The sequence below is a fragment of the Rutidosis leptorrhynchoides genome, chromosome 11, assembly GCF_046630445.1.
Source record: "Rutidosis leptorrhynchoides isolate AG116_Rl617_1_P2 chromosome 11, CSIRO_AGI_Rlap_v1, whole genome shotgun sequence".
NCBI lineage: Eukaryota > Viridiplantae > Streptophyta > Magnoliopsida > Asterales > Asteraceae > Rutidosis > Rutidosis leptorrhynchoides.
Window position 1 is genome coordinate 153678943 of NC_092343.1, and position 72089 is coordinate 153751031.

A 72089-nucleotide genomic window follows, 5' to 3' on the forward strand; every position below is an offset into this window, starting at 1 on the left:
TTAAATATGTATATATACATTTATATACACAAACGTACAATTATCATATATTGTATAGTTCGTGATATCATCGGTCAAACTAGACGGTCAAACGTTGTGTAAAACTCTTTTCGGAAATATAAATCTCGACAATTTGGATTGCTTATCATGTTGGCAAGGTTTAATTTATGTAAATATTAATCTTATAAGTATAGAATGATCGAAAAAGTGCGGGTCGTTACATTACCTCCCCGTTAAATAAATTTCGTCCCGAAATTTTAAAATTGTACCTATTTTGCGTCATCGAGAAACAAGTGTGGATACTTTTGCTTCATCTGATCCTCTCGTTCCCAAGTAAACTCGGGACCTCTTCTAGCATTCCAACGAACCTTAACAATCGGTATATTGCTCTGTTTGAGCTGTTTAACTTCACGGTCCATGATTTCGATTGGTTCTTCGACGAATTGTAGTTTCTCGTCGACATGGATTTCCTCAAGAGGAATGGTGAGGTCTTCCTTTGCAAGACACTTCTTAAGGTTTGAGACGTGAAAGGTATTATGTACTCCGGCGAGTTGTTGTGGTAACTCGAGTCGATAAGCTACCGGTCCAATGCGTTCGATGATCTTAAACGGGCCTACGTATCTTGGGTTCAGTTTACCCCTTTTGCCGAAACGTATTACACCTTTCCAAGGTGACACCTTTAGCATAACCATGTCCCCGACCTGAAACTTTAATGGTTTCCTTCGGACATCGGCGTAGCTCTTTTGGCGACTGCGGGCTGTTTTTAATCTCTCCTTGATTTGCACTATCTTCTCAGTCGTTTCATGTATGATCTCGGGACCAGTTAATTGTCGATCTCCTACTTCATTCCAACAGATAGGAGATCTACACTTCCTTCCATACAATGCTTCGAATGGCGCAGCTCCAATGCTCGCATGATAACTATTATTATACGAGAATTCTGCTAACGGTAGATATTTATCCCAACCGTTTCCAAAATTGATCACACATGCCCTGAGCATGTCTTCAAGAGTCTGAATTGTTCTTTCACTCTGCCCGTCGGTCTGCGGATGATATGCGGTACTCATATCCAAACGAGTTCCTAATGCCTCCTGTAGTGATTGCCAAAACTTTGAGGTAAATCTACTATCACGATCGGATATAATGGAAATAGGTATCCCATGCCTTGAAACAACTTCCTTTATATACAATCGTAATAGTTTCTCCATTCTATCCGTTTCCTTTATAGGCAAGAAATGTGCAGACTTGGTGAGACGATCAACAATCACCCAAATGGTGTCGTATCCCCAGGCAGTCTTTGGTAACTTCGTGATGAAATCCATGGTAATACCATCCCATTTCCATTCTGGGATTTCTGGTTGTTGAAGTAACCCTGACGGCTTCTGGTGTTCTGCTTTGACCTTAGAACAAGTTAAACACTCCCCAACATATGTTGCAACGTCTATCTTCAAATTAGGCCACCAATAATGCGTCTTAAGATCTTGGTACATCTTTCCAACTCCAGGATGTATCGAATATCTTGTCTTATGTGCCTCGTTCAATATCAACTTCCTTAATCCACCCAACTTCGGTACCCAAATACGATTTGCAAAATATCGAATTCCATCTTCCCGCATAACGAGTTGCTTCTCATACTTCTTCATTATTTCATTTCCTATATTTTCTTTAGTAAGTGCTTCTCGTTGAACTTCTTTGATTTGTGAGTTGAGATTCATGCGAATTTTTATGTTCATCGCTCGTACTCGGATTGGTTCTCGTTCCTTTCTGCTTAGAGCATCGGCCACCACGTTCGCCTTCCCGGGATGATAACGAATTTCACAATCATAGTCGTTTATCAGCTCGACCCACCTACGTTGCCTCATGTTCAGCTGTTTCTGATCAAAAATATGTTGAAGGCTTTTATGATCAGTAAACACAGTGAATTTAACCCCATACAAGTAGTGTCTCCACATCTTCAATGCAAACACGACTGCTCCCAATTCTAGATCATGCGTCGTATAATTCCGCTCGTGAATCTTCAATTGTCGAGATGCAAATGCAATTACTTTCTTTCGTTGCATAAGAACACAACCAAAACCTTGTCGCGAAGCGTCACAATATATTTCAAAATCATCGTTCCCTTCAGGTAACGATAAAATAGGCGCCGTAGTTAACTTCTTCTTCAGTAATTGAAATGCGTTCTCCTGCTCCGAGGTCCATTCGTATTTCTTCCCTTTTTGCGTTAATGTTGTCAGCGGCTTAGCTATTCGGGAAAAATCTTGAATAAACCTTCTATAATAACCGGCTAAACCCAAAAATTGACGTATCTGCGTTGGTGTCTTAGGAGTCTCCCATTTTTCAATAGCTTCAGTTTTTGCTGGATCAACCTGAATTCCTTCGCTATTAACAACGTGACCAAGAAATTGCACTTCTTTCAACCAGAAAGCACACTTAGAAAATTTAGCATAAAGTTGTTCTTTTCTCAACAACTCCAGTATCAACCTTAAATGCTCTTCATGCTCTTGCTCATTCTTGGAATAGATAAGAATATCATCAATGAAAACGATAACAAACTTATCTAAATACGGACTACAAACTCGATTCATGAGGTCCATGAATACAGCTGGCGCATTCGTCAATCCAAACGGCATAACCAAAAATTCGTAATGACCATAACGTGTCCGAAAAGCAGTTTTCGGAATATCCTCTTCTTTGACGCGTAGTTGATGATAGCCCGATCTTAAGTCGATTTTTGAATAAACACATGATCCTTGCAATTGATCAAATAAGTCATCAATTCTCGGTAGTGGATACCGATTCTTGATAGTTAACTTATTTAATTCACGATAGTCTATACACATCCTAAAAGATCCATCTTTCTTCTTAACAAATAAAATTGGAGCTCCCCACGGTGAAGTACTCGGTCGTATGAATCCACGGTCCAGTAATTCTTTTAACTGACTTTGAAGTTCTTTTAACTCGGACGGTGCAAGTCTATATGGAGCACGAGCCACTGGTGCAGCTCCTGGTACTAAATCTATTTGAAATTCTACCGATCTAAATGGAGGTAATCCCGGCAACTCTTCCGGAAAAACTTCAGGAAAATCTCTTGCCACAGGCACGTCGTTGATGCACTTTTCTTTCTTTTCGACTTTATTAACATGTGCTAAAATAGCGTAACATCCCTTTTCTAAACACTTCTTGGCTTTCAAACAGCTAATGAGTTTTAGCTTTGACTTACCCTTCTCTCCATAAATCATCACCGGTATTTTATCCTTACCAGGAATACGAATTGCCTTCTTGGCACAAACAATTTCCGCTCCTATTTTGGACATCCAGTCCATGCCGACTATTACATCAAAACCTCCTAATTCCACGGGTATTAAGTCGATTTTAAACGTTTCTCCGGCTAGATTTATTTCACAATCACGACAAATTTTATCGGCTTTAATTAGCTTACCATTAGCTAACTCAATCAAGTACTTAGCATCTAGAGGTAATGATGAACAATTCAATTTAGTGTAAAAATTTATACACACGTAACTTCTATCGGCGCCAGTATCAAATAAAATAGATGCTGATAAGTTATTAATGGTAAACGTACCCGTAACAAGTTCCGGGTCTTCTCGTGCCTCTCTAGCATTAATAACAAACGCTCTTCCACGTGCAGGTCCGCCATTCTGATTCGGGCACTGGCTCTTATAGTGACCTTGTTTTCCACACCCAAAACAAGTAATGTTAGCCAAAGCAGTTCTATTTGCGTTGGTGGCAGGAGTCTTGTTACCATTTGCATTTGTAACGAGAGCCTTACAATCTTCAGCAAGATGTCCCTGTCTATTGCATTTAGTGCACAACACACTACAGTAACCAAAATAATGTTTGTGACAACGGTTGCATAAAGGACTTTGTCCTTTGTAACCAAAGCCTGAACCGCTACCCGCACCTTTCGTGGTTTCTTGTTTCTTATAAGGTTGTTGTTGGTTACCTCGATCATAACCTCCATTCCACTTTTTCTTGTTCCCCAATACCTTCACCTCAGTATTGAATGCTTTCTTGTCCAAAATGACCTGATCCATTAGCTCGTTTGCCATGGTTATAGCTTCATGAATTGTCTTAGGTTTCGATGCTGTAACGTTTGCCTTGACCTTTTTGGGCAAACCACCTTTGTACATTTCAATCTTCCGTGCTTCGGTTGGAACCAATTCAGGACATAGTAAAACCAATTCCATGAATCGCTGATTGTAGTTGGTGATTTCAGTACCAACCACCTTCAAACTTCGTAACTCATCTTCTAACTTAATAACCTCATTCCTTGGACAATACTCGGTGATTATCATTGCTTTGAATTCTTCCCATGGAGTATCATAAGCTGCATCTCCTCCTACCGCCTTCACATAATTCTTCCACCATGTGAGTGCACTATCTTGTAAAGTGCACGATGCATACTTGGTCATGTCTTTTTCATCACAACCGCTGATTTTGAACACCGTCTCCATCTTTTCTATCCATCGGGTTAAACCGATAGGTCCTTCCGTTCCACTGAATGATGAAGGTTTGCAAGCTTGAAACGTCTTGTAGGAGCATCCTACGCGAGGATTTGGATTAGCTGCAGTAGCTCTTGCAGCTTCGACCCATAGCATTCTATCGTTGACTCGCTGGTTGATGAAGTTCTCGACTTCTTGTTCCGTCATTCGGTTCAATCGCGCCATTTCCTAATGAAAGAAAATAATTATTCACATGGATTATTATAGATGTAGTGTGTATTTATAGTACATTTATAGCTTGTTAATAATATGAACCAGGTATTATTATAAAAGCCTTTTCTTCTTATTAGCGTTTTATAATTATATCTTGGGTAGTACCTACCCGTTAATGTTCATACTTAATAGCTTAGTACAGAATCAATTACTACAATCTAAATAATACTTAACCATGGAAAATTATTGCATTTCATACTTCGCTATTTTACATATGCTTATCTTACATCAAACTTTAAGCAAACCACACTAATAATATTATACAAAACATTATATGATTCCATGGCTTAATACGGCAGTGCATCGTTCGGTCTATTTTCTAGGGCGTTTAGTTCCAATGAATGGCCTAACGCTTATCCTAGCTGTCTGCCTACGTTTTGGCTGAGGAGCCGAAGAACTAGATGCGGGGATTGCACTAATAGGAATAGCGGGAATAGGGGTGGTAGTGTTGAGTGGAATTGGTGCTACGTCATTCTTACTAAGTTCGGGATTTGAATTTTCTAATTCATTCGCTTTTCGTTTCTTTCCTTGATCGAATTTTTCTTTCGTAATTTCTAGTATTTCTTCCTCGGGTTCACTTTCCTCTTCGGGTTCACTTTCCTCCTCGGGTTCACTTTCCTCTTCGGGTTCACTTTCCTCCTCGGGTTCACTTTCCGATATTTCTATAGTTGGTTCATCTGGAAATTGTGAGTCTTCCCCAAAAATACCATTTTCGTCATCGGATATGTTAATGACTGAAACACAATCTGAAGATTCTGGTTCGGAATCGCTGAATGTGATAACAAGTTTTGAGCCCGACATCTATCATATAACAACTAACCCATTAGTACTACATAATATTTACATATAAATTTTAACCAACAATGATAAGCAATGGTTTTTAAATCAGACCCGGTCAAAGTCCAGACTTACTAATGTATCCTAACGACTTATCGGTTAGACACACTAATGCAAACCTGGTTCGCTAAGACCAACGCTCTGATACCACATGTCATAACCCGTCCTTAACCATAAGAACGCGTTAGATAACGTATGATTTCATTGCGAGGTATTGACCTCTATATGAGACATTTTTGAAAGAAAACTGCATATATTTTACATTACAAACCATAACCATTATTTTTGTTACAAGCTTAAGACAATAAAAAGAAGATTAACGTTTAGCGATAATCTTCGACTTACAAACTTTACAAATGATGACAACAACACGGTTTCTAGCATATTTTACAATGCAACATCTTGGATATGCAGTTTTATTTTTGACACAAACATGCGTACGCAAGATCCTGGTTAGATCCAACATGATACAGCGGAAGCTTTAGAAATCACCTGAGAATAGACATGTTTTAAAAAGGTCAACATAAAGTTGGTGAGATATAGGTTTAATGCCGGCAGCAATATATATATATAGACCACAAGATTTCGTATATAAACAGTTTAATAAAAGTATTCTAAGTGGTTGAGCACTCGGTAACCATACTTAACATTTTCACGTCGCATATTCCCTTTAATATGAAATCTTACTACACCGTACCAAGTGTAGTCACAAAACGAAGTACTGTGCAACCGTTGAATACTGGTCGTCCAGTCCGGTTGGGGTTGTCAGGCCCGATAGATCTATCAACAGGATTCGCGTTTACAATACCGCTGTAAATATTAGTTACCAAGCTACAGGGAAGTATGCCAGTGGTACAACTCAACGTAGAATATATTTTTCAGTTACTTGTGTCCATAGCGTAAAACATAAAGTACATGTATTCTCATCCCGAAATATTTAGAGTTTAAAAGTGGGACTATATACTCACTTTTGTCTTGATGATATAAATAATTTGACTCGGTCTTCCGGTTGATATCACGAACCTATCCATATATAATATATCAATATGTTTTCATTTTAAACAAACGTTATATATATATACTTGTTATACTTTTAATACTTTGAATATTTCCTTAGTCCGAAGTTAGCAGTCCGAGGTTAGCAATTCAATTTTTAATGGTTCATTTTTAGATGTTTAATATACCCGCAATGAATAAATACAACCCCCAACGAAATAAATAAAACTCCCGTAAAACCCCATCATAAATGTATTGGTCGAGATTAATCTTGACCCATGGTACCGGTGTTGTCAAATGACGTGTTGCGTACAATCATGGGATCTTATGATTAATCTTCTCGTGTTGCTTACGGGTGATCCTGAACCATATGAAATTGAATTATGAGTACATATATATAAAATATCATGTTATCTTAGAAGTATGTGATTTTATGTAAATTTTTCCAATGAATCCCGAAGTCATTTAAGCCTTGGATAACCAATTTTGTTTCGGTCATAGTTTCTTCGTTACAAGTCCGTTTTCGTTGATTCAACTTGCCATCTCCTTGGATCGAGTCCCTCTTTAAGACTATGAACTGTAAATACCTTAGTTTGTATTCAAAATCACACGGCATAGGTCAAACTTTAGTGAAACTTATGAAGTTAATCATTTTCGTTACAACAAAATCATTTAATGACCATTTTTCTAAAAATACCTATACTTTGAAAAACCAAGTTTTACCTTGTTAAATTAGCATATACATAAGTTATATTACAGGTCTTGAAGTATTTTAAAAGTTAAGTTAGAAGGATCTATTTAGTTTGCAAACAAGTTTGAAAACATTCAAACTATGTTCTTGTTGTTAAACTTGTATACCACAAAATATGATAGCTATATATATATGAATCGAATAAGGTTATGAACATATATTCTACCTCAAGTTCCTTGGATGAAGTTGCTGTAAAAGAGAAGTAAGAAGCTAGAATCAAAAGGGTGATAGAAGTGGATGAAAGATTGGAAGTAAGTTGGTGTTCTTGGAGGGTTTTCTTGAAGTGTTTTTGTATGGTTTTCTTATGGTGTTTTAGTATGGTTTTTGAAGCTAGATCTTCAAGGTTATGAGCTGAGGTGGTTAAGGTGTTTTAGGGTTCATAAGTATGTGTGTGTTTTGGCTAGATACTTGGAGTAAAATGAATCAAAAATGGGTTACTCCTAACCCTTTAAAAAAACGTGAATGGGGGAGTATGGAGACAAAATTTCAAGTGATAATTTTATGTATCTAGTCCTAATTGCTTCCAAGTTCAATTACCTAGCCCTCATGGCATGAATAATGGCTGGTTAGGTGGTGATTTTGATGTGTATTTACTATTAGTAAATACGTATAGAAGCTTGGTATGATACGAGTACAAATACTCTAGGTATACGTATAGAAATTTTGTGAAAAATGGAATGAGGATTCAAATATAGCTATCTTTTGTGAATACACTTATATGATTTTATGTATTTAAGTTCTTAAAAGTGATTAAATACATTACTTATACGATATATGTATAAACATTATAAGTCTTAAGTATTTATGTCAAATAACGTTACGTATAGTTATCGTTTTGAAAACTTAAGTTAGTAGTTTCAAAATACACATATAACTTGTTGTTATTAATACAAAATGAGATATTAAAACATTTATTAATCATGTTAAATATGTATATATACATTTATATACACAAACGTACAATTATCATATATTGTATAGTTCGTGATATCATCGGTCAAACTAGACGGTCAAACGTTGTGTAAAACTCTTTTCGGAAATATAAATCTCGACAATTTGGATTGCTTATCATGTTGGCAAGGTTTAATTTATGTAAATATTAATCTTATAAGTATAGAATGATCGAAAAAGTGCGGGTCGTTACATTAACGTTCGTGAATCACCGGTCAACTTGGGTGGTTAATTGTTTATATGAAACATATTTCAATTAATCAAATCTTAACAAGTTTGATTGCTTAACATGTTGGAAACATTTAATCATGTAAATATCAATCTCAATTAATATATATAAACATGGAAAAGTTCGGGTCACTACAAAAGTGACGTGATGAAGACTGCATTCAGAACCCGTTATGGTCATTATGAGTTCCTCGTGATGCCATTCGGTTTGACAAATGCACCTGCCGTGTTCATGGATCTCATGAATCGTGTCTGCAAGCCTTACTTGGACAAGTTTGTTATCGTCTTCATAGATGATATCCTCATCTACTCTAAGAGCGAAGAAGAACATGAGCAACACCTCCGATTAGTGCTTGAACTCTTAAGACAAGAGCAACTTTACGCCAAATTCTCCAAGTGTGAATTTTGGTTGAAGGAAGTACAATTTTTGGGTCATGTTGTAAGCGAACAGGGTATCAAAGTTGATCCCGCCAAGATTGAAGCCATCAGCAAGTGGGAGACCCCCACTACTCCGACGCATATTCGCCAATTCCTAGGTCTCGCCGGTTATTACCGAAGATTCATCGAAGGATTTTCTCTAATTGCGCGTCCTTTGACCGCACTGACTTACAAGGGCAAGAAGTTCATTTGGGAACCCACACACGAATCAGCATTTCAAACATTGAAGAAGAAGTTAACCACCGCACCTATCCTATCACTTCCTGAAGGCAGTGACGACTTTGTTGTTTATTGTGATGCATCGAAGAGTGGTTTTGGTTGTGTACTGATGCAACGATCAAAGGTTATTTCCTATGCCTCCCGCCAATTGAAGATTCACGAGCGGAACTACACTACACATGATCTTGAACTTGGAGCCGTTGTCTTTGCACTTAAATTGTGGAGACATTATTTGTATGGAACTAAGAGCACTATCTTCACCGATCACAAGAGTCTCCAGCACATCTTTGATCAGAAGCAACTGAATATGAGACAGCGTCGATGGATCGAGACGCACAACGACTACGATTGTGAACTCCGTTATCACCCTGGCAAGGCCAATGTTGTAGCTGACGCTTTAAGCCGAAAGGAGAGGACGACACCTCTTCGTGTTAGGGCTCTGAACATCACCATCCATTCGAAACTAAACAGCCAGATCAGAGTAGCCCAAGATGAGGCTCTTAAGGAGGAGAACATATCTCATGAACATTTGAACATACTTGTCTCTCGATTCGAGGTTAGGGAGTCTGGACTTCGATGTTATGCCGGAAGAATTTGGGTACCTTTTTATGGAGATCTACGAAACCTGATACTTGATGAAGCACACAAATCGAGATATTCGATTCACCCTGGAGCAGGCAAAATGTACCACGACCTTAAAGAACAGTATTGGTGGCCGAATCTTAAGAAGGACGTTGCAACTTATGTTGGGAAGTGTTTGAATTGTTCAAAAGTTAAGGCCGAACATCAGAGACCTTCTGGGTTACTTCAACAGCCAGAAATCCAACAATGGAAGTGGGAAAGGATCACAATGGATTCCATTACTAAGCTGCCAAAGACGGTGGGCGGATACGATACTATTTGGGTTATTGTTGACCGCCTTACCAAATCTGCACACTTCCTAGCGATGAAGGAAACTGATACGATGGAAAGACTTGCTCAATTATACATTAAGGAGGTTGTATCACGACACGGTGTACCTTTATCGATCATCTCCGATCGCGATCCCCGTTTTGCCTCTAGATTTTGGCGTTCTTTGCAAGAAGCCATGGGAACTCGTCTCGACATGAGTACTGCGTATCATCCACAGACTGACGGGCAAAGTGAGCGAACGATTCAGACCTTGGAAGACGTGCTGCGTGCATGTGTCATTGATTTCGGAAAGGCCTGGGAAAGGCATTTGCCACTCGCCGAATTCTCGTACAACAACAGTTATCACTCGAGCATTAATGCTGCACCTTTTGAAGCATTGTATGGCCGTAAGTTCCGATCTCCTATTTGTTGGGCCGAAGTAGGCGAAAAGCAAATCACCAGACCCGAGGTAGTCCACGAAACGACGGAGAAGATTGCTCAGATTCAAGCTAGACTTAAGACTGCCCGTGATCGTCAAAAGAGTTATGCCGATCTTAAACGTAAAGACTTTGAATTCAACGTTGGTGATCGTGTAATGTTAAAGGTTGCACCTTGGAAAGGTGTGATCCGTTTTGGAAAACGTGGAAAGTTGAACCCACGATACATTGGTCCTTTTGAAATCTTGGAACGTGTTGGACCCGTTGCATACCGTTTGGAACTACCAGCACAATTGAGCTCAGTTCATCCTACCTTCCATGTGTCAAACTTGAAGAAGTGTCTTGCTGCACCAGAACTTATCATACCACTGGAAGAACTTACAATTGATGACAAACTCCACTTTGTGGAGGAACCTGTTGAAATTATGGATCGTAAGATCAAAACTTTGAAACGCAACAAGATTTCGATCGTCCGAGTACGATGGAATGCCAAACGAGGACCTGAGTTTACTTGGGAACGAGAGGATCAAATGATGCGGAAGTATCCTCACCTTTTCCCGACTCCTCCATCACCTTCAGCTTAAATTTCGGGACGAAATTTTCTTTAACAGGTGGGTAATGTAACGACCCTGGTTTTTTCAACGTTATTTATTAATAATTATTATTATTAATATGTGTGATTAAACGAATGTATGTTATTACATTTACATGTTGCCATGATTGCCCGTACTTGACTTTTAAGTGCCCGAAACGTCTTTGTGACGCACGAAACTTCACGAATAATATTTCTAGATATTATTTACATTCATGATTAATTTTATTAATCATTTTAATTAACTAAGGCTATTAGTTAGCTACTTGGGATTTAATTGGATTTACTTGAGCATTAATTGTACTTGGGCTTTATTAGTGTTATGGACTCTTGAACTTGGGCTTCCAAGCCCACCCTACTTATGTTAATGGACCTTTTAGCCCATGTCTTCCTTATGTAAGTATCAATTAAAGAGTAACTAGTTAGTTTGAACCATTAAGAATCTAGTTAGCTTGTTATCCCCATGAAACCCCATGCATTAACCACCTTTTGTAAGCTTTTCATGTAAGAGACCAACAAACAAATCCCTCTTCCCTTCCCCCACTTGAACCGTCGGCCTAGCACCCTTACAAGGGGTTTTTGGTTTTCAATTTTCATTACTTACATCCACTAGTTTCTCTCATTCACACTCACACACACATACTTCTCATTTTACTTCCAAACTTTTCTCTCATTTCACTTATCCTTTTGTAAGTAACTTTAACTTGTTCTTCCTTTTCTTTCTTTCTAAAACTGCCACCAAGGACTCTCATAATCATCATGATTCTTTGATTGTTACAATCTTTTGTTAGTTGTAGTTGTTACTTGATTATTGTTATTTACTTACTAGTTATTATCTTTCTTTACTTACATACTTACAAGGATCAAACTTCTTAGTTTAATTCTTCTTTTATCTTGAATCTTCAAGAACATACAAGACATAAACTCTCTAGTTTATGATCTTCACTTAATACTTGTTCAAAGTTTATAAAGTTCATGGTTGAAAGACATACTTGAAGTTCATGAAGTAAACTTTAAAGTTTACTTTCTAAAGATCAAACTTTGGTTTGAATCTTTAAAGTATGAACAACCATGAAAAAATTACATGTTTACTTAGTTACTTCTTCATTTTATGCACTTTAATTTCATGTAGTTAGTTTATATGGTCAAGTACTACAAGTTAGTCTTGATCTCATATCTCTTGAACAAATTAAGTTAACCCTGAAAGTTCAAGAACACACAAATAAGTTTTCTTTAAATATAACTTTGGATCTAGACTTTTGAGTCTTGGATCTTCAAGATCAAACTAAGAACTATGTTCTACTACTTATGATCTTGATTAGTTAGTTAACTTTCAAGTTTAGAGTTCAATATTTCTATTATAGTTCATGTAAGTGTCAAACCTAAGACTTTGATGTAACTTTGGTTCATCAAACTACATGCAACTCTTAAGTGAGTTGTGCTTCATGTCTTAGACTTGCACTAGGGTTATGATGGTCAAGACTTGGTTAAGATGATGTAGACACATCAATAAGTTGTACACTTGAAGCTATATGCATCAAGGATGAGAACCATGATGAACATCAAGCACCAAGACCACCGGAACCCTTTTAAACTTACTGTTTCTGTCCAAAAGCTACTGATCTGATGTTTCTGTAATAGACCAGTAGACCTGGGCTGTTCTAACCTTTATTTTTAGATAGAACTTTTCGAGTAGACAACTTTTCATATAGGACTCGTCTTAATCCGAGTTACGGTTTAGGATTTATGGCCCTCCGATCGTCACTATGTCCTTTAACGTTGTGCAGAAATTTCAGACCTACTCGCACTTAAACCGTCACCACGGTTAAACGAAGACGAGTTTGCTTCTGTAAATTTTACCGTACTTAAGGGACTCATAGACGGAGCCATGGCCACTGGTCTCACCTTAATTCAGTAAGGGTAGAGGCCGTGGTGACTGACTGAAGTCAGACTTTGTTTTAAACTACTTTCATAAACTAAACCTACTTTACGCCTTTTGTTTAATGATGATTGATGATGACCCTTAAGACCTTAATTACATACTTTTAAACCTATTAAGACGATTTACTGACTTAGTACTATTTGACTTAGGTTGAGGACCTCGGACCGTTTACTTGCACACCTTTCCCGACTACTACTTTACCGCTACATATCATTGTGAGTTATAGCATTCCCTTTTTACTTTAACTTATTTTGGGAACTGAGAATACATGCGGATTTTACGTTTTACATACTAGGTACGAGTACTTAAACTTATATATGTGTGGGTTATATAACGGCAGAAACATTCCCTTTAGCTCGGTAACGTTTAATCATTGGTTTTTGAACCATGAACGCGAATCTTAGATATGGATCCATAGGGTTTGACATCCCCACTCGGGCTAGTAGCGCTAGCATTTAACGAGTGTTTAATACTTCGTAGACATACGCACTTGCCAAGTGTACTTTCAGGGGGTATAAACGTTAAGTTAGTTACCAAGTGCCCACGGTTAACATATACTTTATCATACTGTTTTGAAACGCTCTTTGTAGCACTGAAATCTCGTGGCCTACCTTACATACTGTTATACTTAAACTATAGCTCACCAACCTTTGTGTTGACATTTTTAAGCATGTTTTTCTCAGGTGCTTGAGGTTAGCTTCCGCTGTGTACTAGTCGTGCTGTAGACACCCGCTGCTTAGAGTTGTCATCGCATGAACTACTTTATTTTGCATTCAAACATTCGTACTTTTGAACTATGACTTGTAACGACCATTGTGGTCACATACACTTATTATTTGCTTCTACTTAGTGAAGCATGCTTTTGAAATGTAAAACATTTAATGTCGGTTATGACATCACCTTTTTATCGTGAATGCAACTTCTTTAATTACAGCATATAGTACTTAACCTTGTAATGATCTTGTTGTTGATGATTCGTACACGATGGTTTTGTACGGGGCATCATAGTTATCGTCGACAAAAGTGATATGCCCAAGTCCTGCTCAATCCTTAGGCAAAACAAGTCACGGCGTAAAAGAAAAAAAACGCTACGGAAAAGGAATACGCAGTCAAGCACTATGCAACCACATCCGCGAATATCTGTCTATTCGGCGCATCAAACAAGAGAAGAAAAAAAAGTTACTTTTATTTGTTTATTTGTTAACGCTTTTTTCAATATTAGCGTTTTCATTCAGTCCGAGCTACCGCGATTTCACCGCTCGGGTTGCGGGGGAGTGTTAGATTATAGGTTAGTGGCCCAACCCGATTATGGGCTTGAGTCCGTTAGTGTTTATTAAGTTATTAGAGTTTCATGTGTAGTCTATAAATAGGGACCAATATTACCAATAATAATCACGGGTTTCATTCTATAACACATTGCAGCTTTCGACATTTCTATTCGTAGCTGATTTTTGCTTCCACTGAAACATTAACCATAACTATCTTGTTTTCATTAACTGTATTACCACTTGAAATTGGTGAATTGGCCTTAAATTTCCAATCTTGTTTTCATCAAAATGTTACCACTTGAATTTGGTGAATTGGTCTTAAATTTCCATCTCCTAATATTGTAGATTTTCATATCTAGTTTATTACACTTCCATGAATCTGACTTTTTTAAAATCGAATTATTGCAAACTTAACAGAATGAAGAAACAAAAAGCCCGCGTAAGACTTGAGGCCGATAATTATTACTAAACAGATTTTATTGGAAAATATCACAACAATGAGCCAATACGTACTGAAAATTACTCAGCTATTATAATAAAAGGGCATTTATAACTATAAAATAAAAAGTATATCATTTGAATTCGTTTTCGGTAATTCAATTTGATTCAAAAACTGAGAACCCAATTCAAATCGAGATGCATCCTGATACCAAACATTTTGAATTGTGATCAATGGTGAGAGCTAAATATGATACTTTTAACGTCACCATGTCAGGCCCAAGAACGTTATGGTTTTTCTGTTTGCTTGCATCCATCACGAGGCTGTAAATTTTAAGCTTTTAACATCCTGTTAGAAATTAACAAATTTGATTATTTAAACATAGATATTCATTGCCTTAGGTTAGTTATATGCGATAAACGTTTAGGTATCGAAAAGCATACATCATGCGCTCGACTGTGTATGTCAGACTTCCTTTTGGAGAACGCTCTAAAGTACACTTTGTCATCTGACGTAAAATAGAATAAGAGTAAACACAATACATATATTATTAAGTTTAAAAGGTGTATGTTAGACAAGGACACCCCGACTCTCCAGACTCACCCCAAAAGAGTCGGATGCCAGAAAATTACCTCCCCCACACATGTGACAGGAACAACCATCATCCCACTGCCATAAGAGTTGTAAACTCTTGCAGCGAATGATGATCGAAATGCGCCTAATTTAACTTCAAGCTTACACATGGTGGGGCCCAACTTCAAAGATACCGAGTAACACTTAGCTATTGCTACATTGGTAATACATAAATTATTAGTTGCGGTTTCAACAGGTCAGGAATGTTTTATCAAGTAAACTGTCTTCGTTTTTATATTATTCGTGATGTTCATAGAAATAGATATAAATAAAAACTAAATACGTGAGAACAGAGTTTTTTTTATTTAGAAAAGAAGAGGTTCTACCTTCATAACGTCTTATAGATGAAGCTCCAAAAGAATACCATGGATAAATATCTCTATCAGAGCGTGTAAAATTTCTGGTGTGAAGGATGTATTCTCCGGTGGTGGCCTGGAAACCAGAGAGATCACCACCAATTATGTGATTCCATGACTTATAATAACCCAACATGTCCTCTTCTTCTTCCTCATTGCTTTCATCATCATCATACACAAAGCTAACCCCACACTCCTCTGTCCAATGAAGAATTCCGTATTCTTCTACAGTAATAGTAACCTGGTCACCGCCTACCATCTCATTTATTCCGAACATCCAGTGGCTTAAGAACGTTAAATAACCTTCATCTACGGAGAATTTTGTGGAATCAATACAATGAATGTATATCCAGATGTGGTTCTGTGTTATATTGCTAATTCTTATAGTTGGCAAATGAAACTCATATCTTGATTTCCCCTGGCTTAGGCTTATATCAGTATCACAATATAAATGATTCTTCACACAACAGAAGTTCAATCCTCTTATGTTTTTAGAAGATGATGGGATAGAAAATGATATTGATTTCCCTTGGCTTCTATTCCTAATCCAGTTTGGCATATCTCCCCCACGGTAAAATGTGCTGAATATCCCAAATTCATAATACAACTGCCAATTAAAATTTAGATTAACCAACATAAGTAATATATAAATTATTATTCACAAAATGAAAGATAGATAACTAGACCACACCTGGGTTTGTGTTTTATCATTTTTTCCTGATATTTGGAAGTGACTTTTTTTAATTGGATCTAAATCAGTCCAGCCCAAAGTATTTAATAAATTTTCGTCAACATCTGCCATAGGTTGTTTTTTGACTATGCCTTCAACTACAACAGCAGATGAAGTTTCTAAAAGTCCACAAGGTACAAGTAACAAAAGTGGGGACATTTCTGGATCAAAAACAATTCTCCGCAGCAATTTGTTTGAATCGTCTACAAATGTATCGATGAACAAAGTTTGAAGTGAAGATGGAGGATGTTCGATTGACGATAGCATATTACAGGCTTTCATACTAAGACTCTTAAGCCTAATAAGGCTTCTTACACAGTTTGGCATGGAAACAATCGGATTTCCATCCAAACATAAATCTTTTAACATGGATAGAAAACTGAAGTTCATGGGGAAGACTTCGTTGGACAAATTATTATGTGCAAGTGACAACTTTACTAGTGAGCTCGACAAAGAAATTTCAAACAAATTAAGTTTACTAGGCCCCACCATGAATTGACTTTCACAGGTATTGCAACCATCTATCAATAGTGTTTCAAGCTTCTTCAACTTACATATGGCTCTTGGAAACTTCTCAAGCTTGTTGCAGTATCTCATATCAATGAGGACTAATTCGACACAATGCTCAAGTGATTCACAAATCTGAATCAAACTTGTGCAATGTCTAACTAGTAACCTCTCTAGTGCAGGGAGTTCGAGAAAGCTATCTAGTCTTTGAAGGTGTTTACAAAAACTCAGATCAAGAATCTTCAATGATCCAAAAAATTGCTGAAAAAAAGGTGAGTACAAATAGTTAATGAACTAAAATTTGTTCAAAATAATATGAGAGAAATAGGTCAGTAGGTGTTTTTTGTTTATTTTAAATTGGTACCTTTTGCCCACTACAACAGGTACCAAATGATTCAATATTGCTATATTTCAAGTCAAGAGCAACAAGATTCTCCATTGGCAATTCGGAAGATATAAACTTTGAAGGGAACCCATGCATACGCAACCATCTTAATTCTTCTGGAAAATTGTCATAAGAACCATTGATTTGGATATAATCAAGATGTAGTATCATCAGATCATACATTTCATTCAATGCGTCCGTTTGAAGTTCAAACGGTCTACGCAACTTCTCCTTCTTAATCATTTTCATGTTAAGGGCGAGGCCTTTTATATTTACTGTACCCTACGATTGAAAAAAATAAAGATGAAAATGTTGTGTCCATGTCTATATACAATTAAAAGTACTTAGAACATGCTTGACTACTAACAAGTATACATGGTTGTTACCTTTTTCCGTTTCAACACTTGTAATGACTCCTCATGACACCATAACAGACTACGATTCCATGGCTCCTTAGGTGATTCTTGACGTACTACATCTCTACCCATGTCTTGAATTAGTGAATGCATCATCAATGTATCATTTTCTATCAAGAGTAAGCATCGATCAATGAGATTTCTGAACCCACCTAGTGTGCGTATCTTACATGCATTTAAAATAGTTCCAGTGAAACCTCTATCTTGACCAACAAAAAAACAAGATATATGCTTAAACAATTCCTTATCATTGTTCGACGGTATTGAATCATAGCTCGTTCGCAGGACATTGTCAATTCGGGAATCGGTTTCTTTCTTCAACACTTCTATCCGATCCTCCCATTCCACTACAGTGTTATTATGTAGAGACTCTCCCAATACTTTAAGAGCCAATGGATGTCCTTCACAATATTCCATAAGCTTTTTCGACACTTCTTCATAACCTTCCTTGGGACCATTACTCAGGAATGCTTGTTGGCATAATAGCTCTAATGATGCTTTCGTATCTAAGCCTTTGAATAAGTGATTCTTAAGCTCGGGTTGAACTGTAGGGTTGATTGATAATGCATATTTCTCTGTCAAAAACGCCTTTTTGGTAGTTACTATAATTTTGCTTCCCGGATGAAAACCTCGCTTTCCGAGCAACGAATACAACTGGTTGACTTCATCAACATCATCAACAATTATAAACACCTTTTTTTGAGTTAGTGCCTTCTCAATTTGAATAGTATACTCCAATTCATCATGAACTTCAATCGGACCTATTTTTGAAATGTCACTGCAAAGTTGTTTCTGTAGATCAAGCAATCCATTAACTTGTTCAGCGCATTTAGAACCGATATCTACGATTAAGCTGCTTCTTTCGAATAAATGAGAATGCAACGCATATACATATCTCGCCAAATATGTCTTCCCGATCCCACCCATACCCGAAATTGTGAGAATGTCAGCAGTATGTGAGGCTCCGTCTTTCAGCCACGATGTGACGAATTCAATGGAATCTTTCATCCCGAAAAGGTATGGTAGAGTGGTCATCTTGGATCCGCCTATCCGACGATGAATATTTGTAACAATTTCATCGATAAGCTCCGTCTCTCGCCTGGAAATGGATGTTACAGAGTACAACAAAAATTACTAATTAGTAGATGAATAGGCATAATGAACCAAGAATAATATCATATCATATTTGTAGGATTTATTATTATATGGGGTTCTGCTGTTTGATGTTACTTTTGTAATATTCAGCATGAATTTTGATAATCATAAACCCAAATCAGTTAAGCCAATTGATAATCGATGATAAACAACAAAGATTGGATATATGAGCTTTGGATTATTAAAACAGATTCAACTCAAGCTAGTCATATCATATTCATTTTATTAATTAGGATTCTTCTATTATATAATCAAATATTCAGAATACCTCGTAAACCAAATAATTAAGCAAATCATGAATGATAAACAACAAAGAGAAGACAGATTTAAGAAATATCTTCTCGATTATGTTACAGACAGTTCATGGATGTAATAAACAATTTCTTTTAACAATTGGTGTTATGTTATGTAAGATCTAAAGATACATCAGAAAGATTACCTGCCCTTTGCATCTTTTCCTTTTAGATCAGCAACTTCTGTAAGTGCTTTTTTCCATTTTCTAATCTTTTTAGCCCGTTGACTTTTTCTCTCTATATTTCTTTCTTTCTCCATAGTCTGTTGATGCTTTGACATCGCATCTCCGAAGCTGTTTTGTTGCTTCCTGACATCAGTGGGCTCCACATGATAGAAGATTGGGATAACAATATGGTCAGAGATCAAACGTTGCTCGTGATGGGAAAATAATCACAACGGGCAATCTACAAAGCGGAAACAAACCCGTTTGACAAGCATTTCCCGACCCGTATGAACCCGTGAGGAAACTAACAAACAAGCTATATCAAAACCAACCCAAATCAGTCCCCAAATCAGTAGCAAATCAACTAATAACGAATAATCAAGCACACACAATACACGCGAGACTTTTTTACGTGGAAAACCCCTCAAAATCGAGAGTAAAAACCACGGGACTCGTAAGCCACTTAAATTCCACTATCATCAACAAGGAGAGCAATACAATAATCCTTCTCTAGATCAACTAGAGGTATACAACATCATCATACTCTTGAACAAGAACAATCAACAAGTATATGAAATAAATAAAGACAAAAGAGGAATAAAACACCCAAAAACTGCTCTCTGCTCCAGCAGCAATAACTCGACCTACAGGCCTTTTTAGACGAATTCAACGGTTGAAAACCTTGGTACTGATGTCAGGAAGACACAGCCCAAAAATGAAGAAGATTCAACGGTCGGATCTCCGGGGATCGAAGGTTTTCTGGACTGCTGTAAGAAGTGACGGAAATTGGGATTTTTTCTCTCTTTTTCTTGAACTCTCTTCTCTCTTGATAATGAAAACAGCTGCAACTTGATGTTTTAAGATGCCCTCCTATGCTTGACCAAGTCAACCAAGCAATGGGCCTAATTTTGTTGGGCTTGGGCTTGTTAATACTTACTCATATTTGGAAACCCAATAACAAAACCCAACAAATCTCCCCCTTTCCAATTATGAGAAAGGAATCGCCATCCCAGCGATCGAGCAACATACCTTGAGCTTCTCACTTGCTAAAGCCTTTGTGAACATGTCGGAACCATTATCATCGGTGTGAACTTTATCAAGTTCAAACGAACCATCTTCAAGACGTTCTCTAATCCAATGATACCGCACATCTATATGTTTTGTCCGCTTATGATACATAGAATTTCTAGCCAAATGAATCGCACTCTCATTATCACAAAGAACCACATATCGTGATTGCTTAAACCCAAGGTCTTGTAGAAACCTTTTCATCCACAATAGTTCTTTGCACGCTTCTGTTGCTGCCATATACTCAGCCTCGGTCGTAGACAATGCAACACACTTTTGTAACCTTGATTGCCATGAAACTGCTCCCCCTGCGAAAGTCATCAAATATCCAGAAGTGGATTTCATGTTATCTTTGTTTCCTGCCATATCTGAGTCTGTATAACCAACAAGCATCAGCTCTCCATTTCCGAATGTGATACCTAACTTTGAAGTACCTCGTAAGTATCTCATAATCCATTTAACCGCTTCCCAATGCTTCTTACCCGGATTTGACATAAACCGACTAACAACACCTGCCGCATGAGCTATATCAGGCCTAGTACACACCATAGCATACATCAAGCTACCAACTGCTGACGCATATGGAACTATATCCATCTCCTCAACATCCTCCTTTGAAGTAGGACAATCTCTTTCTGTTAGCTTAAAGTTGTTTGTAAGAGGGGAACTAACCACTTTAGCATTCTTCATGTTGAATCTACTTAGCACCTTTTCAATGTATTGCTCTTGTGATATATGTAACGTCTTAGCACCTCTATCTCTAGAAATCCGAATGCCAAGAATCTGTTTTGCTGGCCCCAAGTCTTTCATAGCAAAAGACTTGTTCAATTCTCGCTTCAACTGCGCAATTCTTTTAATATTTTTACCAACAATCAACATATCATCAACGTATAACAATATGATGAAATCATCATCACCAAACCTCTGAAAGAAAACACAATGATCTGAAGTTGTCTTTCGGTAGCCTTGCTTTCCTATAACCGACTCAAACTTCTTATACCACTGTCTCGGTGCTTGCTTCAACCCATATAAACTTTTCTGAAGTCTACAAACATAATTTTCTTTACCCTTAACCCGAAAACCTTCAGGTTGCATCATGTAGATTTCCTTATCTAAATCACCGTGAAGAAAAGCAGTCTTGACATCCATCTGTTCAACCTCAAGATCAAGACTAGCAGCTAATCCAAGAACCACTCGAATAGATCCCATCTTCACAACCGGTGAGAAAATCTCATCAAAATCAATACCCTTTTTCTGACTGAATCCTTTAACGACTAACCTAGCTTTGTACCTTGGTTGTGAAGTAAGCTCATCTGTCTTCACTTTGAACACCCATTTGTTTCTCAAAGCTCTCTTGCCTTTAGGTAACTTCACCAACTCATAAGTATTATTCTCATGTAAGGAATTCATTTCATCTTGCATGGCTTCACCCCACTCTTTCTTATGCTCATCTTTCATTGCTTCTGAATAACATTCTGGCTCTCCCCCATCAGTAACTAATACATACTCATCAGCAGAATATCTAACAGAAGGATGACGGTCTCGGGTAGACCGCCTAAGTGGGACAAATGGGGGCACATCTGGTACTGGAATCTCTACCTGCTCCGGAGCATAATCATCATCAGTACCATGTTCATCATTATGAACATCATCTCCAACATATTGTGGAGTAACTGGATCCAAATCAACAAGATCAGCACTAGTTTGAGGAACTGAATCTGTCTTCTCAACATCTTTTAACATCTGATCTTCTGTAAAAACAACATATCGGCTTCGTACAAGTTTCTTCTGAACTGGATCATATAACCTGTACCCAAAATCATCTTCACCATAGCCGAGGAATACACATGGCTTAGTCTTCATATCAAGCTTTGACCTCTCATCTTTGGGAACATGAACAAAAGCTTTACATCCAAAAACTCGTAAATGACGGTAAGAAACATCTTTGCCGCTCCAAACCCTGTTAGGAACATCAAAACGCAAAGGAACACAAGGGGTTAGATTAATAATATGAACTGCCGTATTTAAAGCCTCACCCCAAAAGGAATCGGACAACCCTGCATGTGAAAGCAAACATCTAACTCTCTCAACCAAAGTTCTGTTCATCCTCTCTGCTAAGCCATTCAACTGAGGTGTCTTTGGTGGAGTCTTTTGATGCCGAATACCATTCTCCTTACAGTAAGCATCAAATCTGCCAATGTATTCACCGCCATTATCAGTCCGAATACACTTGAGTTTCTTCCCCGTTTGCCTTTCAACTAGTGTATGAAATTCTTTAAACTTTTCAAATACTTGATCCTTTGACTTTAAGGTATAAACCCACACCTTCCTGGAATGATCATCGATGAATGTAACAAAGTAGGAACATCCACCAAGTGTCCTAGTCTTCATAGGCCCACAAACATCCGAATGAACTAGATCAAGTACGTTCTCCATTCGAAAAGGAGAATGACTCTTAAACGCAACTCTGGTCTGTTTCCCTGCCAAACAGTGAGAACACTTACTCAAATCAATACTACTAACACCCGACAACACATTCTTCTTGAACAAGATAGACATCCCCTTTTCACTCATGTGGCCAAGTCTTTTATGCCACAACTCAGTAGAATCAACATTGTCCACTGCGTTAACAATGTTCTGGATGATCTTCGGACGCGTGATGTATAATCTTGAGTCTTTCTTGCCTCTTCCCACTATCATAGAACCAAGAGTTAGTTTCCAAATACCATTACCAAAACCGTTATAATAACCATCATCATCAAGAATGCCTGTTGAAATAACATTAAGTCTCATATCCGGAACATGTTTTACATTATGCAAAACTAACTCCATTCCCGTGTCAAATTTCAAACAAACATCTCCAATACCAACGATCTTTGATAACCCGGCATTACCCATCCTAGCAAATCCATAGTCACCTGGAGTGTAAGATGAGAAGTGATCTCTACAAATTGCAACATGACATGTAGCACCACTATCAACAATCCAACTCATGTCATCATGAGTAAGATTGATCATATCATAATCAATACAAACAAAGAACTCATCTGTGATAGCGTTAACTTCAACCTTATCATCATCACCACCATCACTTTTCTTTTGTTTATTTTTGTCGTATGCTTTTTTCTTCTCATTCTTCAACTTTGGACAATACCACTTTGTGTGCCCCTTTTCATGACAATTATAACACTCAACATTAGCAAATTTACCTTTGCGTGAGCTGCTACGATGATTGCCTCTTTTACCCTGACCTCTACTATGACTTCTCCCCCGCGTTTCTGTGACGAAGATATCTGACTGTGAAGAGGAACCTTGTGACTTTCTTCTCATCTCTTCATTCAAAATACTACCCTTAGCCAATTCCATGGTGATAGTACCATTCGGTGCAGAGTTGGACAAAGATGTCCTAAAAGTCTCCCAAGAGTCCGGTAATGTACCAAGTAACCAGAGACCCTGAATCTCATCCTCAAACTTGATACCCATACCTGCAAGCTGATTTATAATACCCTGATATGCATTTAGGTGATCTGTAATAGGAGTCCCATCATGATACTTCAAAGCCATCATCTGCTTAATTAAGAACAACTTGTTATTCCCAGTCTTTCGTTCATATAACTGCTCAAGCTTTTTCCATAAGGCTTTAGCATCAGTCTCCCCAGTAATATGATTCACAACATTATCATCAACCCACTGCCGAATATACCCACATACTTGTCTATGCAAAATTTTCCATTGAGCATCAGATTTTTCCTCAGGTTTATCCTCAGTAAAAACAGGCAAATAATAATCTTTCACATAAAGAAGATCCTCCATCTTGCCTTTCCAAACATGATAATTTGAACCATTTAAACTAATCATTTTACTTGTATTAGCTTCCATCTTTCACACAAGTCAAATCAAATAACCTAGCTCTTGATACCAATTTGATGGGAAAATAATCACAACGGGCAATCTACAAAGCGGAAACAAACCCGTTTGACAAGCATTTCCCGACCCGTATGAACCCGTGAGGAAACTAACAAACAAGCTATATCTAAACCAACCCAAATCAGTCCCCAAATCAGTAGCAAATCAACTAATAACGAATAATCAAGCACACACAATACACGCGAGACTTTTTTACGTGGAAAACCCCTCAAAATCGAGAGTAAAAACCACGGGACTCGTAAGCCACTTAAATTCCACTATCATCAACAAGGAGAGCAATACAATAATCCTTCTCTAGATCAACTAGAGGTATACAACATCATCATACTCTTGAACAAGAACAATCAACAAGTATATGAAATAAATAAAGACAAAAGAGGAATAAAACACCCAAAAACTGCTCTCTGCTCCAGCAGCAATAACTCGACCTACAGGCCTTTTTAGACGAATTCAACGGTTGAAAACCTTGGCACTGATGTCAGGAAGACACAGCCCAAAAATGAAGAAGATTCAACGGTCGGATCTCCGGGGATCGAAGGTTTTCTGGACTGCTGTAAGAAGTGACGGAAATTGGGATTTTTTCTCTCTTTTTCTTGAACTCTCTTCTCTCTTGATAATGAAAACACCTGCAACTTGATGTTTTAAGATGCCCTCCTATGCTTGACCAAGTTAACCAAGCAATGGGCCTAATTTTGTTGGGCTTGGGCTTGTTAATACTTACTCATATTTGGAAACCCAATAACAAAACCCAACAGCTCGAGGATCAATACTAGTTCATCAAGACACCAAGTCGAAGTAGCATAATTCTTAGACAGCACGATTATAGAAGCCTTGGACGCTTTAATTGCACTCTCCAATTCGGGTTTTAGATCTTCTCCAGTTTCAATCTCTTCGTCATCCAGAAAGGTTTTAATTTTGACATCTATGAGTGCTTTATGAAGATGGTCAGTGAAACCGAGACGAGTATCAATACCTCTAAAGCTTAGAAATACGCCATATTTGTTGTCTTCTGGAACTTCGGTGATAATAACCATTATGAATTATTATTGGGATGTACAAGTGATAATAGAAATGAACATATATGTAGTTATATGACTGGTAATAGTTTATAGGAAAGAGTGGTTTCTTTATAATGGAAGCTTAAGTCAACTGCTACATACTTTTCAGTTGGAATATTCTGGGGTGATAACATATTATATTATAGTAATTAAATCAAACATATTATATGTTTTTATTTAAGGGCCCAAAAAAGAGTTAGAACAAGTCAAAGTAAGTTTATGTAAAATTTTAAATTAATGCCTGAGATTAACTAAGAAACTTTGAAAATGGTTGTTTTTAATACTACCTTTGAAGAAAATACAGAGTTTGCATAAACTTATATGCTATCGCTCACCCTTATACTATAACAACCATAGTCTGGTAACTTACAAACTTTCCCTGAAGATCATATGTACTAAAAGAATTTTTTTAGGTCCAGAGAATAAATTTTATAACTATGCAAAGATAATATTCAGCCAGTGTTTATAAAATATAAGGTGACACGAAGATAATTAGAAAAGAAATTTGTAAGAGATGTTGGACATCATGAAACTTTACAGGTCAATGTTTATTACTATTTTCTATTCCGATCCTTGCATTATGGACAGGTTGACAAAACGAAACTTCACAGCCATATACATGAAATTTCATCTTAATTAAGACTTCAGGTGTTTTTGCGTGAAACTAGCTGGAGCTGGAGATTATTTTTTAAACTTGAAGCTAAAGCTTATTACTTTTCATAAGTGTTTGTCAAAGTAGATGAGTTGGAGCTTATATAAATTGACTAAAAAGGACAACATAATATATATTAAATAATTATTCAATGGGTAGTTATGTAATTTAACATATCATAAGCTCGTAGCTTATTTTTTAAGCTTTTTTAAGCTCTACTTTTCATAAGCTCTATTTTTTTTTCTTTTTGTTACCAAACAAAAATTAAAAACCATAAGATGTACTTTTTAAAGCTCCTATAAGCTCCAAAAAGAGGTCATCCAAACACACCCTTCAACTGTTTGTTTGTTCTTATCACTTCTAAGTTCTAAGTATCCTACATATTTAGTTACAATATAATAAAAGATCAGTCAATCCAATAACTAACCTACAAATCAATAACGTACTTGTATCACTTCTATGTATCCTACATTCACTATATAGTTTCAGGATAATATAGGTCAACTAAGATCAGACAAAGTCTGAAATGGTCACAACAAGACTAGGATTTCAGGATCCGGTTATGACTCTCGCGAATAGGAATTCTGGTCACGCCAGATCACGACCAGAAATCAAGGTAACAGTCCAAATCGTGAACAGGAATCCGTAAGAGTACCCTCTGAACAAGTGTTCGATGAAATGGTTCGATGAAATTCATTGTCAAACGATCGGGAAATATATTTTTCCAATTACTAAGAACACTCGAACATCAAAAATACAAATAGACACATCAAAACATCAATTCCAATATGAATACTCTCTACACAAGTTGAACGAAGTGTTCGACAGAGTGTATGTACAAAATTTCGATAATTATTAACGAGTTGAACTATATATCAGTCACGTACCTAGTAAGTTGCCATATTATGCTTTAATTTCAAGAAAACGTTTCATATTTGACCTTTTTTCTTCGTATTGCATTGTGCATTGGCTGGAAATCAGTGGTGGGGGATCAGTTACGGGTTGTATAGGTAGTGGAGGAAAGTGGTTGCATATGAACAGAGTGTTGAAATTGAAACAGAATTGACCTTATTGTTACTACTTATATCTCCGAACAAATGATAAAATGGAATTGGCGGAGTTTGTACCCAACTTTTACGTGCACTTCACAAGCTGAGTGTTAAAGAACATTAACATAATGAGCACATACCTGAATTTCCTTTTATGGTAATTTGACTTTGTATCAGAGAAAGTTCTTTCTCACCATATCGAAGTATAGATGGTCACAAGGAAACAAAGGCAACAGCATAGTCAGCATCACGGCAGCAAAGTCAGCAATGTCAACGGCTCTTGAACTAGCAGATTTTCCTTTTTTGTAAAAGTGATTCCAAAATGATAATTGGATCCATACTGAAACTAGAAATAGCTGTTAGGCCATTTTATGTATAAAACTATGTTCATATGCATTTGTATACTCACTTTTCAGTTTGAAATAACTGAGTTATTAATCAAAACAGTTTCCAATTCTTGAAATTAATTGAAAACACTGAGATTACAAGTAAATCATGTGCTTGCCACCTGCAATCATAACAGAACCCACAAGAACATATAATCAACCTGAATAAGTTCATCACTAAGATGAATTCAAACAGAAGGCCTTAACAAAGTTGGTAAAATAAAGAATACATGAAGAACAATAATACTAGTCATGTATAAAAGATATGAAAGAAAAATAATATTTAGAATATAAGTCCCTAGAGATAATAATAACATACAGGAACCCTCAAGTCATAACTTGACCAGCAAACTCGCTGTAACTCCTCAAATATAATCTTTAGAGGTCCTTTAGCCAAACCAACTTAACAATAATCTACCTAAACATATCATCATTCATCAAACCCATAATAAGTAAACATAATCAAAGTTCAAGATTTAGAATGTTAATCGATATATATATTCTAACAATTATCAGTAATTCAATTCGATTCGAAAACTAAAAAACCCCATTCAAATAGCTTTTATTCTAATAGAGTTTGGAGCTGCATTCCTAATTTGATCATAGTGCAATGATAAGAGCTGAATATCATTATCACTCTAAATCTTACACTTCAAAGTAAGAAATCTGATCAATTAAACATACATATTCGTTGTGTTTGGTTAGTATGCATGAGACAGATGTTTGGGTGTCAAAAAGCATACCTTATGGCTTGAATAAGTACGTTAGACTTCCTTTTGAAGAAAGCTCTAAAGGACACTTCATTTTCTGATGTAAAAGAAGAAAACACTAAACGTAATACATATATTATTTGTTGTGGTTTCAGCCAGTTGAATATATTCTCATGATACTGTGTCTATTTGTGATGTTCTTGGAAATAAAATAATAAACAAAAACTAAGTACTTTGAAAATAAAAGGTTCCACCTCTATATCTGTGATAGCGACTAAAATAACGGCTTTCGGATGGAATGCCATGATGATACGGTATCGATTTCAATATCGATATATCTGTGATAGCGACTGTAATTGCCGGTTTCTTCCAATTAAGAATTCCATATCCTTCAACAGTAATAGTAACCTGGTCACCGCCTACCATCTCATTTCTTCCAAACATCCAATGACTTAACAACGTTAAATAGCCTTCATTTACCGACACAATCGAATTATCAATACAATTAATGTATATGCAGGAGTTGTTCTGTATTATATTGCTAATTCTTAAGATATCGGGATCCGGTTATGACTATTGCGAAAAGTAAATCTTTGTCACACTAGATTGCGACCAGAATTCTCGATCATGGTCCGAATCGTAAAAAGGAATCCCCGTTACGGTCCGTATCGCCACCAAGAATTCCCTCCTAACCAAGTGTTCAATGAAATGACTTGATGAAATTCTTCGTTAACTGATCGGGATATATATTTTTCCAATTACTAACAGCCAACAAACATCTAAAATTCAAATACAAACATTGAAACATCATTCCAATCCGAATACTGTCAAAAGAGTGAAAAAGGTTTACCAATTTACTTTATTCTATTGAATGTAGTTTGAGACTTTTGCTCGAATTCAACAAAAAACCTCTGCTTTTTCTCCACTATTGGTCCTTTTATCTGTTGATACCCTCTCAAACATCAAACATCTGATTAATTGAATATTACAGCTGCAAGCTATAGAATCACATCGAACAGTATGTTCTACAACCCATTTGCTTATGTACATATAATTTTTGAATATCATATAATAATCATTTTATTTTTAAACACACATAAAGCGGGTGGTAATTTTTATAATCGATAATCGATATGCTACTAAATTCTTATCAATACGAGGCTGTAAATTGTAACCTCTTAACATCCACAAAGTAATAAATATGATTATTAAAGGAAAATCGTGTGGACTTTTAAATTTCTTAAACGGAGCGGAACATTAAAATAAACATCTTTTATTTTTATTATCATTAAAATAAACATCATTTATTTAATCATAAACTTTCACACGATTAAGGGTTTCCATCAAGATCCAATTACACCACTAATAATTGTCAACTAATAAATTTACAAAGTGGAGTTTAGATATACCTTTAGCGAGCGATGCAAGAACGGTAGAAACAATTGTCCACGTATAGATTGAAACATATATTCAAAGTGTATGAATATCTCTATGGTTGATCCACAAACACGTCAAACAACATCAATCGAATGCTAGTCCGTATAACCCAAAACAATGTTACTGTATCTGACAAATTTAGAGAAATAAAACAAAACCCTTTTGCTTATTTGCTTCTTGTCTGCCAAAAGAAAAGGAACTAAGATATTGTATGTATCTAATAAATTGAGATATAAAAGAAACACATTGTTTCTTTCTTCTATACGTGGACAACAACCACAATACTATAATTCCTTTTCTTTTCACAAATGCTCACAGAATAAATATTTTCTTTGATAGTTGATTGCCAACATTTAATTGGCTCATAGCTTTCTGCTATTGAGTTTTTCCGAAATGGGCCAAATAAGTGTCCAAGTATTGTAATTAAATTGATAGAGATAATAAAATGTTGATTGGCTTTTCAAAAAAAAAAAAAAAATATTTTCTTTGGCGCCGTCTCATCACATTTTGGTAGTTGATTGCCCCTTTTTAGTTTTCTTGAAAACCCTTTTTTTGTTCCATTCTGTGTCATGACAAAAACCAAAACAACCCCATTTTATAAATTATGTATTTCGATGTATATATGAAAACGACGATGGGCATATATATTATATATTATTTGATTTAAACCCTAAATAAAATAATAAGCCCATTCAATAATTTGTGGTTTAACGGCACATTATATATTTATATATTTAATTAAATCATATTTAATTAAATTGTACCTTTCGAGCTATTGGTTATAATTATATATCAACAATATATAATAAATGGTGTCTAAATGCTAAAGTGTGTGACCACATAGACTCGTATATAAGCGGTAGTAAAGTTTTGTGTTATGACGTGCATATTAAGTCAACAAACTCCCACTTGTGCATGAGATAACATCTAGAAAACTATACAGACATATATAGGTGTCTAGTAACACGTCAATGCCCTCGAAAATATACAAGTGTTTGTTTCAACTAAACGAACTACCATTATTAAAAATGATTTAATGATTAAGTGTCTAATATCCCTTTATTGCCGATACCAAGTTGACATGAGACATGGATCTAGTCATTCTCATTTGTCAATCAATTATGTTTTTCGATCTAGAAAGACTGAATGTGATCACCAAGTTAGAATTGATCATCAATCAATATAGCTTGGACACGGCCGTGTCCGTGTAAATATCCATTCATTTTCATCGAGGGGCCCAGTGGTATCATACTCTCACATAGAGGAATAAATCCCATTTTGATTATATGCGTTCGTCATGTACTTCACATCATACCCAATGATGGCCTTTATAACTACCTTGTTCAGGATAGCGTTTAACCATATCAAAGTGTAATATGTCATACAATCGAAAACCAACATATACATCTCAGGTCTAAGGACACAAAAAGACATAATCATTATGAGATTCACTATTGACAATGATCCATGTAATGAATCTCATGATTGGGTCATTCCAATATTCATCATCAATGAATACATATGAATTTTAGCCTCAACTAGTTAACTATTCACCATCAGTGAATAAAACAAAATTTCATAATAATCTTAATTCATGTTACTCCCATAACATGATCGATTATGGAGATTTAGAATAATCAACAATTATTCATGGATTAAACATGCAAATATAGAACACAGTGATATAAATGAAAGCGACCATACCGAGTATCTCAATTCATTAAGATAAAACTGCTTAATGTTCCAGAAATATCCAAATACTAAATTACAGATTAAAAAGATCAGTAGTGTAGTGACCTGAACTTTTTCATGTTTATATATATTAAATGAAATTGATATTTACATGATTAAGTGTTTCCAACATGTTAAGCAATCAAACTTGTTAAGACTTGATTAATTGAAATAGGTTTCATATAGACAATTGACCACCCAAGTTGACCGGTGATTCACGAACGTTAAAACTTGTAAAAACTATATGATGAAATATATATGGTTATATATATAATTAACATGATTTTATTATAAGTATATATCTCATTAGGTATTTTAACAATGAGTTATATACATAAAAATGAGACTATTAATTTAAGAAACTCGAAAACGATATATATAACGATTATCGTTATAACAACGTCTTACTAGGTACATATGAATCATATTAAGATATTGATACACTTGGTTAATTATGTTAAATGATAAGTAAATATATTATTAAGTGTATTAACAATGAAATACATATGTAAAAATAAGACTACTAACTTAATGATTTCGAAACGAGACATATATGTAACGATTATCGTTGTAACGACATTTAACTGTATATATATCATACTAAGATATATTATATATCATAATATCATGATAATATAACAATTTAACATCTCATTTGTTATAATAAACAATGGGTTAACAACATTCAACAAGATCGTTAACCTAAAGGTTTCAAAACAACATTTACATGTAACGACTAACGATGACTTAACGACTCAGTTAAAAATGTATATACATGTGGTGTTTTAATATGTATTAATACAATTTTGAAAGACTTCAAGACACTTATCAAAATACTTCTACTTAACAAAAATTCTTACAATTACATCCTCGTTCAGTTTCATCAACAATTCTACTCGTATGCACCCGTATTCGTACTCGTACAATACACAGCTTTTAGATGTATGTACTATTGGTATATACACTCCAATGATCAGCTCTTAGCAGCCCATGTGAGTCACCTAACACATGTGAGAACCATCATTTGGCAACTAGCATGAAATATCTCATAAAATTACAAAAATATGAGTAATCATTCATGACTTATTTACATGAAAACAAAATTACATATCCTTTATATCTAATCCATACACCAACGACCAAAAACACCTACAAACACTTTCATTCTTCAATTTTCTTCATCTAATTGATCTCTCTCAAGTTCTATCTTCAAGTTCTAAGTGTTCTTCATAAATTCCAAAAGTTCTAGTTTCATAAAATCAAGAATACTTCCAAGATTGCAAGTTTACTTCCAGGTTTTCTAAATCCATTCCAATTAATCATCCAAGATCAAGAAACCTTTGTTACTTACAGCAGGTTATCTTTCTAATACAAGGTAATAATCATATTCAAACTTTAATTCAATTTCTATAACTATAACAATCTTATTTCGAGTGAAAATCTTACTTGAAATTGTTTTCGTGTCATGATTCTGCTTCAAGAACTTTCAAGCCATCCAAGGATCCTTTGAAGCTAGATCTATTTTTATCATTTCCAGTAGGTTTATCCAAGGAACTTGAGGTAGTAATTATGTTCATAACATCATTCGATTCATACATATAAAGCTATCTTATTCGAAGGTTTAAACTTGTAATCACTAGAACATAGTTTAGTTAATTCTAAACTTGTTCGCAAATAAAAGTTAATCCTTCTAACTTGACTTTTAAAATCAACTAAACACATGTTCTATATCTATATGATATTCTAACTTAATGATTTAAAACCTGGAAACACGAAAAACACTGTAAAACGGGATTTACGCCGTCGTAGTAACACCGCGGGCTGTTTTGGGTTAGTTAATTAAAAACTATGATAAACTTTGATTTGAAAGTTGTTATTCTGAGGAAATGATTTTTATTATGAACATGAAACTATATCCAAAAATTATGGTTAAACTCAAAGTGGAAGTATGTTTTCTAAAATGGTCATCTAGACGTCGTTCTTTCAACTGAAATGACTACCTTTACAAAAATGACTTGTAACTTATTTTTCCGACTATAAACCTATACTTTTTCTGTTTATATACATAAAATAGAGTTCAATATGAAACCACAGCAATTTGATTCACTCAAAACGGATTTAAAATGAAGAAGTTATGGGTAAAACAAGATTGGATAATTTTTCTCATTTTAGCTACGTGAAAATTGGTAACAAATCTATTCCAACCATAACTTAATCAACTTGTATTGTATATTATGTAATCTTGAGATACCATAGACACGTATACAATGTTTTGACCTATCATGTCGACACACACATATATATATATATATATATATATATATATATATATATATATATATATATATATATATATATATATATATATATATATATATATATATATATATATATTCGGAACAACCATAGACACTCTATATGTGAATATTGGAGTTAGCTATACAGGGTTGAGGTTGATTCCAAAATATATATAGTTTGAGTTGTGATCAATACTGAGATACGTATACACTGGGTCGTGGGTTGATTCAAGATAATATTTATCGATTTATTTCTGTACATCTAACTGTGGACAACTAGTTGTAGGTTACTAACGAGGACAGCTGACTTAATAAACTTAAAACATCAAAATATATTAAAAGTGTTGTAAATATATTTTGAACATACTTTGATATATATGTATATATTGTTATAGGTTCGTGAATCAACTAGTGGCCAAGTCTTACTTCCCGACGAAGTAAAAATCTGTGAAAGTGAGTTATAGTCCCACTTTTAAAATCTAATATTTTTGGGATGAGAATACATGCAGGTTTTATAAATGATTTACAAAATAGACACAAGTACGTGAAACTACATTCTATGGTTGAATTATCAAAATCGAATATGCCCCTTTTTATTAAGTCTGGTAATCTAAGAATTAGGGAACAGACACCCTAATTGACGCGAATCCTAAAGATAGATCTATTGGGCCTAACAAACCCCATCCAAAGTACCGGATGCTTTAGTACTTCGAAATTTATATCATATCCGAAGGGTGTCCCGGAATGATGGGGATATTCTAATATATGCATCTTGTTAATGTCGGTTACCAGGTGTTCACCATATGAATGAGTTTTATCTCTATGTATGGGATGTGTATTGAAATATGAAATCTTGTGGTCTATTATTATGATTTGATATATATAGGTTAAACCTATAACTCACCAACATTTTTGTTGATGTTTTAAGCATGTTTATTCTCAGGTGATTATTAAGAGCTTCCGCTGTCGCATACTTAAATAAGGACAAGATTTGGAGTCCATGCTTATATGATATTGTGTAAAAACTGCATTCAAGAAACTTATTTTGTTGTAACATATTTGTATTGTAAACCATTATGTAATGGTCGTGTGTAAACAGGATATTTTAGATTATCATTATTTTATAATCTACGTAAAGCTTTTTAAACCTTTATTGATGAAATAAAGGTTATGGTTTGTTTTAAAATGAATGCAGTCTTTGAAAAACGTCTCATATAGAGGTCAAAACCTCGCAACGAAATCAATTAATATGGAACGTTTTTAATCAATAAGAAAGGGACATTTCAGTTGGTATCAGAGCGTTGGTCTTAGAGAACCAGAAAATTTGCATTAGTGTGTCTTATCGAGTTTGTTAGGATGCATTAGTGAGTCTGAACTTCGACCGTGTTTTCTTTAAAAATGATTGCTTAACATTTTTGTTGGAAACTATATATTATTAACATGTATATATTATGTGATATATTAATCTCTTAACATGTTTGATATTGTGTGATAGATGTCTACCTCTAGCACAAATCCTATTGACTCACCTAATAATAACGAAGAGTCGAATATATATTGGACTGATTCATAAGTTCCCGAAGGAGAACCGGAAGAAGAATCAGAACTGGAAGAAGAATCAGAACCGGAAGAGGAGGAACCGGAGGAGAAAATAGAACCGGTGGGGGAAATAATAAAATGGTTAAGTTAAAGAAAATCCTCAACCAACCGACCAAGGTTAATTATGGTCAATGGTGTTTCCGCCAAGGAAGCAAAATATTGGGAGGATTACCAATTCTCCGATGAATCGGATTCCGACGAGAATTCCGATAATGTTATAGAAATTACCCCAACTGAATTTAAAAAGGCAAAAGAAAATAATAAGGGAAATGGCATAAAAATAGAGAAATCTAATTCCAACCCCGATGAATTTTATATGTATCGTCAACCCCCGAAGTCCTTAAGTTGTAACAATGACCTGGGAACCTCTAAACCACCAGGTTTTTCTAAACCAATGTGGAAAACGACGGCTCGTATTAGGGAAACATCATATATCCCTAGAAACTTGGCAAAATGAACCAAAACCGAAGAAGAAGAAACAAGCGAATCGGAATAAGATAGTTGTATTCGTGTGGTGTAATATATGTAATATAGTGTGCTTATGCTTTAAGATATATGTAAAAATTGCTTGTATTAATAAGTATTTTTTTTATGAATCTAACTCTTGTCTATTTTACAGTATAAAAACACAAAATGGATAGACAACCCAATATTTTAAGAGACCTACCCGGAGACATGATTGATGAAATCTTGTCTAGAGTCGGTCAGAATTCTTCGGCACAACTATTTAAGGCGAGATCAGTTTGTAAGACATTCGAAGAACGTTCCAAGAATGCCTTGGTTTATAAAAGGCTTTCGTTCGAAAGATGGGGGATATCACATTGGGAAATCCATAAGTTGCGATGTGTTTACTTTGACGCATATATTGCGGGGAACCCAAATGCTATTTTACGCAATGGGTTAAGAAATTATTTTGACTCAATATATCCGAATATTGGACTTCGTGATTTAGAAAAAGCGGCTAACATGCAACATAAAGAAGCATGTTATGCTTACGGATTAGTAATGTTCGCTTCTCACCAAAGTGAGAACAAGAACATCGGGCTACAACTATTAAACAAAACGTTCCCACAAGTGACGGAGTCGGTAATTGGGGTAAGAAATGAGGTTTTTAGGTTATTACGAGATTGTTGGTCATTACGTAACCCTCGTCCCTTTGACGACGTTACAACACGCTGTCTTATCAACGGCCATAATGGTTATGTTCCACAAGACCAAGGATGGGAAGTAATCCTAGTAAAACCAGAATGCATGACTTGTTTCTGGACGTATGAATTACGTGTCTTTATTGCCTTTGCTGAACGACTTGTGTACTAGCTAGAATTATCTTCACAACCATCTTGTATCAAATTTTTTGTGTGCTATATTTCATGCTATATGTAAAATAAGCGGTATTGTAAGTTTGTAAAATATTGTGTAAAAGTTTGAACGCGAAATATTATTATAATCAGTTTTTCATATAGAATTGTAGTAGTTGAATTGTATATTAGCTACTAAGTATGAACTTAACGGGTAGGTACTACCCTAATTTAAACTTATAAAACGCTAATATGAAGAAAAAGCTTTTATAAATGAGTTCATATTATGCTACGAAATACTATTAACTACTCTTAATATTCTGTATGATTAACTTGTTCCATTTGACTATTTTGAAGGAAATGGCACCGACTAATCGACACACCGTGAATATGAATGAAGAGGAATTCCGTACTTTTCTAGCTTCAAACATAGCCGCAGTACAGGCTGCGCTACATACCAACAATAACCTTGGATCTAGCAGTACAGGAAATCATGTAGGATGCACCTACAAAGAATTCACTGTCTGCAAACCTTTGGAATTTGATGGAACCGAAGGACCGATCGGATTGAAACGGTGGACCGAGAAGGTCGAATCGGTGTTTGCCATAAGTAAGTATACTGAAGAGGACAAAGTGAAGTACGCTACGCATACCTTCACAGGTTCTGCGTTAACATGGTGGAATACCTATCTAGAGCAAGTGGGACAAGATGATGCGTACGCACTACCGTGGTCAGCATTCAAGCACTTGATGAACGAGAAGTACCGTCCCAGAACCGAGGTCAATAAGCTCAAGACAGAACTTAGAGGGTTACGAACCCAAGGATTTGATATTACCACGTACGAAAGACGATTCACGGAATTGTGCCTATTGTGTCCGGGAGCATTCGAAGATGAGGAAGAGAAGATTGACGCGTTTGTGAAAGGATTACCGGAAAGAATCCATGAAGATATAAGTTCACACGAGCCCGACTCCATACAACAGGCATGTAGAATGGCTCACAAACTAGTGAACCAGATTGAAGAAAGAATTAAAGAACAGACTGCTGAAGAGGCCAATGTGAAGCAAGTCAAAAGAAAGTGGGAGGAAAACGGTGATAAGAATCACCAATACAACAACAACAGCAATTAAAACAATAATCGCAACAATTATCCCAACAATCGCAACATCAATCGCAACTACTAAAAACAACAACAACAACAACAACAACAACAACAACAACAACAACAACAACAACAACAACAACAACAACAACAACAACAACAACAGCAACTACAACAATCATCCCAACAACAATAATAACCGCAACAACAACAACAATCAGAAGCAGCTATGCCAAAGGTGTGAAAAGTATCACTCGGGGTTCTGTACCAAATTTTGCAACAAGTGTAAAAGAAATGGTCATAGCGCGGCGAAGTGTGAGGTCTACGGACCAGGGGTTAATAGAACGAAAGGAACAAATGGTGTCGGAACGAGTAATGGCGGAGCAAGTAGTGTCGGAGCAAGTTATGCCAATGTAGTTTGTTATAAATGTGGAAAACCGGGCCACATTATTAGAAATTGCCCGAACCAGGAGAACACGAATGGACAAGGCCGCGGAAGAGTTTTCAATATTAATGCAGTAGAGGCACAGGAAGACCCGGAGCTTGTTACGGGTACATTTCTTATTGACAATAAATCTGCTTATGTTTTATTTGATTCGGGTGCGGATAGAAGCTACATGAGTAGAGATTTTTGTGCTAAATTAAGTTGTCCATTGACGCCTTTGGATAGTAAATTTTTACTCGAATTAGCAAATGGTAAATTAATTTCAGCAGATAATATATGTCGGAATCGAGAAATTAAACTGGTTAGCGAAACATTTAAGATTGATTTGATACCAGTAGAGTTAGGGAGTTTTGATGTGATAATCGGTATGGACTGGTTGAAAGAAGTGAAAGCAGAGATCGTTTGTTACAAAAATGCAATTCGCATTATACGAGAAAAAGGAAAACCCTTAATGGTGTACGGAGAAAAGGCAACACGAAGCTACATCTTATTAGTAATTTGAAGGCACAAAAACTAATAAGAAAAGGTTGCTATGCTATTCTAGCACATGTCGAGAAAGTACAAACTGAAGAAAAGAGCATCAATGATGTTCCCATTGCAAAAGAATTTCCCGATGTATTTCCGAAAGAATTACCGGGATTACCCCCACATCGATCCGTTGAATTTCAAATAGATGTTGTACCAGGAGCTGCACCAATAGCTCGTGCTCCTTACAGACTCGCATCCAGCGAGATGAAAGAACTGCAAAGCCAATTACAAGAACTTTTAGAGCGTGGTTTCATTCGACCAAGCACATCACCGTGGGGAGCTCCTGTTTTGTTTGTCAAGAAGAAAGATGGTACATTCAGGTTGTGTATCGACTACCGAGAGTTGATAAAACTTACCATCAAGAACCGCTACCCACTACCGAGAATCGATGACTTATTTGATCAACTACAAGGCTCGTCTGTTTATTCAAAGATTGACTTACGTTCCGGGTATCATCAAATGCGGGTGAAAGAAGATGATATTCCAAAGACTGCTTTCAGAACACGTTACGGTCATTACGAGTTTATGGTCATGCCGTTTGGTTTAACTAATGCACCAGCTGTGTTCATGGACCTTATGAACCGAGTGTGTGGACCATACCTTGACAAGTTTGTCATTGTTTTCATTGATGACATACTTATTTACTCAAAGAATGACCAAGAACACGGTGAACATTTGAGAAAGGTGTTAGAAGTATTGAGGAAGGAAGAATTGTACGCTAAGTTTTCAAAGTGTGCATTTTGGTTGGAAGAAGTTCAATTCCTCGGTCACATAGTGAACAAAGAAGGTATTAAGGTGGATCCGGCAAAGATAGAAACTGTTGAAAAGTGGGAAACCCTGAAAACTCCGAAACACATACGCCAGTTTTTAGGACTAGCTGGTTACTACATAAGGTTCATCCAAGACTTTTCCAGAATAGCAAAACCCTTGACTGCATTAACGCATAAAGGGAAGAAATTTGAATGGAATGATGAACAAGAGAAAGCGTTTCAGTTATTGAAGAAAAAGCTAACTACGGCACCTATATTGTCATTGCCTGAAGGGAATGATGATTTTGTGATTTATTGTGACGCATCAAAGCAAGGTCTCGGTTGTGTATTAATGCAACGAACGAAGGTGATTGCTTATGCGTCTAGACAATTGAAGATTCATGAACAAAATTATACGACGCATGATTTGGAATTAGGCGCGGTTGTTTTTGCATTAAAGACTTGGAGGCACTACTTATATGGGGTCAAAAGTATTATATATACCGACCACAAAAGTCTTCAACACATATTTAATCAGAAACAACTTAATATGAGGCAGCGTAGGTGGATTGAATTGTTGAATGATTACGACTTTGAGATTCGTTACCACCCGGGGAAGGCAAATATGGTAGCCGATGCCTTGAGCAGAAAGGACAGAGAACCCATTCGAGTAAAATCTATGAATATAATGATTCACACTAACCTTACTACTCAAATAAAGGAGGCGCAACAAGGAGTTTTAAAAGAGGGAAATTTAAAGGATGAAATACCCAAAGGATCGGAGAAGCATCTTAATATTCGGGAAGACGGAACCCGGTATAGCGCTGAAAGAATTTGGGTACTAAAATTTGGAGATATGAGAGAAATGGTACTTAGAGAAGCTCATAAAACCAGATACTCAATACATCCTGGAACGGGGAAGATGTACAAGGATATTAAGAAATATTTTTGGTGGCCAGGTATGAAAGCCGATATTGCTAAATATGTAGGAGAATGTTTGACGTGTTCTAAGGTCAAAGCTGAACATCAGAAACCATCAGGTCTACTACAACAACCTGAAATCCCGGAATGGAAATGGGAAAACATTACCATGGATTTCATTACTAAATTGCCAAGGACTGCAAGTGGTTATGATACTATTTGGGTAATAGTTGATCGTCTCACCAAGTCAGCATACTTCCTGCCAATAAGAGAAGATGACAAGATGGAGAAGTTAGCACGACTGTATTTGAAGGAAGTCGTCTCCAGACATGGAATACCAATCTCTATTATCTCTGATAGGGATGGCAGATTTATTTCAAGATTCTGGCAGACATTACAGCAAGCATTGGGAACTCGTCTAGACATGAGTACTGCCTATCATCCACAAACTGATGGGCAGAGCGAAAGGACGATACAAACGCTTGAAGACATGCTACGAGCTTGTGTTATTGATTTCGGAAACAGTTGGGATCGATATCTACCGTTAGCAGAATTTTCCTACAACAACAGCTACCATTCAAGCATTGAGATGGCGCCGTTTGAAGCACTTTATGGTAGAAAGTGCAGGTCTCCAATTTGTTGGAGTGAAGTGGGGGATAGATAGATTACGGGTCCGGAGATAATACAAGAAACTACCGAGAAAATCATCCAAATTCAACAAAGATTGAAAACCGCCCAGAGTCGACAAAAGAGCTACGCGGACAGTAAAAGAAAAGATATAGAGTTTGAAATTGGAGAAATGGTCATGCTTAAGGTTTCACCTTGGAAAGGCGTTGTTCGATTTGGTAAACGGGGGAAACTAAATCCAAGGTACATTGGACCATTCAAGATTATAGATCGTGTCGGACCAGTAACTTTCCAACTGGAGCTACCTCAACAACTCGCGGCTGTACATAACACTTTCCACGTCTCAAATTTGAAGAAATGTTTTGCTAAAGAAGATCTCATTATTCTGTTGGATGAAATCCAAATCAATGAAAAACTTCAATTCATTGAAGAACCCGTCGAAATAATGGATCGTGAGGTTAAGAGACTTAAACAAAACAAGATACCGATTGTTAAGGTTCGATAGAATGCTCGTAGAGGACCCGAGTTCACCTGGGAGCGTGAAGATCAGATGAAGAAGAAATACCCGCATTTATTTCCAGAAGATACGTCAACACCTCCAACTGCTTAAAATTTCGGGACGAAATTTATTTAATGGGTAGGTACTGTAGTGACCTGAACTTTTCCATGTTTATATATATTAAATGAAATTGATATTTACATGATTAAGTGTTTCCAACATATTAAGCAATCAAACTTGTTAAGACTTGATTAATTGAAATAGGTTTCATATAGACAATTGACCACCCAAGTTGACCGTTGATTCACGAACGTTAAAACTTGTTTAAACTATATGATGAAATATATATGGTTATATATATAATTAACATGATTTTATTATAAGTATGTATCTCATTAGGTATTTTAACAATGAGTTATATACATAAAAATGAGACTATTAATTTAAGAAACTCGAAAACGATATATATAACGATTATCGTTATAACAACGTCTTACTAGGTACATATGAATCATATTAATATATTGATACACTTGGTTAATAATGTTAAATGATAATTAAATATATTATTAAGTGTATTAACAATGAAATACATATGTAAAAATAAGACTACTAACTTAATGATTTCGAAACGAGACATATATGTAACGATTATCGTTGTAACGACATTTATCTGTATATATATCATACTAAGATATATTATATATCATAATATCATGATAATATAACAATTTAACATCTCATTTGTTATAATAAACAATGGGTTAACAACATTCAACAAGATCGTTAACCTAAAGGTTTCAAAACAACATTTACATGTAATGACTAACGATGACTTAACGACTCAGTTAAAATGTATATACATGTGGTGTTTTAATATGTATTCATACACTTTTGAAAGACTTCAAGACACTTATAAAAATACTTCTACTTAACAAAAATTCTTACAATTACATCCTCGTTCAGTTTCATCAACAATTCTACTCGTATGCACCCGTATTCGTACTCGTACAATACACATCTTTTAGATGTATGTACTATTGGTATATACACTCCAATGATCAGCTCTTAGCATCCCATGTGAGTCATCTAACACATGTGGGAACCATCATTTCGCAACTAGCATGAAATATCTCATAAAATTACAAAAATATGAGTAATCATTCATGACTTATTTACATGAAAACAAAATTACATATCCTTTATATCTAATCCATACACCAACGACCAAAAATACCTACAAACACTTTCATTCTTCAATTTTCTTCATCTAATTGATCTCTCTCAAGTTCTATCTTCAAGTTCTAAGTGTTCTTCATAAATTCCAAAAGTTCTAGTTTCATAAAATCAAGAATACTTCCAAGATTGCAAGTTTACTTCCAAGTTTTCTAAATCCATTCCAAGTAATCATCCAAGATCAAGAAACCTTTGTTACATACAGTAGGTTATCTTTCTAATACAAGGTAATAATCATATTCAAACTTTAATTCAATTTCTATAACTATAACAATCTTATTTCGAGTGAAAATCTTACTTGAAATTGTTTTCGTGTCATGATTCTGCTTCAAGAACTTTCAAGCCATCCAAGGATCCTTTGAAGCTAGATCTATTTTTCTCATTTCCAGTAGGTTTATCCAAGGAACTTGAGGTAGTAATGATGTTCATAACATCATTCAATTCATACATATAAAGCTATCTTATTCGAAGGTTTAAACTTGTAATCACTAGAACATAGTTTAGTTAATTCTAAACTTGTTCGCAAATAAAAGTTAATCCTTCTAACTTGACTTTTAAAATCAACTAAACACATGTTCTATATCTATATGATATGCTAACTTAATGATTTAAAACCTGGAAACACGAAAAACACTGTAAAACCGGATTTACGTCGTCGTAGTAACACCGCGGGCTGTTTTGGGTTAGTTAATTAAAAACTATGATAAACTTTGATTAAAAAGTTGTTATTCTGAGAAAATGATTTTTATTATGAACATGAAACTATATCCAAAAATTATGGTTAAACTCAAAGTGGAAGTATGTTTTCTAAAATGGTCATCTAGACGTCGTTCTTTCGACTGAAATGACTACCTTTACAAAAACGACTTGTAACTTATTTTTCTAACTATAAACCTATACTTTTTCTGTTTAGATTCATAAAATAGAGTTCAATATGAAACCATAGCAATTTGATTCACTCAAAACGGATTTAAAATGAAGAAGTTATGGGTAAAACAAGATTGGATAATTTTTCTCATTTTAGCTACGTGAAAATTGGTAACAAATCTATTCTAACCATAACTTAATCAACTTGTATTGTATATTATGTAATCTTGAGATACCATAGACACGTATACAATGTTTCGACCTATCATGTCGACACATATATATATATATATTTCGGAACAACCATAGACACTCTATATGTGAATGTTGGAGTTAGCTATACAGGGTTGAGGTTGATTCCAAAATATATATAGTTTGAGTTGTGATCAATACTGAGATACGTATACACTGGGTCGTGGATTGATTCAAGATAATATTTATCGATTTATTTCTGTACATCTAACTGTGGACAACTAGTTGTAGGTTACTAACGAGGACAACTGACTTAATAAACTTAAAACATCAAAATATATTAAAAGTGTTGTAAATATATTTTGAACATACTTTGATATATATGTATATATTGTTATAGGTTCGTGAATCAACCAGTGACCAAGTCTTACTTCCCGACGAAGTAAAAATATGTGAAAGTGAGTTATAGTCCCACTTTTAAAATCTAATATTTTTGGGATGAGAATACATGCAGGTTTTATAAATGATTTACAAAATAGACACAAGTACGTGAAACTACATTCTATGGTTGAATTATCGAAATCGAATATGCCCCTTTTTATTAAGTCTGGTAATCTAAGAATTAGGGAACAGACACCCTAATTGACGCGAATCCTAAAGATAGATCTATTGGGCCTAACAAACCCCATCCAAAGTACCGGATGCTTTAGTACTTCGAAATTTATATCATATCCGAAGGGTGTCCCGGAATGATGGGGATATTCTAATATATGCATCTTGTTAATGTCGGTTACCAGGTGTTCACCATATGAATGATTTTTATCTCTATGTATGGGATGTGTATTGAAATATGAAATCTTGTGGTCTATTATTATGATTTGATATATATAGGTTAAACCTATAACTCACCAACATTTTTGTTGACGTTTTAAGCATGTTTATTCTCAGGTGATTATTAAGAGCTTCCGCTGTCGCATACTTAAATAAGGACGAGATTTGGAGTCCATGCTTATATGATATTGTGTAAAAACTGCATTCAAGAAACTTATTTTGTTGTAACATATTTGTATTGTAAACCATTATATAATGGTCGTGTGTAAACATGATATTTTAGATTATCATTATTTGATAATCTACGTAAAGCTTTTTAAACCTTTATTGATGAAATAAAGGTTATGGTTTGTTTTAAAATGAATGCAGTCTTTGAAAAACGTCTCATATAGAGGTCAAAACCTCGCAACGAAATCAATTAATATGGAACGTTTTTAATCAATAAGAACGGGACATTTCAAGTAGCATAACGAAGTCCAATATTACTAGCATAATCATCATGTCTGTTGTGCATTAAGGGCTTCGTGAAAAGGTTAGCCACGATATCATCTATATGAACCTTAGGAATACTAATTTCATTCCTCTCAACGACTTCACGAATGTAGTCAAACTTTCGAAGAATGTGTCAGATACTTTTATGTACATGTGATTCTTTCAAAGTATACACTAGAAATATCACAGTACACCTTTTATAGAAGATTAAATTTAGGTACTACTCTGAGTTCCTAAACAAACTTCTTATCCTGACAGCTTTCTGAGCATCTTCTTAGGCAGTAGTGTATTCTGATTTTGCTGTAGATTGTGCAACAGTGCTCTGCTTTGAGCTCTTACAATCAACACTCTTATCCATCATGACAAAGACATAGCCTGAGTGGGATCGAGAATCATCTCGATCAGTTCAGAAACCAGTAATTCAACTCTTCTTTCAAACTACCGTAAACCAAAAATATATCTTTAGTACTCTGCAAATACTTAAGAATATTCTTAACAAAAATCCAATGTTCTTAACCTAGATTATGTTAATAACGACTCGTCAAACTCAAAAATAACGAGACATCATTTTAGTACATAACTTGGCATACATAACGGAACCTATAGCTAAAGCATATGGGATACATTTCATTCGTCTAATCTCATCATGTGTGATAAGACTTTGAGACTTGCTCAAGCTTAACCTTTATGCACAAGCAATGCTCCAAGGTTGCATGCTAAATCTCTGCAAGATAAGATATATATATTAATTCAAACCAATAAGCCATTTGAATCTATTTCTATAGATCATGATTCCAAGTATATAACTAGATTCTCCAAGATCCTTTAAGGAAAAACATTTTCAAGCCAAGACTTGACATTTTGCAAGTTGAAATGTTATTTCCAATAAGCACTATGTTATCAACATACAAGATCAAGAATACTACTTTGCTCCCACTAGATTTAATGTAAACAAAGAGCTTATTTTGGTTTTGAGAAAAAGATCAAACTCTTTGATTTTGTCATCAAACTTAAGATTCAAGCTCATGGATGCTTGCTTTAATCCATTAATGGATTTTAGAAGTTTTCACACTTTATTAGGATGCTTAGGATATATAAACCCTTTCGGATGAACCATATATACGTCCTCGCTTTGTCGCCATTTAGGAAAGCGGTTTTGATATCCATTTACCATACTTCATAATCATGAAAGGTAGCTATGGCAATAAGTATCCTAATTTATAAAGCTCTCGATCATTGAATAAGTTTCATCATAACCTTTTATCACGAATCGAGCTTTAAAAGTGTTTACATTACCGCCCATGCCAGTCTTCTCTACAAAGACTCATTTACACCCCATTGTCTTACAATTGGGTGGAAGATCTATCAAGTCACATACTTGATCATCTTTCATGGACTGCATCCTTGCATTCATAGCATCTCGTCATTTGGCAGATTCTCAGAAGAATCAAGAATCTGATATGACCTCACGGTAGCTAAAGGGTTAGCATAATCTTTTAGGTGAGGTTCATCTGAATTAATCCGACAATTAAACCTCCTATGCCGATGAGAAGTTCTACTGGATCTATGATGTGCAGGTGCAACACATTCTGACTCACCAACAGTGTGCTCAGCTTCAACGTGTGGATAGCTAGTGCTTACAGAAGGTAAGTGACTTTGTGGTTCTTGAATTTCTTCAAGATTTACTTTACTCCCACTAAATTCTTGTAAGAGAAGATCTCTTTAAAAGAACTTAGCAGAACCCATAATTTTCTTTGGGTATCCCACAAAGTGGCATTTGATACTTCTGGGTTCTAGTTTGTTTGAAGTGTCATGTTTCACATACGCTTCACAACCCCAGACATTCAAAAAAGACAACTTGGGACTCCTTCCATGCCATACTTCATATGGTGTCTTTATTACCTTCTTGGTTGGAACCATATTGAGTATGCCTGCAGCAGACTCTAATGCATAACCCAAAAAAGATGATGGTAGAGTAGTTAGACTAATCGTAGATCAAAACCATATCAAGTAAAGTTAGATTCCTCCACTCAAACACACCATTGTGATGTGGCGTCTAAGGTGAAGTGAATTGTAAGACAACCTCACAATTCTTCATGTGGTTAAAAAACTCTTAACTCATAAACTCACCTCCTTCATCAGAGTGAAGTAATATAATGGTCTTTCCAATCTGACTCTTTACTTCATTTTGGAAGACTTTTAGAACATTTCAAAAACTTCATGTTTATGTTTCAGCAACTAAAAGATAAGCATATCTACTATAACCATCAGTTATTGTAACGAAGTAAGTTTCACCATCTAGACATTGTTCTCGAAGGGCCACATACATCAATATGTATAAGTCCTAAAAAATCTTTAGCTCTTCCACCTAATTCAGAGAAAAAGCCTTCGTCATCTTTCCACATAAATATTACTCGCATATATCAAATGACTCATTGTAAGTTGATTCCAAAAACCCATTAGAAAGAGTTTTGAAATGCGTCATTTATATGATAAAGACGACAATGTCATAGATAGGTCTTATTTAAGTATAGCTTGAATCTTTTGGCGGTACAGGTATACATAAAAGTCTCATTTGAAATCACACCATGTCTATCAATTTCAAAAATACCATCACGTGGATAGGCATTAAGATAAAAATATTATCCTTAGAAACTGAAATACCAAAGTGCGTAAATGCAAGTTCAAAACCAGCATCTTTCAAATCATATTGCTCATAATACTAGGAGCATAATAACATTGTTCCAACAAAACAATAAGACGACTTAGAAGAGTAAGCTCATAGTGACCAATGGCTTCAACCGAAGCTTGATTCCCATTGCCCACTCGCAAATCCAATGTGCCTTTCTTCAATCTATTACTTCTTCTCATTCCTTTCATATTGTTACAAGTGTGAAGGCCACAACTGGTTAACATAGATCCAGGAATCACTAGAAGAAGTATATAACTCTATATGAAAAATACCTAAGTTTGCTAGTATTACCAGCACTGCCTTTTCTCAGCTCAGATTGGTAGATAGGACAACTTCCTTCTCCAATTGCCAACCTTTCCACAATGGAAACATTCAACGTCTTTTATTGGATTTTCCTTCTTTGAAGATGGAATCCTTTTCTTCATAAAATGATTTCCATTTACTTCCACAAAGTATTTGGCTTATTCTTTTTCACCCTTTCATCCTACTTCTCCTGCCTATCGAACAACTTTCGATAAGCATTTTACTGAACAGCTGCAGCTACCCTAGCAGGAGGATCAGACAAGGGTTCCAATTTTGTTCAACTTCTATTCATGCTTGAGTGCAATTCCCTGGTTGCTGTTCCAGTATAGGAAGTTTGAATATTTAGTTTATCCTTCTCCAACAAAGAAGAATGTGTGTTTTGGTTTACATTTTGATCATTTGAAATCTACAACAGATATAAGATTCAATTTAGTATTTTCGATATTGAGCTTTAATAAATTAACTACCCAAGTTTTTATAATTTTTAAAAACAATTAACTTACGAAAGCCTAAGATCCATGATGTGCGTAGAGGTGTATACGAAAAAGTTATATTTTTGCTACGAAATACTATTTAATACGATACAATTTTACACAAGTTATTTTTTTATTTATAGAGTGGATATACCTAAACCTTGCTACAATACTTATAGGCAGTGTACCTAATCGTACAGTAGTGTAGTTTTTAGTAAGTCCGGTTCGTTCCACATGGATCTAGCCAAGTTTAACGCTATATTTTTAAAACTAAATTTTTATATAAATATATAAATATATATATATATATATATATATATAAATAGTATTATTATTAAAAAAGGGGGATTTTACCGTTTAATGACCGGTTTGTCGATTTTAAAACTTTAGTCGCAGTTAAAACCTAATGTAAAATATTAAAAATACAAATAACTTAATTTAAAGCGTAAAGTAAATAACAATAATTAAAGTGCGATAAATTAAAATGTGATAAATAAAATGACAATAAATAAAATTGCGATAATTAAAAAGTACGATAATTAAAAGTGCAATAAAATGATAGTAAATAAAAGTGCGAGGAAATATGAAATAAAGGAATTATGCTTATTTAAACTTCCGTAATCATGATGTTTGACGTGTTGATTTTAGTTTATTACCATGGGTTAATTGTCCTTTGTCCTGGATTATTCAATATGTCCATCTGGTTTTTGTCCATAACAGTCCATCAGTCATAAATATAAAGTGCGAGTGTCCTCGTCAAATTATCCTTATATCCGAAGTCAAATATTCCAACTAATTGGGGACTTAAACTATAATTACACCAATTTTCCTTGTATATAATTCACCCCTGTTTTAATAAGTCCATTGACTATTAATCCATTCCCGTGTCTGGTTAAATGAACGATTATTAGTACTTATAAATATCCCGCCCATCGTGTCCGATCGAGTGTATGTGGTTATTTATAATTACATTCAATTGTAAATCTTTATATTAAATTAACGAACTATCATTCAATTAAACAAATATAAAGCTCATTAATAGCCCATAGTCTAATTTCCACAAGTGTCGTTCTTTTGTCCAAACCCCAATTATGGTACAGAGCCCAATTACCCCGTCTTTAATATTTTAGCCCAATATCACGATTACTTCGATTTAAATAAGCATAACAATAACTTAGCTACGAGACATTAATTTAAAAAGGTTGAACATAACTTACAATGATTAATAATAGCGTAGCGTTACACGGACAGAATTTCGACTTACACACTTATAACATTCGCTAACATACCCTTATTATTATTAAATTAAAATTAAAATTAAAATTATAATATATATATATATATATATATATATATATATATATATATATATATATATATATATATATATATATATATATATATATATATATATATATATATATATATTACGTGAGAGATAGAGAGAAAAAGGTGTAAAACGTTCGACCAAAAATTGCGAAATTTATAGATGTGGCCAGCCTTTTAGGCTCATGCGATCGCATGAAATATGGGCATCCTGGCCATGCGATCGCATGGCCAGCTGGATCAGCTCACATGTTCTTGTTTTCTAGTTTGCCGATGTTTTTAATATATAATATAATATATATATAATTTTAAGAATTAATTATATATTATATATTATATTATATTCATGTGCATAGTTGACTTGTAATTTTTAGTCTGTTGCATCGAGCGTTTAGAGTTGACTCTGGTCCCGGTTCCGGATTTTCGAACGTCCTTTCGTACTATTTAATATCTTGTACTTTGCGTTTTGCGGCTCGTTCTCTTGTAACTTTTAGACGTTTCTCATCAATAATTTGAACCACTTTGATTGTACTTTGTACTTTTGAGCTTTTTGGTCGTTTGCGTCTTCAATTCATCGAATCTGTCTTTTGTCTTCACCTTTTATTATTTAAACGAATATCACTTGTTGTAACGACCCGCACTTTTTCGATCATACTATACTTATAAGATTAATATTTACATAAATTAAACCTTGCCAACATGATAAGCAATCCAATTTGTCGAGACTTATATTTCCGAAAAGAGTTTTACACAACGTTTGATCGTCTAGTTTGACCGATGATATCACGAACTATACAATATATGATAATTATACGTTTGTGTATATAAATGTATATATACATATTTAACATGATTAATAAATGTTTTAATATCTCATTTTGTATTAATAACAACAAGTTATATGTGTATTTTGAAACTACTAACTTAAGTTTTCAAAACGATAACTATACGTAACGTTATTTGACATAAATACTTAAGACATATAATGTTTATACATATATTGTATAAGTAATGTATTTAATCACTTTTAAAGACTTAAATACATAAAACCATATAAGTGTATTCACAAAAGATAGCTATATTTGAATCCTCATTCCATTTTTCACAAAATTTCTATACGTATACCTAGAGTATTTGTACTCGTATCATACCAAGCTCCTATACGTATTTACTAATAGTAAATACACATCAAAATCACCACCTAACCAGCCATTATTCATGCCATGAGGGCTAGGTAATTGAACTTGGAAGCAATTAGGACTAGATACATAAAATTATCACTTGAAATTTTGTCCATGTATACTAAAGGCCACGTTTTTTTTTAGCTTATATGTATCATCATTTTCATTCATTTTAACTTCAAATTTCTTAAGCTAAACACACATTCTCTCTTACCCTTTGAACTCCATAACAATTCAGTAACTTACCAAGAAGATCTAGCCATAAAAACCTTACTTAAACACCATAAAGAAAACCATACAAAAACACTTCAAGAAAACCCTCCAAGAACACCAACTTACTTCCAATCTTTCATCCACTTCTATCACCCTTTTGATTCTAGCTTCTTACTTCTCTTTTACAGCAACTTCATCCAAGGAACTTGAGGTAGAATCTATGTTCATAACCTTATTCGATTCATATATATATAGCTATCATATTTTGTGGTATACAAGTTTAACAACAAGAACATAGTTTGAATATTTTCAAACTTGTTTGCAAACTAAATAGATCCTTCTAACTTAACTTTTAAAATACTTCAAGACCTGTAATATAACTTATGTATATGCTAATTTAACAAGGTAAAACTTGGTTTTTCAAAGTATAAGTATTTTTGGAAAAATGGTCATTAAATGATTTTGTTGTAACAAAATGTTTAACTTCATATGTTTCACTAAACTTTCACTTATGCCGTATGATTTTGAATACAAACCAAGGTATTTACAGTTCATAGTCTTAAAGAAGAACTCGATCCAAGAAGATGGCAATTTGAATCAACGAAAACGGACTTGTAACGAAGAAACTATGACCGAAACAAAATTGGCTATCCTAGACATTTTCAACTTCGGGATTCATTGGAAAAATTTACATAAAATCACATACTTCTAAGATAACATGATATTTTATATATATGTACTCATAATTCAATTTCATATGGTTCAGGATCACCCGCAAACAACACGAGAAGATTAATCATAAGATCCCATGTTTGTACGCAACACGTCATTTGACAACACCGGTACTTTATGTACGCAACACGTCATTTGACAACACCGGTACCATGGGTCAAGATTAATCTCGACCAATACATATACGTTGGGGTTTTATTTATTTCGTTGGGGGTTTTATTTATTGCGGGTATATTAAACATCTAAAAATGAACCATTAAAAATTGAATTGCTAACCTCGGACAGCTAACTTCGGACTAAGGAAATATTCAAAGTATTAAAAGTATAACAAGTATATATATATATATAACGTTTGTTTTAAAATGAAAACATATTGATATATTATATATGGATAGGTTCGTGATATCAACCAGAAGACCGAGTCAAAATATATATATATCATCAAGACAAGAGTGAGTATATTGTCCCACTTTTAAACTCTAAATATTTCGGGATGAGAATACATGTATTTTATGTTTTACGATATGGACACAAGTAACTGAAAAATATGTTCTACGTTGAGTTGTACCACTGGCATACTTCCCTGTAGCTTGGTAACTAATATTTACAGCGGTATTGTAAACGCGAATCCTGTTGATAGATCTATCGGGCCTGACAACCCCAACCGGACTGGACGACCAGTATTCAACGGTTGCACAGTACTTCGTTTTGTGACTACACTTGGTACGGTGTAGTAAGATTTCATATTAAAGGGAATATGCGACGTGAAAATGTTAAGTATGGTTACCAAGTGCTCAACCACTTAGAATACTTTTATTAAACTGTTTATATACGAAATCTTGTGGTCTATATATATATTGCTGCCGGCATTAAACCTATATCTCACCAACTTTATGTTGACCTTTTAAAACATGTCTATTCTCAGGTGATTTCTAAAGCTTCCGCTGCATCATGTTGGATCTAACCAGGATCTTGCGTACGCATGTTTGTGTCAAAAATAAAACTGCATATCCGAGATGTTGTATTGTAAAATATGCTAGAAACCGTGTTGTTGTCATCATTTGTAAAGTTTGTAAGTCGAAGATTATCGCTAAACGTTAATCTTCTTTTTATTGTCTTAAGCTTGTAACAAAAATAATGGTTATGGTTTGTAATGTATAATATATGCAGTTTTCTTTCAAAAATGTCTCATATAGAGGTCAATACCTCGCAATGAAATCATACGTTATCTAACGCGTTCTTATGGTTAAGGACGGGTTATGACATGTGGTATCAGAGCGTTGGTCTTAGCGAACCAGGTTTGCATTAGTGTGTCTAACCGAGAAGTCGTTAGGATACATTAGTAAAGTCTGGACTTTGACCGGGTCTGAATTTAAAAAAAAAAAACCATTGCTTATCACTGTTGGTTAAAAATTTATATGTAAATATTATGTAAGTACTAATGGGTTAGTTGTTATGTGTTAGATGTCGGGCTCGAAACTTATTATCACATTCAGCGACTCCGAATCAGAACCTTCAGATTGTGTTTCAGTCATTAACATATCCGATGACGAAAGTGGTACTTTTGGGGAAGACTCACAATTTCCGGATGAACCAACTATAGAAATATCGGAAAGTGAACCCGAGGAGGAAAGTGAACCCGAAGAGGAAAGTGAACCCGAAGAAGAAAGTGAACCCGAGGAAGAAATACTAGAAATTACGAAAGAAAAATTCGATCAAGGAAAGAAACGAAAAGCGAATGAATTAGAAAATTCAAATCCCGAACTTAGTGAGAATGACGTAGCACCAATTCCACTCAACACTACCACCCCTATTCCCGCTATTCCTATTAGTGCTATCCCCGCATCTAGTTCTTCGGCTCCTCAGCCAAAACGTAGGCAGACAGCTAGAATAAGCGTTAGGCCATTCATTGGAACTAAACGCCCTAGAAAATAGACCGAACGATGCACTGCCGTATTAAGCCATGGAATCATATAATGTTTTGTATAATATTATTAGTGTGGTTTGCTTAAAGTTTGATGTAAGATAATCATATGTAAAATAGCGAAGTATGAAATGCAATAATTTTCCATGGTTAAGTATTATTTAGATTGTAGTAATTGATTCTGTACTAAGCTATTAAGTATGAACATTAACGGGTAGGTACTACCCAAGATATAATTATAAAACGCTAAAAAGAAGAAAAGGCTTTTATAATAATACCTGGTTCATATTATTAACAAGCTATAAATGTACTATAAATACACACTACATCTATAATATTCCATGTGAATAATTATTTTCTTTCATTAGGAAATGGCGCGATTGAATCGAATGACGGAACAAGAACTCGAGGAACTCATCAACCAGCGAGTGAACGATAGAATGCTATGGGTCGAAGCTGCAAGAGCTGCTGCAGTTAACCCAAATCCTCGTGTAGGATGCTCCTACAAGACGTTTCAAGCTTGCAAGCCATCATCATTCAGTGGAACGGAAGGACCGATCGGTTTAACCCGATGGATAGAAAAGATGGAGACGGTGTTCAAAATCAGTGGTTGTGATGAAAAAGACATGACCAAGTTTGCATCGTGCACTTTACAAGATAGTGCACTCACATGGTGGAAGAATTATGTGAAGGCGGTAGGAGGAGATGTAGCTTATGATACTCCATGGGAAGAATTCAAAGCGATGATAATCACCGAGTATTGTCCAAGGAATGAGGTTATTAAGTTAGAAGATGAGTTACGAAGTTTGAAGGTGGTTGGTACTGAAATCACCAACTACAATCAGCGATTCATGGAATTGGTTTTACTATGTCCTGAATTGGTTCCAACCGAAGCACGGAAGATTGAAATGTACAAAGGTGGTTTGCCCAAAAAGGTCAAGGCAAACGTTACAGCATCGAAACCTAAGACAATTCATGAAGCTATAACCATGGCGAACGAGTTAATGGATCAGGTCATTCTGGATAAGAAAGCATCCAATACTGATGTGAAGGTATCAGGTAACAAAAGAAAGTGGAATGGAAATTATGATCGAGGTAACCAACAACAATCTTTTAAGAAACAAGAAACCATACAAGGTGCAGGTGGTGGTTCAAGCTTTGGTTATAAAGGACAAAGTCCTTTATGCAACCGTTGTCACAAACATCATTTTGGTTACTGTAGTGTGTTGTGCACTAAATGCAATAGACAGGGACATCTTGCTGAAGATTGTAAGGCTCTCGTTACAAATGGTAACAAGACTCCTGCCACCAACGCAAATAGAACTGCTTTGGCTAACATTACTTGTTTTGGGTGTGGAAAACAAGGTCACTATAAGAGCCAGTGCCCGAATCAGAATGGCGGACCTGCACGTGGAAGAGCGTTTGTTATTAATGCTAGAGAGGCACGAGAATACCCGGAGCTTGTTACGGGTACGTTTACCATTAATAACTTATCAGCATCTATTTTATTTGATACTGGCGCTGATAGAAGTTACGTGTGTATAAATTTTTACACTAAATTGAATTGTTCATCATTACCTCTAGATGCTAAGTACTTGATTGAGTTAGCTAATGGTAAACTAATTAAAGCCGATAAAATTTGTCGTGATTGTGAAATAAATCTAGCCGGAGAAACGTTTAAAATCGACTTAATACCCGTGGAATTAGGAGGTTTTGATGTAATAGTCGGCATGGACTGGATGTCCAAAATAGGAGCGGAAGTTGTTTGTGCCAAGAAGGCAATTCGTATTCCTGGTAAGGATAAAATACCGGTGATGATTTATGGAGAGAAGGGTAATTCAAAGCTAAAACTCATTAGCTGTTTGAAAGCCAAGAAGTGTTTAGAAAAGGGATGTTACGCTATTTTAGCACATGTTAATAAAGTCGAAAAGAAAGAAAAGTGCATCAACGACGTGCCTGTGGCAAGAGATTTTCCTGAAGTTTTTCCGGAAGAATTGCCGGGATTACCTCCATTTAGATCTGTAGAATTTCAAATAGATTTAGTACCAGGAGCTGCACCAGTGGCTCGTGCGCCATATAGACTTGCACCGTCCGAATTAAAAGAACTTCAAAGTCAGTTAAAAGAATTACTAGACCGTGGATTCATACGACCAAGTACTTCACCGTGGGGAGCTCCGATTCTATTTGTTAAAAAGAAAGATGGATCTTTTAGGATGTGCATAGATTATCGTGAATTAAATAAGTTAACTATCAAAAATCGGTATCCACTACCGAGAATTGACGACTTATTTGACCAACTCCAGGGATCATGTGTTTATTCGAAAATCGACCTAAGATCGGGCTATCATCAACTACGTGTCAAAGAAGAGGACATTCCGAAAACTGCTTTTCGAACACGTTATGGTCATTACGAATTTTTGGTCATGCCGTTTGGGTTGACAAATGCGCCAGCTGTATTCATGGACCTCATGAATCGAGTTTGTAGTCCGTATTTGGATAAGTTTGTTATCGTTTTCATTGATGATATTCTTATCTATTCCAAGAGTGAGCAAGAGCATGAGCAGCATTTAAGGTTGATATTAGAGTTGTTGAGAAAAGAACAGCTATACGCTAAATTTTCTAAGTGTGCTTTCTGGTTGAAAGAAGTGCAATTTCTTGGTCACGTTGTTAATAGCAAAGGAATTCAGGTTGATCCAGCAAAAACTGAAGCTATTGAAAAATGGGAGACTCCTAAGACACCAACACAGATACGCCAATTTTTGGGTTTAGCCGGTTATTATAGAAGGTTTATTCAAGATTTTTCCCGAATAGCTAAGCCGTTGACAGCATTAACACAAAAAGGGAAGAAATACGAATGGACCTCGGAGCAGGAGAACGCATTTCAATTACTGAAGAAGAAGTTAACTACGGCGCCTATTTTATCGTTACCTGAAGGGAACGATGATTTTGAAATATATTGTGACGCTTCGCGACAAGGTTTTGGTTGTGTTCTTATGCAACGGAAGAAAGTTATTGCATTTGCATCCCGACAATTGAAGATTCACGAGCGAAATTATACGACGCATGATCTAGAATTGGGAGCAGTCGTGTTTGCATTGAAGATGTGGAGACACTACTTGTATGGGGTTAAATTCACTGTGTTTACTGATCATAAAAGCCTTCAACATATTTTTGATCAGAAACAATTGAACATGAGGCAACGTAGGTGGGTCGAGTTAATAAACGACTATGATTGTGAAATTCGTTATCATCCCGGGAAGGCAAATGTGGTGGCTGATGCTTTAAGCAGAAAAGAACGAGAACCAATTCGAGTACGAGCGATGAACATAAAAATTCGCATGAATCTCAACTCACAAATCAAAGAAGTTCAACGAGAAGCACTTACTAAAGAAAATATAGGAAATGAAATAATGAAGAAGTATGAGAAGCAACTTGTTATGCGGGAAGATGGAATTCGATATTTTGCAAATCGTATTTGGGTACCGAAGTTGGGTGGATTAAGGAAGTTGATATTGAATGAGGCACATAAGACAAGATACTCGATACATCCTGGAGTTGGAAAGATGTATCAAGATCTTAAGACACGTTATTGGTGGCCTAATTTAAAGACAGACGTAGCAACATATGTTGGGGAGTGTTTAACTTGTTCCAAGGTCAAAGCAGAACACCAAAAGCCGTCTGGGTTACTTCAACAACCAGAAATCCCAGAATGGAAATGGGATGGTATTACCATGGATTTCATCACGAAGTTACCAAAGACTGCCTGGGGTTACGACACCATTTGGGTGATTGTCGATCGTCTCACCAAGTCTGCACATTTCTTGCCTATAAAGGAAACGGATAGAATGGAGAAACTATTACGATTGTATATAAAGGAAGTTGTTTCAAGGCATGGAATACCTATTTCCATTATATCCGATCGTGATAGTAGATTTACCTCAAAGTTTTGGCAATCACTACAGGAGGCACTAGGAACTCGTTTGGATATGAGTACCGCATATCATCCACAAACCGATGGACAGAGTGAGAGAACGATTCAGACTCTCGAAGACATGCTCAGGGCATGTGTGATCGATTTTGGAAACGGATGGGATAAATATCTACCGTTAGCAGAATTCTCGTATAATAATAGTTATCATGCGAGCATTGGAGCTGCGCCATTCGAAGCATTGTATGGAAGGAAGTGTAGATCTCCTATCTGTTGGAATGAAGTAGGAGATCGACATTTAACTGGTCCCGAAATCATACACGAAACGACCGAGAAGATAGTACAAATCAAGGAGAGATTGAAAACAGCTCGTAGTCGCCAAAAGAGCTACGCCGATGTTCGAAGGAAACCATTAGAGTTTCAGGTCGGGGACATGGTTATGCTAAAGGTGTCACCTTGGAAAGGTGTAATACGTTTCGGCAAAAGGGGTAAACTGAACCCAAGGTACGTAGGCCCGTTCAAGATCATCGAACGCATTGGACCGGTAGCTTATCGACTCGAGTTACCGCAACAACTCGCCGGAGTACATAATACCTTTCACGTCTCAAACCTTAAGAAGTGTCTTGCAAAGGAAGACCTCACCATTCCTCTTGAAGAAATCCATGTCGACGAGAAACTACAATTCGTCGAAGAACCAATCGAAATCATGGACCGTGAAGTTAAACAGCTCAAACAGAGCAATATACCGATTGTTAAGGTTCGTTGGAATGCTAGAAGAGGTCCCGAGTTTACTTGGGAACGAGAGGATCAGATGAAGCAAAAGTATCCACACTTGTTTCTCGATGACGCAAAATAGGTACAATTTTAAAATTTCGGGACGAAATTTATTTAACGGGGAGGTAATGTAACGACCCGCACTTTTTCGATCATACTATACTTATAAGATTAATATTTACATAAATTAAACCTTGCCAACATGATAAGCAATCCAATTTGTCGAGACTTATATTTCCGAAAAGAGTTTTACACAACGTTTGATCGTCTAGTTTGACCGATGATATCACGAACTATACAATATATGATAATTATACGTTTGTGTATATAAATGTATATATACATATTTAACATGATTAATAAATGTTTTAATATCTCATTTTGTATTAATAACAACAAGTTATATGTGTATTTTGAAACTACTAACTTAAGTTTTCAAAACGATAACTATACGTAACGTTATTTGACATAAATACTTAAGACATATAATGTTTATACATATATTGTATAAGTAATGTATTTAATCACTTTTAAAGACTTAAATACATAAAACCATATAAGTGTATTCACAAAAGATAGCTATATTTGAATCCTCATTCCATTTTTCACAAAATTTCTATACGTATACCTAGAGTATTTGTACTCGTATCATACCAAGCTCCTATACGTATTTACTAATAGTAAATACACATCAAAATCACCACCTAACCAGCCATTATTCATGCCATGAGGGCTAGGTAATTGAACTTGGAAGCAATTAGGACTAGATACATAAAATTATCACTTGAAATTTTGTCCATGTATACTAAAGGCCACGTTTTTTTTTAGCTTATATGTATCATCATTTTCATTCATTTTAACTTCAAATTTCTTAAGCTAAACACACATTCTCTCTTACCCTTTGAACTCCATAACAATTCAGTAACTTACCAAGAAGATCTAGCCATAAAAACCTTACTTAAACACCATAAAGAAAACCATACAAAAACACTTCAAGAAAACCCTCCAAGAACACCAACTTACTTCCAATCTTTCATCCACTTCTATCACCCTTTTGATTCTAGCTTCTTACTTCTCTTTTACAGCAACTTCATCCAAGGAACTTGAGGTAGAATCTATGTTCATAACCTTATTCGATTCATATATATATAGCTATCATATTTTGTGGTATACAAGTTTAACAACAAGAACATAGTTTGAATATTTTCAAACTTGTTTGCAAACTAAATAGATCCTTCTAACTTAACTTTTAAAATACTTCAAGACCTGTAATATAACTTATGTATATGCTAATTTAACAAGGTAAAACTTGGTTTTTCAAAGTATAAGTATTTTTGGAAAAATGGTCATTAAATGATTTTGTTGTAACAAAATGTTTAACTTCATATGTTTCACTAAACTTTCACTTATGCCGTATGATTTTGAATACAAACCAAGGTATTTACAGTTCATAGTCTTAAAGAAGAACTCGATCCAAGAAGATGGCAATTTGAATCAACGAAAACGGACTTGTAACGAAGAAACTATGACCGAAACAAAATTGGCTATCCTAGACATTTTCAACTTCGGGATTCATTGGAAAAATTTACATAAAATCACATACTTCTAAGATAACATGATATTTTATATATATGTACTCATAATTCAATTTCATATGGTTCAGGATCACCCGCAAACAACACGAGAAGATTAATCATAAGATCCCATGTTTGTACGCAACACGTCATTTGACAACACCGGTACTTTATGTACGCAACACGTCATTTGACAACACCGGTACCATGGGTCAAGATTAATCTCGACCAATACATATACGTTGGGGTTTTATTTATTTCGTTGGGGGTTTTATTTATTGCGGGTATATTAAACATCTAAAAATGAACCATTAAAAATTGAATTGCTAACCTCGGACAGCTAACTTCGGACTAAGGAAATATTCAAAGTATTAAAAGTATAACAAGTATATATATATATATAACGTTTGTTTTAAAATGAAAACATATTGATATATTATATATGGATAGGTTCGTGATATCAACCAGAAGACCGAGTCAAAATATATATATATCATCAAGACAAGAGTGAGTATATAGTCCCACTTTTAAACTCTAAATATTTCGGGATGAGAATACATGTATTTTATGTTTTACGATATGGACACAAGTAACTGAAAAATATGTTCTACGTTGAGTTGTACCACTGGCATACTTCCCTGTAGCTTGGTAACTAATATTTACAGCGGTATTGTAAACGCGAATCCTGTTGATAGATCTATCGGGCCTGACAACCCCAACCGGACTGGACGACCAGTATTCAACGGTTGCACAGTACTTCGTTTTGTGACTACACTTGGTACGGTGTAGTAAGATTTCATATTAAAGGGAATATGCGACGTGAAAATGTTAAGTATGGTTACCAAGTGCTCAACCACTTAGAATACTTTTATTAAACTGTTTATATACGAAATCTTGTGGTCTATATATATATTGCTGCCGGCATTAAACCTATATCTCACCAACTTTATGTTGACCTTTTAAAACATGTCTATTCTCAGGTGATTTCTAAAGCTTCCGCTGCATCATGTTGGATCTAACCAGGATCTTGCGTACGCATGTTTGTGTCAAAAATAAAACTGCATATCCGAGATGTTGTATTGTAAAATATGCTAGAAACCGTGTTGTTGTCATCATTTGTAAAGTTTGTAAGTCGAAGATTATCGCTAAACGTTAATCTTCTTTTTATTGTCTTAAGCTTGTAACAAAAATAATGGTTATGGTTTGTAATGTATAATATATGCAGTTTTCTTTCAAAAATGTCTCATATAGAGGTCAATACCTCGCAATGAAATCATACGTTATCTAACGCGTTCTTATGGTTAAGGACGGGTTATGACACTTGTAAATAGAACAATTGTAACTAAAAGCTTGTCTTTCTTGAGGGATAATGCTATGAAATATATGTTCGTGTTTAGCATTATCAATCCACATAGAGGTTCCATAGCCACATCTGTTGATCAGCTAGCAGTTATGGAGTCTATTGGTAGGTAGCGGGTACCAATTGCATTACAAGTGTAACTCTTAGATCTTTATGGGACCTAGAGATATATGTAGTCCAACAAATCACTATTATCTACTGGCATGTTTGTCCCATCCTTTCCTCGAACACAGGTCTCACCGTGAATACGATTAAGTCGTCCAATTTGGAAACAGTAGAAATTCACGCTAGTCTCACTAGATCGAAAAATCCACCTCGTGGCTATAATTCAGCCTAGTCTCACTAGATCAGAAAAATAACGAGGAGTGTTTGCAAGTTCATTGGATGACATGACTTAAATTTGACGGGTATTTTAGAAAAAGTTTGTGTCAACGAATAATGCATGCACACAAGATTCAGTACACTACTAATTAAAAAATATATATATTTTTTAACCAATTATATATGTCGATTATGTTTGTGTGTCTAATTGTTATTTAATTTCTAGCATATAAAAATAACATATACACAAACGTGTATCGTTTTAAAACAATTTTAAAAGATGTCGCCCATATATATTATTTGAGTTTTAAAATCATCAATTTTAAACTCGTTAGAGTTTAACGTCTAAAATCAGCAATTTTAATCTTTAAACTCGTTACTTGTTTTATTTAACGTTTTCATCAAAAACATTTAGCATATACTATAATCAACAATTATATATAAAAAATGCGAAAAAAATAAAACACAATCATGCATCACACATATACATAGCCTAGCCCAAAATCCTATGCTTGATCTCATGAGCCGACATGAGATCAAGAGGTCAAACTAAGGACAATGCCATAGCTCCTACTTGATTCAAGAACCAAGTGAAAACTTATGTCGAACGCCATTGCTGTTAACTTGATCCATTCGCCATATTCTAAGTCGGTCTCCATGTTGCATTTTCAATCTTCATCTTGTTACATTTATTTAAATTTAAAAATACAACTGATCTAATACTTTTACAATTTGAAATAAACCAAATTACAAAACTATGAAATTGAAAATAAATACAATACAACTTTGGCTTCATGGCCTCTCAATAAATCAATAACCAACATGGCTTAAAATTGCCATGACTAACAATCACAACAATTACACAAAAACAAACACATAGGTCGGGGGCATGACGGTCTATGTATGCAATCACAATTTTAATAACTACATTATTAAAACCTATATATGGCTTGTCCATGGTTACAATGCATGTGTAAAACCATGGAATAAAACAATCAACAATTATAACAACTATTCAAGCCATAACTATTAAATCTACAAGGTTAAGTCTGAATCAACTGAGTTGACTTTAAAACCAAAAAGCTTTTGACTTTCACCAATACACCACAAAGCTAGATCTAAAGAATAATCACCCGACAATTAAAACGGTGTAAAAGTGGCTCTGATACCACTGAAGGAAAATCGTGTGGACTTTTAAATTTCTTAAACGCAGCGGAACATTAAAATAAACATCTTTTATTATTATTATCATTAAAATAAACATCATTTATTTAATCATAAACTTTCACACGATTAACGGTTTCCAACAATATTCATTTACACCATTAATAATTGTGAACTAATAAATTTACAAAGTGGAGTTTAGATATACCTTTAACGAGCGATGCAAGAACGGTAGAAACAATTGTCCACGTCTAGGTTGAAACATATATTCAAAGTGTATGAATATCTCTATGGTTATTCCAAAAACACGTCAAACAACACCAATCGGATGCTAGTCCGTATAACCCAAAAAACAATGTTACTGTATCTGACAAATTTAGAGAAATAAAACAAAACCCTTTTGCTTATTTGCTTCTTGTCTGCCAAAAGAAAAGGAACTAAGATGTTGTATGTATCTAATAAATTGAGGTATACAAGAAACACATTGTTTCTTTCTTCTATACGTGGACAACAACCACAATACTATAATTCTTTTTCTTTACAAATGCTCACAGAATAAATATTTTCTTTGGCGCCGTCTCATCACATTTTGGTAGTTGATTGCCCCTTTTTAGTTTTCTTGAAAACCCTTTTTTTGTTCCATTCTGTGTCGTGACAAAAACCAAAATAACCCATTTTATAAATTATGTATTTCGATGTATATATGAAAATGACGGTGGGCATATATATTATATATTATTTTATTTAAACCCTAAATAAAATAATAAGCCCATTCAATAATTTGTGGTTTAACGGCCCATTATATATTTATATATTTAATTAAATCATATTTAATTAAATTGTACCTTTCGAGCTATTGGTTATAATTATATATCAACAATATATAATAAATGGTGTCTAAATGCTAAAGTGTGTGACCCTATAGGCCCGTATATAAGGGGTAGTAAAGTTTTGTGTTATGATGTGCACATTAAGTCAACAAAACATACATAATCATTGAGTTTGGTTAGTATTTAATGGTGTATCCTAGGGGATACATGCATAAAATCATTGTTTTTGTACAGTAGAATAGATCAAAAAGCATAAAAGATAGCAATATTTGACAGTTTTTAACATTTATTGTCCAGCGTTCAGCAAGCCGTCCAGCATCATGCGTAAGCCCTGCAGGCAGCTTCAATGCTTAAGCCCTTTTATTAGGCACGTGAGTGGCACACAGCCACGCCCGCCACACCAAAGTCGGTTCTGGATATTTCTCATAACACAACTAATCAGCGTTTGACACGTGTATCCCGAAAATTTCGGACATTCTACGCCTATAAATAGACCAATTGGGTCACCACATTTCACATTTGAACTTCAGTCAGAGAGAAGTACACTTTCTCTCTCACACAGTTCTTTCTCACTCTAAAACATTAACCGCTTAGCAACCGAATGCTACACGGACCAATTCAAGATTGGTCTGAAGATTGATTGAGGCCACCCCACAGATTTCTCATCTGTGTTCCGGGTCTGCAGGGATTACTTCCCAAGGGCAAACATCAATCGACAATACTTCGCTCAACACTAGGCTATTATTGTACTGTTGTGGTACCTTTCATCCGCTCTACGGAAAATAGTACCAACATATGGCGCCATCTGTTTCAAAGAACAATAAGATTGCCAAGAACGCAAAGACAACTGACATGACTTCAACACGAGTAGCACTCGAACCAGTCACTGGAAAATTCATTGAGAATACACTAGTGGATCAATTAACCTTAGAAGAAACTTCACTTGAAGAGGGAGATCAATTGAATAGTGGTACATCAATAGAACATGTGAATGAAACTGTACCGCGGTTGAAGAAATCATTATTGGAAAACTCCAATGGAGGAATATGGAAAGCTAGGCGGGCGTTTATAAGAACATCTGATGTAAATGCTAAGCATATGAGAAAGAGAAAGTCTATTTCTAAACAACAATTGTTTAAACTATTCAATCAACTGAATACCTTGGTGGATGATTCTGAGCATGAGCGTAATGATGAAGGTTTTGTGGAGAATGAATGGGACTATGGGGAAGCAAAAGAGCAATCATTCATGTCTGGGGAGATGGAAGGAAAGTTGTTAGATGGAATTGTTGGTTGAATGTTGGTTAATGGACTAAACGACTAAGTTAAGTATGATGCTTAACCAAAGAATTTGTTTTGATGATGACACATACATATGCATAAGTGATGATCGATATCTTAACGTAAAACACGCAAGTTCACTAATCCATACTTGATCTTACAAATGACCAAGTCAAACAAAACTTATAGAATGAAAATAAAGACCATTGAAGTACACGGTCAAAGTACGGTCAACCGTATACTTAGCCGTAGAAGCCCAGGCTGAATTGCAATGCAGTTTTGTGAAAACAAGTTGCACGACCGCCACCACGGTCAACCGTTGTGCGACAGCAGAATTCTCTTTCACCATTTTTGATCAAATTTAGTTTGACTACTTCCTGACATCTATAATTCATGGAACCTTCCTCAACACGCTTAGAATAGATGCCCTCTCCATACTCAATTGAGTTTTGGTCATAAAAACACTAATCTTGGTTAATTACGCTTAATTACATCTTAATGACAAATTAACCATGATTAGACATAACATATAAGTGTTAATCAACAACTTGTGATCTTAAAACTTGTCTAGATATCCTTAGGATGATCACCAAGTACCAACACACATAAGCTAATGTCACTAGAACACTAATTACATTTAAAAATCACTTAGTGACAAATTAAGGCTAAATGAAGAACAATGTTTTCAAGTGTAACTAGTAAAGACTTATAATCCTAAAATACACTTAGATACATTTAGGATGGTCACCAAGTCCCAACTAGAGATTGCTCTTCCCTTGTGCATGTGTTGGACATTGATGTGTGCTTACACATTAATCATGCAATATATTATATTGCAAGTAAGCTAGCTAATGCTTAAACCATAGTGTTGTGCAAATATCTATATGATTGATTTTAGAATAACTATCTCTTGCTATGTGTGAGTATTACTTGCTACTTGCTAATATGTTTAATACTCATCAATTTGCCAACTTGATTACTATGCTTGCTATGTGTTTACTAGTTAGAATACTAGGATTCAAGTAACTAGTTTACTCCAATAAATTAAGTGTAAAATGGTTCATAAAGGAATAATGGTCAATAATCTAATTGGTCTTGTCTAAGTAACACATTGTGATTACTTATCCAAGTATGACTTAACATTGATGTCTTTACACACTTAATGTTTATTTTAGAAAGACATCATTCAATTAATCTCTACTTAATCTTAAAATGAATATGACTTGTAATTAATTGAAACTAGGAAGTTAATGACATGTTGACTAGTCATTAGAATTGAACCAAATGCATTAATGAGCCTAACTAGGTCTTGACCAAACTGAGATTACCCAAAATGTCAATCAAGACACTTCTCCAAGAATGTTGGGTTTACCACATTTGGAGTGTTATGTCATTTTCACTCAATAAGACCAAATCCCACACACTAAATGCATATAGTACTTGTATAGGATATTGGGTTTCTTTTGCAAGTGCTAGATGGAGTAAAGATTCTAAAATGTGATGTTCAAATCTGAGTCAAATGGCTATACTACGGATATATACTTTTGGACTGGAGCACGCACGGTCGAACCACGGTCGACCGTGCCGGTGACCGTGTGATAACGGCTAGTTTTTGAATCTCACTATAAAAGGCAAGTATTGAAGAGCATTTGAAGCTGAACCTCCTGCATATTTAAAAGGCTTATTTCCAGAGATGACAAGGGCTTTAATTACTACTCAAATGTGATCAAGAAAGAGAAGATTCTATGATCTTATAGATATAGAATTTAGTTGTTGTAAACTTACTAATCAAAATTGTTTATCTTTTGAGTTTACTTATTGTAATGTATGTCCTAGTATTGTCTTAGGATTATCATTGCAACTTGTATGAGTCTTGTAACTTCAATTAGTAGAAGCATAGACTAGCTTAGTAATCTACTTCCTTAAAGGGACTTTGGAAGTTGGTTAATCTTATTTAAAGATTAATACTTGTCCAAGTTGAAGACAAGTTGAGCTAGGTTGGAGATGGTCTTTCAAAGGGATAGAAAGATTAGGTTTGTTGTCTACCAAAGGAGTTGAAGACTTGTAAATCGGATCTCCATCGGGTTTGGAGAAAAGTGCTTAGTGAAGCAAGAAATCCCGATTAGTGTAATCAAGGAGTGGATTAAGGTGGATTAGTTAACATCCACCCGAACCACTATAAATCCTTGTGTTTATGTTCTGTACATTTCCTTGATTATCATTTTGAATATATACACCACACACATAAAGTTTGAGTTGAATTGGTTGATCATAGTTAATCAAATTTAGTGATCAATCAAAAAAATGTTAAAAACGTATCATATAACTATTCACCCCCTCTAGTTACTTACAATTGGTATCAGAGCGGTTGCTCAAATCATTGCTCTATAAACGTTTTTGAAAGTGTCAATATCCGTTTTGTGCAAAAACTTTAGTCAACGATTCTCGGATCAACTCAAACCATGAGATACTTAGAATAATTGGTGAAAGAAGCTCCAATCATTGATAAAGAAGATATTGATGTGTGGAAATTAAGATTTGAAGTTTATCTCAAATCTAAGGATTACTACTTGTGGAGAATAATCAAAGTGGGAGATTTTGTTCCACAAGCTAGTTTAAGACTAGTGAAGTCAACATTTCAAAATAATGAAGTTTTGGAACAATTTCATGCTATTTCACTACTTCATGAAGTTCTTCCTAATGAAGAAAGAATGAAGATAATTTCATGTGAAAGTGCAAAGGAATGTTGGGATTTACTATGCTCTCAAGAAGAAGAAAACTCTAGGAGTCTAAAGGGAAAAAGGGTAAAAGAGAAATTGAAGATGCTTGAGGATCATGATGGAGATTGGGAAGATAATCAAGAAAAGGGTTTGGATGGAAATGAAGATTTTTGTCTCATGGGTTCTTGGAATGGTTTAAATCAAGATGGTCAAAGTGAAGAAGAGGTTGAATCTCCCTTCAAAGAAGATGATGTCTTAAGCATGTATTGCAATGAGGTACATGTATTCTATCCTTCTAATTATGAAGAATTGGTAGATGATTACAAAACTATTAAGTTTGTATATGATAGTAGTTGTGACAAAGTAAAACTCTTAGAAAAAGAATTACACAAAGTTAAGCAACTTAACAAAGTTTTAATTGATGAAAACAACTTTTTGAAAAGAAAGCTTGAAAAGACGACTATTTATGATCCATCAAAAGATAAACTTGAAATGAATTGGTGTCACGATTCTAGCAAATACAAATCATGTAATCAAAGTCCATTGTCTAATATTAGGAGAATTGAGAACATGGGAAAATTGGGCCAAACTAACAATTCAACGGAAGGGATAAGTCGAGGATTGGGTAACCTTAAAATTAATCAAAACCAATGATCAAAATGCTAATAACCTTTTGAAAAGACTTTAAATTAATGAAAGGGTTTTCATACAAATGTGAAATTGTTTTGAAAATGATTTTAAAAGGAACGTTCAAGGAAATTTACTTGTATTCGGATTGTGTGTTTGAATGAAACTACGAATTGCATGCTAAATACAAGTTGATGCATTTTGTGTATACTATATATATATATATATATATATATATATATTACGTATCATTGATGATGAAACATAGGGAGGATGTGATCATTCAATGTTAGGAAAAGAAAACTTATCCTCAAGTATTCTATAGAACCTAAGAATCGTCAAAACGCACTCAAGAGAAGAAGAAGTGAAGAAATTCGTCATCAGGAGATCCACGGCTGCATCACGGCTGACCGCAAACACGACCTTAGAAACCTGTTTCAAATGACTGGAAATTTCTCCCACAGCCAACGCCACGGTCAACCGTACTTCGACCGTGCGTGGCCTGACATTGTTTTAAATTGAATAAAACCCTCACTTTTCATTTCATTCAAACTCACTTCAAAACAGATACTTTCTGCACGGCTGAGGAGATCGACCGCACATAGAAGAACACGCATTCCTTCCATCTCAATTCCTAATTTTGGTATGATTAATCCTTGCTTTCCTAGCATTCAATTGTGTTTGTATGATGAACTAATGTTGTGAAGAAACCCAAACTAGAATGTACCAAAACTCAAATTAATGCAAACAATCAAAATTGTTCTTGAGAACAACTTAGAAACGATTGTAATGATGCCTATCTATGCACTAATTTAACTTTGGACAATTTTAGGGTTCATTATACATCTAGATTAAATTTTCATAGAATCATTGTTCATATGATAAAAACTACATTGTTACAAATTGAGTGTGATAATTTTAGATGTCAAAACATGTCTTAATGATGATCTTAAAAGTCTAGAACACATATGAACTTTGTGAGAATCATAATCTAGTTGCAAACTCATTGACACTAATGAAGAGTGAAAATGTGAAGAACATTAACATCAAAACATCTAAGTATTGATGATAATTAAAGTCTGCAAAACTTTTTGCCTACAATTGAATCAGACATACACTTTAAATTAATTTGAAGTATCATTGTGTAGAAAAAGGAAAAACTAAGGATGCTCAATCAAGAGGTGGTGAAGAAAGATATAATCCACCTGCTGATGCAAGAAAATGAACAATTTACAACAAGAAGTGCCTTAAAATAAGAACAATTGCAGAAGGAAGAATTGTGAATGATAATGCTAAAAAGGAACATATATTTCATAGCATTATCCCTCAAGAAAGACAAGCTTTTAGTTGCAATTGTTCTATTTACAAGTGATATTCGTTTAAATAATAAAAGGTGAATACAAAAGACAGATTCGACGAATTGAAGACGCAAACGACCAAAAAGCTCAAAAGTACAAAGTACAATCAAAGTGGTTCAAATTATTGATGAGAAACGTCTAAAAGTTACAAGAGTACGAGACGCAAAACGCAAAGTACAGGATATTAAATAATACGAAAGGACGTTCGAAAATCCGAAACCGGGACCAGAGTCAACTCTCAACGCGCGACGCAACGGACTAAAAATTACAAGTCAACTATGCACATAAATATAATATAATATATAAATAATTCTTAAAATTATATATATATATATATTATATTTATTTATTAAAACCGTCGGCAAATAAAAAACAAAAGTATGTGAGCTGTAAAGAAGGCCATGCGATCGCATGGCTAGGAAGACCAAAAACCATGCGATCGCATGGTGCACAGTATCAGCTCAGGTCCTATAAAGTTCGCGTATTTTGGCTGAAAATAACACATCTTTTTCTATCCTCTCTATCTCTACGATATTTATATAATTTATAATTTTAATTTTAATTTAAAATTAATAATAATAAGGGTATGTTAGCGAATGTTGTAAGTGTGTAAGTCGAAATTCTGTCCGTGTAACGCTACGCTATTATTAATCATTGTAAGTTATGTTCAACCTTTTTAAATTAATGTCTCGTAGCTAAGTTATTATTATGCTTATTTAAATCGAAGTAATCATGATGTTGGGCTAAATATTAAAGACGGGGTAATTGGGCTTTGTACCATAATTGGGGTTTGAACAAAAGAACGACACTTGTGGAAATTAGACTATGGGCTATTAATGGGCTTTATATTTGTTTAATTGAATGATAGTTCGTTAATTTAATATAAAGATTTACAATTGGACGTACCTATAAATAACCATATACAGTCGATCGGACACGATGGGCGGGATATTTATAAGTACTAATAATCGTTCATTTGACTGGACATGGGAATGGATTAATAGTCAATGGACTCATTAAAACATGGGTGAATTATGTACAAGGACACTTGGCGTAATTGATAATAAAGTATTAAAACCTTATTACAGTTTAAGTCCCCAATTAGTTGGAATATTTGACTTCAGATATAAGGATAATTTGACGAGGACACTCGCACTTTATATTTATGACTGATGGACTGTTATGGACAAAAACTAGATGGACATATTGAATAATCCAGGATAAAGGACAATTAACCCATGGTAATAAATTAAAATTAACAAGTCAAACATCATGATTACGGAAGTTTAACTATGTAGCGACCCCGACAAATCGTCAAGTGACGGCGTCGACTACGTAGGTCCCATTACCTGGTCATAAGTCTTTAAAACAGACGTTTGACCCAAAATTTATCAACGTAAGATCAAGATCGAATACTAGTTAGATATGATAGAAGAGTTCGAGTATAGCTGCACAAATAGTCAAGTAATTCCTACTTCAGTCTATATGCCGGTTGTAGTCTAGATTCACCTATGTACCCTATGACTCGGGGTGGACACAAATGAACTCTAAATCCCTACAACCAAGGCTCTGATACCACTTGTAGCGACCCCGACAAATCGTCAAGTGACGGCGTCGACTACGTAGGTCCCATTACCTGGTCATATGTCTTTAAAACAGACGTTTGACCCAAAATATGTCGCATCCATTCAAGTGTAAAGATTGTTTCAAAGTTTACAAAGATAATTGACCACAAGTTAAGTTACAACGTTATAAGTACAAATGAAAACTATGCGACACAGTTTAAATAAGTTCAAAAGATGCTCCAAAGTGCATGTATACTCGACATCCAAGCAAGTATCAAAAGAGTGCGGAAGCATGTATCACTAAGCATTCATAACCTGAGAAAACATAGAAGAATCTGTCAACAAAAACGTTGGTGAAATCATAGGTTTAGTAAGTATTAAACGTTGTTTTTGAACCACAAGATTTTGTATTTCCATAACGTAGATTATCCAAATCATTTGCATTCCAAAAGTGTTGTTATACGCGAGCACTCAATTATCAAAACTTAACCAACGTTACCCCATCACACAGTGCTAGGACCCACACTAAAACACAAAAATATATTTCATCCGCATAACGGTAGCGAACCGTCCGAATGAGGGTTTGTTAAACCCGTATGGCCACACAATATAAGTTCTCGCTTACACCCTGCAAGTGTAACTAATGATAATCGAATTGAGGCATTTTTGTTCTAACTC

General features: G+C 35.1%; 1 protein-coding gene across 1 annotated transcript; it reads right to left on the reverse strand.

Annotated features, from left to right (window-relative positions):
• Nucleotides 1-14766: 14766 nt before the first annotated feature.
• On the reverse strand, nucleotides 14767-25446 carry LOC139876425 (disease resistance protein RUN1-like). The gene is made up of 7 exons (XM_071863734.1): nucleotides 25103-25446; nucleotides 19347-19573; nucleotides 17723-18851; nucleotides 17316-17618; nucleotides 16406-17212; nucleotides 15685-16321; nucleotides 14767-15233 (listed from the first exon to the last, which is right to left on the reverse strand). The coding sequence occupies exons 1-7, from the start codon at nucleotides 25391-25393 to the stop codon at nucleotides 15115-15117; spliced, it is 3513 nt and encodes a 1170-aa protein (XP_071719835.1). The 5' UTR covers nucleotides 25394-25446; the 3' UTR covers nucleotides 14767-15114.
• Between the last annotated feature and the right edge of the window lie 46643 nt (nucleotides 25447-72089).

What these genes read in the sequence shown, in the direction of transcription:
- LOC139876425 (XM_071863734.1), bottom strand. Translation starts at nt 25,393, where the DNA reads ATGGTTATTATCACCGAAGTTCCAGAAGACAACAAATATGGCGTATTT. An exon ending in AAGTGTTGAAACGGAAAAAG is followed by an intron (nt 17,619 to 17,722) that starts GTAACAACCATG and finishes TTTCAATCGTAG; the next exon opens with GGTACAGTAAATATAAAAGG. An exon ending in ATGATAAAACACAAACCCAG is followed by an intron (nt 16,322 to 16,405) that starts GTGTGGTCTAGT and finishes TTTAATTGGCAG; the next exon opens with TTGTATTATGAATTTGGGAT.